Source organism: Homalodisca vitripennis, chromosome 1 (assembly GCF_021130785.1).
Source record: "Homalodisca vitripennis isolate AUS2020 chromosome 1, UT_GWSS_2.1, whole genome shotgun sequence".
Lineage (NCBI taxonomy): Eukaryota > Metazoa > Arthropoda > Insecta > Hemiptera > Cicadellidae > Homalodisca > Homalodisca vitripennis.
This window is the reverse complement of record NC_060207.1, coordinates 68111268-68183356: the sequence shown is the minus strand read 5'-3', so window position 1 is coordinate 68183356 and position 72089 is coordinate 68111268.

The window sequence follows — 72089 nt, the reverse complement described above, 5'->3', positions numbered from 1 at the left end:
CGCTTCAATTATGTTGAATAGATTTCTGTAAATAGATTCACAAACTAATTCTCTTATACTTCCGTTTATCTCATAAATATTGGAATCAATTGTTCGGATCACAGATTGATTGAATAAAGTACAGACTTCTTCCAATTCAAATTAAAATTCTGGCTTTTTTAAACATTTTAGAAAGTTGAAAATTATTTCTGTAAACACTAGTCAAGCTCTTTAAGATCAATTGAGTAGCAATGAAAGGAGGTGACGACTTAGCTGGGTGGCAAAAATGTACACATTGGCCTATATTGTTAAACTAGAAGAATGAAAATTCTACCCCTTTCAGTAACGTCTCATTCATATTTTGGAGAGAATAAGCAATGTAGTTAATTTACTGTAATAGATTTTTCTTTACTACATGTTGTTTAATTGACATGATATATAAATTAAAACAATTTGTGACAGGAACGCCTAATATTTTGCAATATGAATTAGTGTTTGACAACATTTAATGCTATTATATTGAATACAGTTTTGGAAGTTACTTAGAATGGTAATGACCTGCCACGTTGTCAGTCTATTTTTAATATTGTAATGGGATACCAGTATTTTTTATCTCTCCCTATCAAAGTATGTAACATCCTTCAACTATAAACATTAGATTACTGAAATAATTTACAAATGACGGACATCATTGCAATAATCCAGCTATTGTGTTTTTATTTATTCCCAAACATTTTATGTGCAAAAATATTTATTTGTAAAAAAGAAATTTCAAAACATAGTTGTTGTATGTTGCTGCAATAATACCGTAGTTTATAGTAATCTTTATATTTACATACAATTACAAAAGTACTGCCTATAAAGGAAACCATGCCATAAATTGAAAAAATCCATTTAAAATACGCAACAAAAGTTACTCTGAGCTCTAAATAAACAGTAATCCCCGAACGTATCGAATCCATTCACACGAAGCACTGTCAATATATTTTCCAAACGCGTCGCCTTTATCGACTGCGTCGATACTGCGTCGATGACACCTGTGCACATACATGGAATATACATTCACATTCAACGCTTTCAACATACCCTGCAAATGTTGATCTTAAATTCATCGTCAATTATATAAATCTATTTACTTAAATGTAAATATCCATACCAATTTAATCCCCAAACCCGTTTATAAATGTCATTAGTTCAGGTGCCAAGAGACCATACAATAAAGTACAGACTTCTTCCAATTCAAATTAAAATTCTGGTTTTTTTTAAATTTTAGAACGTTGAAAATTAATAAGCTCTGTAAACACTAGTCAAGCTCTTTTATATTTTACTTGTAAACCACTTATGTCAATAGCATTCTTCTAATACTTCTAAATATGTAACGAATAGTGTTTTCCAACAGTCAAGATTGATCTATCAGTAATTTATAATTATTTCGATGATATTGAGTTGCCAACAGTTCTAAAACTGTATTTATATAAAAATTAATTTATATTACTGTTATACATATATCATATGCGATTTTAAATGCTTGTTTACGTAATGAATATTTAAAAAGCAATTTACGTGTATATTTGAAATTCACCAGTATTTCGTCAATCATTAGAGAAAATAATAAAGTTATACCCATAAGCAAATCCATGATATTTCAAGAAAATATTGTGTCTCGTTCATTATTTTATCTAGAGTATATTTAAACAATTACTTAGAAACTTGCATGCCTCTATGGGTTTTTATGGGTGAACGTGTGTCTTTGTAAATCTTTGAAAAGAAATAAATATGGGAGCTATAATAATCATTATAAAATATATCCCTTTTCTCAAGGTTCTAATAACATTTGAAATGAAAAAGCATATGCTTTGTTTTATAAATACGTATGTGCTTTTGTCACTATCAGTTGGTTATGGCACATGATTTGAAAACGAAATAATAACAGTTATATTATTATTTGAATCAGCTGGTTTACATAGCGTATCTGGAAAATTTTCAATTCCACCAACGGAACCTTTTTAACACTATTAGATGAAACCACATCTCAATCGAAATTTTTTTGAGATCTCGTAAATTAAATTCCTGATTCCAAATTCATTATGACCAACAAATTGATCATAATAAAGATAGTCTTAATTTTGAATCTACAGTCAAGAATCAAGGTAAAGTGCAACAAATTGGTTCATTGTTTCAAATGCCTGACACCGATCCAAATTTCTTACAAATTTACTTTAACGGCGATGAGCAGCAACAAACTCTTTCATAAACGCTGCGTGTACAACCATATAGAGCAGAAGAGGAACCAAAAGTGGTGATATCGTGTAAACTACGTCATTGACATTGCAGCAGACTAAATACCCTATGGCACGCAGGCACGTACAATATTCAAACTACCAATGAAGTTGCAGTTGTTACGGCTGGTGGGTGACCCATATGAACGTAGATATATTCACATACAACGCAAAGATAATGCGATGCAAATAATTCAAGAAAAAATTATAGTTCTTACGAGAAACTACATATCCGTTGGTATTTTGAGAAGGAGAAGATGGATATCACTTATAAATATTAAATACAGGAATCCAACAACAGGTACAGCGTATGGATTATTTTACATTTCTCTTTTTTAACCAATAACTTCTGTTTATCTTATAAATATTTGTATATGCTGGTGAAGAAGGTTAATGCGATGATCTTCTACCTATTCTAGGTTGTGATTTGTGGAAGTTAAGATGCATTCTCTGAGGCAGACAGCTATTTCTTCATTACTATGTAGATATATCTATGAAAAGTGACAGATTCAGAATGTATAAGTGACACATTCCACATCACACTGATAATTGAGCGTTCGATCACAAAATCATGTTGCATTATCAATTTCTTCAGCAGGCATTGCAGCAAGCTTACTTGATGGTGCGCGGACTGTACACTCAGCACTTAAATTAACATTGAATATTCATACAAATTCCAAAGCAATGTCCAATGTAAAGAAGCATTCAAACATGGCTAAAGTTTAAAAAAATGCATAGTTATTATCTGGGATGAATGTACAATGGCCCACAAGCATTACCTTGAAGATCTTGACAGGTTCCTGAAAGCCATAACAAATAATACTAGGCTTTTTGGCAGTGCTCTACTGCTGGTGTAATGTGATTACAAACACGTTAGCCGTTGTTCCATGTGTGACATATGCGGACAAAATAATGCATGTTTAAATAATCTTATCTGTAGCGGATTGTCTTTATATTATGCCTTACTCTTAATATGCGTCAGGATTCTCTGAACGATTTTTAGAGATTGGGAGTAGTCTCATATCATTGTATTAAGATAAACAATATATTCGACTAACAGAGAATGTTTGTAACATGGTGGCTACCAAAGATGAGTTAATATAAAGTATATTTCCGGATTTGCAATATAAGTATAACAAGCATGCATGGCTACGTGAGCGAGTTATTTTAGCCGTAAACAGTTAGATGTTGACGCAATCAATTTTAAAATACATCTATCATTATCTGGTAATGAAATTACATTCAAATCGATCGACGCCGATGTTGATCGTGATGAAGCTATAAATTATCCTGCAGAGCTTAAAATTCACTGAATTTACATGGAATGCTATCACATAATTTGCGATTGGAGATTTGTTCACCTATTATTTTGCCCCGAAATAGTGGGAAGGGTTGGTTTAGCATGAATTTTGAGTTTATCTCTATATCACCTTCCTCTTAATGCAGCTTTTAGAATCTGGTGCTGTTATAAACCTACTGTTATAACAGATGCCGAAAAATCGTAGTGCACTCGATAGACAGTGAGAGGGTTTAAGCAATAACAGTAAGATTAGTTAGTCCCCAAAAATACTCTGGGATTTGGCTAATCATTAGCGAATGTTTTTACTCTGGTGTAATGGCAACGAGAAAGCACGAGAAAAAATAAACTTAAAACCACTCTTACACTCAAATTCATTCCTAGTATACAGAATATATATATATATTATATATACACTCATAAGAGAACCAAACATGTGACGTGTTAAAACACGTAGCCTAGCTGGCCTAAATTTAAACATTATCCATCGCCTTAAAACCATGAAACTTTTATTTTACATGATGTGCAGACTTTTTGTATTTAAAAACTGATATGAAACACAGATTAATTAATAAAATCTGAATGTATCATGTGGAAATATGTGTTCTAAAGAAAATTTTTACAAGAATGAGTTATATAATGCGTCATTTTCGTATCAACTTCTTTTTTGTGTGAGTTATTTATGTCTATCTGTCCACGGGACATCTCTAAAATGAAATGAGCTACAAATTTGAAAGTATGCTATAGATATAAATATAAATTTAAAAGCTTTCTGAGATCAATCGTGTTTTTATAATGTCATAAATAAAAAAATTATGGTTGTCTGTAAAGTCGGTTTTACGGGCGAAGATTTTACGTGACAACGTCTTTTTCTCGGTAGAATATTTATTGATATGAATATTATTAAATTGCACAATAGGAACAAGGAATTGAATGAAAATAAGAATTGCACAAATTTTAACTATAGAAATATATTTTGTTTACTAAAACATTGTACATAATTTGAAATTAATTAAAATTTTTTATTGTAAATGGTAAAGTTGAATAAAACATTTACTAAAATTGGAATTTGAAATTCTTGCTAAACACAGTTAAATTCTAACTCCGCGTGTGGTGATTGGTCGGTTTAGTTCGTTTGTTTGGTCGCACTGTTATGACAGGTTAGAGGTTATAATTTGTTATTTTAAATGTTTGACTAGCAATACGCGCTGTTTCTTTTCAATCGACTGAATTACGATTGATTGCAGAGTGATTTAAACTAATAATTTACTTAACACTATCAACATTTGTCAATAGTATGACATAACCTATAAACTCAGTTTCTCAACTTTTGTGTCAATCTAACAATTAATCAATCAATCATAGTTTACGATAATGAAATATCAGTGTACAATTATTTACCTTTATTGTTGTAGTTGTTGTAAATGACGAATCTAAGCACTCCACATTTTCACGAATAAACATAGTTATCTGCTTTATCCCGTGCGGCGGACCCACAGTTATCTGCTTTATCCCGTGCGGATCCCGTGCGGCGGACCCACTGGACGGGCATCGTAACGTTACCGGGCGTTACACTTTTTCATGAGTGACTCCGAGCCGCAACCTAATTTAAGACGTTGTCACGTCAAAAACATTGTTGGCTACCAAAGATAATAAATTGTAAGGCTTACAGAGGTAGATAATGTAAATCTAATAGGGAACCATATTAATGAAATTTCCCGCCAATTTTTAAGACTTCAAAGTATTAGGATGTGATTTTAACGTGTTCGTAAATTATTTTAAATTGAACGAGATGTTTACAGAGTATAAAAAAACAGAGGGCTTAAGCAATAACAGTAAGGTGAGTTAAAGTCTACAAAAATCCTTTTTTAGATTTTACTAACTCAACGAGTTCACAGTAATTTAAAAGGGCATGTAGTTTAAATCACCAGTTATAAAGGATCAAATTGTTCGAGATACTCAATGTCATGAGCCCTTTACGGTAATATAGAATGAAGAGAATACAGTACCAATTCTCAAACATTCACTGAATTATCCTTAATTTATATAAGGTGGGATTATGCCACACCAAGTGTTGCGAGTCAGGCTTCGCTGAGGTTATTTGTAAAATTAAAAATTTATAGATCATTCACTCTCAAGATATCCTGAGGACGTACAAGGAATCATAGAGAAAAACAATTCAATTCTTACATCCCACGGGCAGACAAAACAGAAGTTGTATGAGCCTTGAGTGACGCGTAGTCAAATTTTATGGTCAGAAATTCACCTTCATAAATTAATTCTTCTTGCCTGAGCATGAACCTTCATTCACATACGAGGCACATTGAATTTTGATTATGGTGTATGTCACTCTATGGGGTTTGGTTAAGCGTTATTAGTGAATATGTTTACATTAGTCTTATGGGTAAACATGATGCAACTAGAAAACAGGAGGTAATGTGGAATGTAAACGAATAGCACTGGAGACAGAAGTTTGGAAAGAAATGTGTTTTACCAAAAATTACCAATTAACAAGAGCTTATAGAAATCATTTAAGAGATACATCATTTATCATTTATTGGAGCTTTTGTTTAATGTAAATTGTGTTTAAAAGTGTAAATGTTGTGTAAGACCAATTTACTTCTGCGGTAAAAACGCACTATCTATCTTATCTATTTTCCCAATTAGGAATTTCTATCTTCAGCAATCGAGTTTTGATTGGGAATAATGCATAAAACAGTTCTTATTCTGAAACACCAAGAGAAAGCCCGTTTGGTGAGCAAAGTTCAGTTATGGAGAGGGACCAGACTCCTCGAGGCTCTACTGTGTGTTACAGCGGATTACACGACTTCTCCGTCTTTTTACTTTTATCCAATTCATTTGTACAGCACTTCTGACTATTGGTACTTAAAGAATGTAATGTACTTCATCCATGTAATATAACATATAAGACTACACATTAAAGATAGAGACTTTTTCAATTAGTTATAAATTATGTATTTCATCTTTACGTGAAATACCATCTTCAGTCATACGAAATGATTAGCCTACTGATACCAAATCAAAAGGAAATGTATTATTACAAGTTCGTCAGTTATGTGTGATACGTTATAAACTATGTACTTATTTAAATTAACACATATATTGGTTTGGAGTATCCTTTACTGAAATTACTGGCGTAAATTAAGTTAAAAGCGAGTATAATGCGTTCTTCGTTGTTTATAATAGGAGGAAAAGCTATTTTCTAAAATAACTCAAAACCTATGAACGTTACAATCGTAAGACAAAACTTAAAATTTCTCAATTTCTGATCCGGAGAAATCAGGAAAAAATATCAGAAAATAACAAATACAAATTAACATCTTATACTTTTGAACGGTACAGTTCAATAAATGTGAATATTATGAAACATTGGAAATATAACGTAACCCATATCATAATCTAACCTACAAAGTTAAACATGATATTTGCTAAGCCTTCCCAAAAGAGTACGTCTGAAAATAACCCCTGTGACTTATAGATGTATAGATATTAATATACATGTATAGATATATGGCTTATATACTGGGTTATAAATTTGTATATTTAGAATGAACAATACCAGAACATTCAGCAATGTAGGCTATAGAAAAGAAAATTGACTCCCTAAAGAGAAGTAGCTAGCGGCTACTTTACTGCCACTTTTGTCTTTGTTATAGCTTTCCAATACCAAGCTCAGTTGTTACTGAATACTTGAATAGTCTGGAAGTGCGAGTGTACAAGTAGACTTTTTGAATGAATAGATTTATAGATTTTATATTCACATGTATATCGTTAAATTATCAACGTAAAAAGTTTGCATGCGCGTTAATCTCTGCACTTTGTATTTTGCTAATTTTGATATTTACTACTCCTAAAGGTTGGGACACACATAACCGCACCGCGCCCGACACGTCAGTCGGCCGTGTGTTGGCTGTCAGACGGTGAAAGAATTGCAGCGCAGTTTTCAACCTGCAAGTCCACACATGTCCGCACCGACAACAGACCGTCGTGGCCGCACCGTGCCCGCACCGTCACCGATATGTGGAGTTTGAATTTTGACGGGCACGGTGCGGTCTACGAGCGGCATCCTATGTTGTTTACTGTTGCGTTCTTCTTTTTAAAACTATTTAAGTAGTCTACACGTTCTATTTTATTGAATTATTTAGTATAGCCTACTAACTCTACATCCTGTGTTTCGCGTAAAAAAAATCATATTTATTGATAAAAATATTACATTTTCTTACCTTAGAGTAAACTAGTCATATTTTCTTATTGTGCATATTTTTTTTTATTACAACAAATTTGAAAACCATGTTGTACATTAAGTGATTTTAAACAACTAAATTCGAATTATGAAAAATCTATAAACATTTTTTCATTAATTAAAAAAATAACAAGCATGTAATTATTTGCGCAAACATCTATTTTTCTTTGATGTATTGAAGTTACTTGATAAATTTATTCTGGTATTTTGTAAGGGTCACATTTAGAATGTTTCTATGGCATTTTTTTATTTTTTTATTCTTTTCACTTCAATAAAGTAAAAATAAAAATATTTTATTTACAATAAGATTTACAAGCAAGAAAAACCCATGTTAAAAATACATAATAATAATAAATCATCTATTTCCCCATAATAAAAACTGAATATTACAAATAAATATTATTGCCAGTGCTTAATAATAAATAATACTATGACGTAACGTATTTACAATAGCAGTAAATAACAAATACAAAAAAAATGTGTTCTACTTATTTTATTTCTAATTTATGTACTTAGAGTAATAAAATATAAAAAAATAGGTTACATCCTTTTAGATTTTTTCTCTCTTTTTTTTAACTAATAATTAGGCCAATAGATTTACAAAATAAGAGAAAATTTAGGTACCCCATAAGAGGCTGTGCTTCTGTTGGGGATGCTATATACAAAAAGGGTAAAAATAAAAATAGCAGAATCGAGCAAGAACGAAATGATAAAAATGAGGTATTGTAGCTTATGTAGTAAATAATGTACTATTACGTTTCAAAGTTTAAATTTAGTATAACTAGTGTGCTGCATTAAACAAAAAGATGTATGCATGATTTACAATTCAAATATTAGGCTTTACACATGTAACATTAAATATTATACTATAAATAATTATTTTATAATGCTCTAACGTGTCTATTTAAATATTATTATAACTTACCAGACAAGACTAACCATACTCTAATTCTTTTAGAAAATATATTTATGTTTCTACTATTTTTGACTAATTCTGCCAATAAATTATATGTTCTCGGAGCTATAAAAGAAAAACATTTTGTAAAATCTGTTTTTTGTATGTTCTCCAGTATATAATTTACAAATTTACTATGTTTTACAAATTATTATCAACGGGTTTGCAACATGGCAAACTCTCTGGCATCACACTATAGCTCTTGGGTTTAATACAAAAAACACCAAATATACTGTTCATAGTGTATTTGGACCGAAATTCACTGCAATGAAACACAATGAACAAGAATTATACGGATCAAAATATAACCAAGATAATGATATTTACAAATTTTACATATAGCTGATTGTACAAAGCTTTACTGTAGCATTGCAATGTTTCATTCACCACAGCGATTAATAAAAATAACAAAAATGAAATTAACAATCTTCTCAAGCAATTCTTAATCTTTCGAATATTTTTTTTAAGTATCTGTCACTTCGAATTCAAAAATAAACATGATCTAGTACAAACGGTAATAAACATGATCTAGTACAAACGGTGAGATTGTTGTGCTCGGACTGCATACGGACATGTGTGGCCCTCACGGTAACCGAGCCGAGCCGCATCGAGAATCGGCCGACTCACGTGTCGGGCACGGTGCGGTTATGTGTGTCCCAACCTTAAATGAGTTAATAATATAAAGCTTTACAAGCCATTTTTATACAAACATGTTTATTGCTGTATGAGTATTATTGCTCTTATGAGTTTCAAAATTTTAACTTATTTATATCTTTACTGAAATTTGCTGTGAATTGGTGTATAATTTTGTTGTGTCGTACATATTAATTCTTAACAAAGACGTAATTTTATGATGTGTTCAAACTGATTAATTTAATTCTACCTGCTCATATATTATATCCTGGTGAATATCAGGAAAATAAAACCTTATGATCTAGTATATTTAAAAAAGTAAACATTTTGGTAAATAGAGATAAAGTTAAGTAATTTCTATATTTTCGCATTGTATTGAACCATATTCAACTTGTGAGAAATTAACATGTACATACGAGTATACATATACCACATTAATAAATATATATTATTAATGCATTGCAATTTGTTGAAAGCCTAAGGAAAAACTTTCCATTAATATCGTAAAATAAATGTACTGGTACTCAAAGGTACGGTTTGACCCATCAAAAAGACCTCCAACACATTTGCATACAAATTAAAGCGTTTAACTAAATTGGTTTCAGTAGAGTTTTACTTTGTGTTTATCTTAAAATTTTGGACATTCCACCAATATTTTATATCTTACCACACTCATAAAAATATACTATAAAATCCTTTTTATGGTTGTTATTGTAATTTCGTAATGATTACTTAAGCTTTATCACTGTGCTTAAAAAGATTAGAATTCAAATTTATTCTACACCTTCAACCCCTGAAACAATAACTATACAATTTTAAACTAATTGGTATCCTAATAACAAGAAAAAGTATACCAAATAACGTATAACACGTTGAAACGCTCCGCACTAGTGAGAGCGTGCGAGGCGACTAACTTGCTCTCCAACCGCAGTCCCTATTTGTTAATGCCACAATTTAGTATCTGGTAAAAGTAACAGCTAGTATTTTAATACTAGCGTTTGTAGTAATGTACCAAATAAATAATATTAGTAATGATAGCAATGCTTTCATTCCTAAGTAGACGTATTGGACCGGTGGTTGCTCAACCGTTTTAGTGCGGATATGTGGAGGTTAAAACTCCTCAATTCGAAAGAAATAGATGAACGCTCTCATTACGAATGGTTTTTGGTTATTGAATATACTTATTTTTTACCAATTTACGGAGTTTTGAAACTCAGGACAAAACAGGACAAAATACACTGCTCCACTGGATCCAGTTTTAAATTATAACTATATTACAAAGCACGAGTATTAAAAATAATCTACCAAGTATGAAAGTATTTACCAATGTGCTTAAGCATAAAAACAATGATTTATGGTTAAGCACTTTTCTGTGTTTGAAAGAAATGTTGTATGTAATATCAGTTTCGTGATTCTTATTGACACCGAGCGATAGTGTAAACACATTTTAAAGTAATTTTATGAGCATTAATAATATGTTATTCATATACAGTCTATTCATATAATAATTAAATTACTAAAACCATTGCTAGACGTATGTTTAGGAAGTAAGAATCAAAGACAATATTTTCAGAAGTAGGGTTGATCACGATATTAAAGGACCTCTAATATAAAAAGATAAAGGGTTTGTTTTCAGTGAATACCTAGCCTGATTTCTCTACTGAAATCTGACAAAGCTATAAATGTACACCTGACCAGAGCGACGGGTATACTAGGACAATCCGCCTATAAAAGTCAACATCTGAAGGGGACATAAACCTGTAACATGTAAGCTTACAAGAGACACGTTTACTCTCAACTCTGCTGATATATAACATCTGAATAAATGGTTTGGATGGGAATAAATCTGATAGAAAGTGCTACTACCTAATTTACAGTATTATTGAACATATCTAGACTATTATATTACATATGGTGAATAAAAATAAAATAATCTTACGATACTATTAATGACGTATTTTTAAATTTTTAATAATTGTATAAATTCTGTGGCTTATAGTTAAAATATGATTTAATATAATACCAGTAAATTTATATTATCAACGCTAAACACATAAAATAAGTATAATGCAACTTTTAGTAACACCGATAAAAATTTTGTAACAAAACTTTACGCACTTCGTTACACATTAACATATATTTTTGGCGTTGGAATAACTTTGATGGCAACGAAAAATATCAGAATAAATAAACGTTTACACAAGCTGAGTACAACCATATGTAATTGTATAGTGTGACGGCTCAAAACATGCATGCAGTGAAAAGAAAGTTAATGGAAAAAGTCTGGGACAATATTTGTTTTCAGCGCAGGCGCGTTGGCCATAGAACCATCTCTACACTACCGGTAGAGTACCGGTATTTATACACTGCTTCGTAACTTAAATCAATTAAGAAAAATGTGGATGTAACTTATAGCAAGCTATCTCGAGAAATAATTCATCTTAATAATTTGTTATGCATTATTTAAGGTTATTACTGAGTAGGCTGAACAATTTTCTCTTTTCTTTAAGTCGGGATGTAAAAATTTTCTTTACTGTCTGATGTTTGCTCGCGAAATTTTTAGGTAGTAAATTGATTTGTAAACTTGAAATTTTGCACCCAACCTCAGCGAATCTTGTTATGCGATAAGTGGTGTAGCGTACTCCTATCTTGCAAGAAACGGAATCACACGCACAGCTGTATGGTTACTATCTTCATCAAGTAATTATTTAATCTTCTTTTTCATGTCCTTAACTGTCTAATATTCTTTTGCAATTCATTACAGGTTTTGGACATGTTTTATATTTTACAAATATAAAAATAATAATGCACGAACTACAGTAAAAACACAATACATCAATTTGTGTCACAAGGCCCATTTTGATTTGGATCACATAGCTCTCAAACCAAGCAATTATTGATTTAATAGAATGTATGTATTAAGTTCTTAAAACACCACATTTTTTATTATTTTAGAATAGTGTGTTTCTGTTTATAAAATTTTCCCATAACTGGATTTTCAGCAGTATTAAAATATATGTGTGACTTTTGTCATGACCACCATTTCTTTCGAGTTTAAATGAATATGTAAACATAACAGTAAAAATTCATGTTAGATGACATTGTAGCTTAAATTTTCTAAAACCAAGAAAGCTATTTGTCATATTTTTTATTTCTATTGCGTAATGAAACTAGAATATAAAGTAATATACAATTTGATTGAGAAGATTAAAGTGCCTAATTATCTAGAATTCTGTTTTTAAAATATTCATTTATACTGCTAATATACAGTATATTACTAAATTAAGTGTGCAGAACAAAAGTTGTTTTAAATGTGTTGTGGGTTCATTAACAATAAGAAATAGTAAAATAGTACAGTCTATTTTGCAGAAAAACATAAATTGTTTTAACTGTTTTTTATATATATATATATATATATATATATATATATATATATATATATATATGTATAATAACTGATTACAATTATTATTTTTTAAAGTCTATATATATATATATATATATATATATATATATATATATATATACATATACATATAGTTAGTGCAAAATAACTTGCAATATCAGAACTTATTGTTATAATATGATAAACAGTATAAGATGCAACTTGCCTGCGTAGTTTAACCTAAGAAGAACAAGGCGTGATTGTATCTAAACCGTGCCAAGTCATTCAATGTGCATTTGAATATTTCCGTAAATATTAATGGTATGGAAAGACCGTTTAGTGTTTGAAGAGAACCCTGAGTACTGCAGGAGTTCAAGTTTTATACTTGATAGTTGTTCTTGAGGATATCTGCAGTACCTTGTTAGTAACTCATTAGCATAACACTCATATACTAGATATAATTTATTTTATTGGAAGTTACAATGAGAAACATCTGAATAACAGACTATAAAATATTCATGTATTAAGTTATATAGCACGTAGATATTATTTTCGTCCTCAACGATAAAAATCTGCCTTCGTGAGGTAAACACAATGGAAGAATCGTTATAGAATAGATTGAATAGAATTGATTTGAGCAGCTTAGATAGATGTTGAAATGCCCTGCCCTCTGAAAGGCAATGTCCATTGTTGTGGTGGATTGGAAACCAATGAGAGGTGATATTAAGGACCTCGAATCATCATATTAAGAATGCTGTGTTCCTATAGTAGCGTCGTCATTATAATTCCGTCAACTTGTTGAACCACTGAGATCACCTTAATTCAAGGTGAGTTAAGGTATGGTAATTCGACAGTTTAAATTTCTTGCTTTTCTGAAAACCTTTATATTAAAAAAACATTAAGTTCCCACATGAAATAGGCTATGTTCACAACAATTAGTTGAATATTTGATTGACGTTATTCCTAACATCACTGGATATAATTAACATGGTATTCATTTGGAATGGTATACATAGACAATGAAGATAGTGTAGAAAAGTTATTACTGACTAAACAACAAATAAAAAATTAAAATTTAACGCTAAATTGAAATTTTGTTATAGGTTTTATTCTATAATGAGGTAAGAGTTCTATGGCAAGGTAAGGATACGCTATACATCACATATGCTTTTCTGAGATTATATGGAAGATTTCAAGACAATTGCTCAGTTAATTTGGCTGTAAATCTTACTATATCCCATATTAAAGGTCATATAAGTTCAATACTCAGTTTGTTTACAAATTCATTTATTCAGTGATTTTCTCTTTGCATTTATGTTTAACCATAATACCACATGTAAAAAGTGTGCTAAGATGCATCATCGTCAAACTCAATGTTTTGCTTTTAGATTTAACGTAAAATTTCAAAACAATAGGTCAGTTCGTTCTCGGGATATTGTGTAGACAGACTGACAGACAGAAATAAATTTTCTGGATAGGCTTTGCGAATGCTCAACAAATTACTATGCATTGTTTTGAGGTCCACAGTAGGATCCTGACTGAGTCATACTTTACTTTACTGTATATTTCTATATTTATCATAATCGCGGTATGTAAGATAGTAAAATTCTAAGAAAGACAATAAATTACTTCGATGAATAAATTAAATTAAAAACAATTAACTTATTAAACTTATTTATTTCAGCGCAGTATAGCATTTTGTAAACAACTCAGTTCCACATAATGACGTCAGCAGTGCAACTTAAGGTCTCTGTAGTGGCGCCATCTGTATTCATGCCCGACCCTGCGGCTTGGCGTGCCGCCATGTTAACAGGGATCATTACCTCACAGATCATTGCAGTCTATTAATTCGTTCTACATACGACGCTGTTATGTTTGATTACATATTAACGTTTTTTGTCACTCATTATATTAAAGTAATAAATACCTTAGATATTTAATTTCACTACACATATTTCTTTACTAATGGGGATAATTCGTTTTTTTGAATTTAGTATAATGTAATCATTTATATAGTTGTGATGTACACAATGATGTGAATATTTTATTGAATTTAATAGTTCACTGACCAAAGCCACTATACGAGTAGTTTAATTTTTACTGTAATTGTTTGGAGGTCCAATGTAATTTCTCAGCGCGCATAATGGCTAGAAAATATTGCAAGAATACTAAACACGTAGGAGATTTGTAAGAATGTAATTTCATCTCTTTCTTTGAGGGAGTATAAAATGTAGAATGTTTATCTTGGCTACAGCGATTTTCGAAGCTCTCTTGATATCCTTAGGACTTGTTTATGTTTTTGACACGAACATATCACAATATATATATATATATATATATATATATATATATATATATTTATACCATACCACTATTATATATGAAGTATGTGTAAAGAGATTCGTGATAAATCGGTTCCTATAGGGAGACTAAATTGGTTTTAGTGTATAATTTAATGCAATGTTACCATTTAAAAATACAAATAGATTCAAGAAAGAAGAATGTATTGAACAAATTAACGCAAATAATATTCAAACTTATTTAGTTCATATCTATTTATTTGATATGATCAAACTTTTTAACATGTAATTGAATGTTTAGTTCTAAATATTATATGTTCTGAATATTATGTGGACGTAAATACCTTCTATGCAACTTTGCCGTGAATTTTTCGTACGTACACAATAGAACAATATATGAGTTCAAAATAATTAGTGTACCTGTAGCAAAGTCTAAATTACTGTATTTTCCCCACATCAGATATAAAAAACTGTCTAGCTATACAAAAATCTAGTATAGAAGAATTTGGATTTTCAATCCACTGTGTTGAACCTTTATTAAATAGAAAAATAATTACAAGGTTATAAGTGATTTCAAAAAATTTTATTTGATCAAAAATGGGCATATTATCACAATAAAACCTTTGAAAACAACGATAATAAGGTGCAAGTATAGTTTTAAAACATCATTACGATTATTGATGTTATTGAGTTTTAGATAGGCCGGGACTAGAAAAATGTCATTTCTTTCTTTCTGTCCACACGATGTATCAAGAATCAACTGAAAACTCTAAACGTTTCGGAACACCAATGTCAAATAAAATAGTGGGAACGAGAAAATCTTAGAATAATTAAATATGTAAACAAACTGGGTAAGATTATATGAGATCTTAACATGTAAAATGGTAGCAATGTAGCTAATGAAATGAGGTACATCACGGAATAAAGTTGTCACACGACACATAACATATGTAAATGTACTCCTAAGCAGATATTCAAACTAACCGTGCAATTCTTTTCTTTGATACCTGTACTGTGCAACATTAAACGGAATGTAAAGTCAACATATCTCGATACGTTGTCATTGACCATGATTAGTTATCATAAAATGCAATTCTATTCCATCCGGATGTGTGTGCTACAAAAACGTATGGTAGTAAACGTGTTTCTAATGTCGGCTTTATGGTTGCAATCGAATACACATAGTGTGTTTTTAGTTATATGTCATACAGTATGTTTTTTTACAGGTTTATAATGCCCGTTGATTTCAAGCATGCTCGGAAGGTAAAATAAATATACCAACTTCGTTAAAATATCAAGCACTGAAGTTGAATATTAGAAATATAATCATAAATATATGAATAGATAGTGGTGTTATTTTTTATTTTGACCAACAATACAAACATATCCTTTAAATTTATATACACACATGACATTTTTAATTGTTTCTAAATTAAAAAATAAAATAAGGTTGAGTTCATTTTTACTGGAAAAACTGTGTAAGATTACTAGATAAATAAAAAGTATAGAAAAATCCACAAAGAGCATTAAAACATACGTACTAGGAAGACTGATCCTTGTGTTTAAACACTCCACAATGTTAATTAGGTTACCCAGTGTATATGTTATGCGAATCGAATAAATTAAAGCTATACACTTGATTTAGTTGAGTAATTCAAACGAGTAATGTCAAATTAATTACCATTATCACGCACATTAATATATATACGACTGTAAGTCTAAAGTTGTGATATACATTCATTTCCAAACATTTATATTCATGGCCTAGCGTCGCATTCGGTTTAAATAGCTATTCCGTTCGGATCCGTAGCAATCTATAAATCACTGAAAGGAGATTTAGTACTAGGAAGGTAGCCATGTCCCCAAAACCACGTTAAGGACATTAATGGCAGAGTCTTTAGGAAATTCATTAGTTAGATAGTTTTATTTAGATTTAAACGGATGGTGCTTAGTTCAAAGAGCACAAAAAAATAAACTTATTTAATGAAAAATATGATTGTTAATATAGATAACTAATTCAACTGGTTTCCTTCATGTCAATGAATACCTATTAAGCTATCTGTCCCATTCTAAGAAATTTAGGCACATTCATACTAGATCTCATTTTACGTTTCCTACGACATTATTGATAATCCTACAGATTAAGTTTTAAAGCCCCGTTACTATTAACGAAATTTACTATCATGTGCATGATCTGTACGCAGCATTGAACACTTTTATGACGTCCTTATTTTCTCTAACGGTGGTCATATAACAATTTAGTTTCATTAAATTATTAACCAGTGCAAATAAATACATAGTGACGTCATATGGTTTCGTTCTTCTTTTTAAAAAGTGCTAAGCCTAGTTATTTTGCTGTAAGGAGTGGAATAATTTGTTCATAAATATATTTTAATTACATAAAACAATAATAGCACCCCAGATAGTGGAGAGAGGCTATACAAATCTCAATAATCTATTTTTTTCTATTTTAATTGCTGTATATATACATACAATAGTAGAGATATAAATAGTACAATTTTTATTACATGAACAGTTTGTTAAATTGTATAGAATTCGCTATATATACTATATAAATTTACCCTACATTGTTTTATCTAATCCATTTCCAAAATAACAATTCCACACTCCTTTATCTCAATAATTCGAATTCTTTCACTCTAGAACCCTTCATTCTTCCAATTCAATGGCCTCCCAATGGTATGCTATATACTCGTCAATTCTGTGAAATTCTTTCGTAATTAACGTTGTTTTCAGTTGAGTTTAAAACGCCTTGAGCATTGGGACACTTCAAATCGAATTTGGTGATTTGTTGACAAAATAAACTCCTTCCTGTCAACGCAAGCTTTACACATATCCACCGTGTTGTGTCTTTCAGTTGGGTAGCTCAACCTGCCTGAAGTTGGATAAGAGTGTAAGTCACTACCTCTTATGATATTGTATTGAAACTAGAAAAAATATATGTCTCTAAAATATACATGCAGATTAGTGTCAGCAATTTCAGATTTTAGAATACTGTTCTACATGACTCATACTACAACAGTTTTGTAATTTGAAATAATTTTTTAAGATTAAAAACAGTTCTTGTATCTTGTAATATTTGCATCTGAACAACCTTAAAAAAGTACTTCAAATAACAAAACTGTAGTAGTATGAGTCATGCAGAACAGTACTTTAAAATATTAAATTGCTGACACTAATCTGCATGGATATATATATATATATATATATATATATCCAAATATATATATATATATATATAGTTTCCTAAATTGCTCTTAAAATTGCTGTTTATTGTAGGAACGTTATTAATTGTAAAATTAGAATTAATAAATCTTTAATATTATTGATCCATGTGGTAGAAGAAGTATAAATCAATTCAAAAGTCAACATTTTGGCTTATTTAAGCCCAGAGTGGTATTAAAAAGGTATATTCGTTATTCAAGAATTTGCTCCTGATTTCAGGCTGATACCAAACTGGTTTTACACAAAACTTGAAAAATCTTAGATGATTTTGTTACTGTAAAATTTTTCTGTATCCACGTTATGGCCTATCGTAGATTTTAAATCAATATGTCAGAAAAGGTATAATAAGTAAAGCTTGTATTTGCCTTTCAAAATAAAACTAAGTTTTACACCTATAAAGATGTGTAATAAGTCTTGAAAATCAGTTAGAAACAAATATTTGTAATTCCTATAATATTACTTTAATAATTATTGCCATAGCAAATACTAACAAGTTTTATATGAAAAGTGCACATAATTCCATAATACTACAACACAAAGTTTGGATATAATTAGTTTAGTATGGATGAAATATTACAAACACATTAATTAAAAGGTAAGTGAAAATGTATTAAAGGTTCACTAGAGACAGGTATTTATGATCTGATATTTCACAAATACGTATAATGTCATTCTGCTATCAGATATTCTGTTCTGTTTTGCATTTGAAATGTCAACCGACGTGTATCTTAAAAAATATTTGATAACATTCGTATTTGCATGTTACTTCTATCATACTTCTATCTAAATGTAACAAGTTTTCTACACCATATTGTTCGAAGTTCGAAAAACTTTTAATGTAATTTAACTGTAAAAATCTTAACTGTAATGAAAATTTATTTCCCATTTTACTTTTCACAATATCTTATAACATGTATTTCTGAATATTTCAATTAATAATATATCTCTAAATATGAATAGTTTTAGAAAAGAAACAAAATGTTCATAGTTATAACCTTTATTTAAAATAAATATCCTGAGTTATACAGAGTGCTTGATAAAAGTGAACATGGTTTCTTTAATTAAAACGTTATAACTATACGAATCTGATTAGTTTACAACTGATGACAACGAGAAAATAAAAGAATAAGTAAATTTGGAGACAGACTGATTTGATTCACTGATTTGATTGAAACATTAATTTACAGTAAAGATTAAAATAATGGAATGAAAAATCAATGTTAAAAAGGTTATAGTATCCTTCCTTTCTCACTGGAACCTCTCTTATTATAACACTGCTATGAAACCTAACATATAACGATCAGTAATGTGAATGTATTATATGATAAGATATATCGAGAAAGATTGTTTACACTTTACATCTTGCATGACACTCTATTCCTATATAAGCTGTATGACGGTGTATGTCCTAACATTGAATTAGAGGTGTCATTGAAGCCTATCTCAAACTCTATAGGCTGACAACAATTACTATTTTTTCTGTCAGGGGAATAAGAACATTTATTTGCTGTATGAGTGTATTTCTGTCTCTCTTTTCCAAGGAGAGAACTAAATTTTAAATTTAGTCATGATTTTGAAATTCAGCAGTCTCTGCAAAGGTTCTTACGCGAATACCAGTGTATCGTCCGGTAAGTTAGATTTGTAAACATAAGTGTAAACTAATTAACTTTATTATATACCTCGTACTTTGCATTACTACAGGCTGATGGTTACTCAATGGGCTGAAAAATTTTAATTTCCGCCTGCCTGCCTCTCTGCACGTCTATCTGTTTGCGTATTATCTGAAGAACAAACTGACCTTTAAGACTTGGAATTTTTCATAAAGATTTATTTCTATCTAAGCAATATAAAACTCGTCGGTGGTTCATGCTCCTCTTTGGGATTAGGCACAGCGTTAGTAAACATTTTTACACTGGTTTTATGAGTGATAATGGCAAAAAATATAAAACTTGTTAATGTGTACGAATACTGAAGTCTAAATGTTATATTTTCCCATTTAATCTACAAAAAAAACTAATTTTTCTGAATGAAAACCACATGAATAGATTATTACGTATTAAAAGACAAATTATGTATGTTTGTTGTATCTGAATAAACTTCACACATATTTCTAATTAAAATGAAACTTTTAACTGTGCTGGAAAACATTTTACACTTTGTGTCAGAAAGTAAGTAAATGTGCTAGTACCAGGTATAGCATCAAAGTTTTGAAAAGTTTAAAGCACAATCTTTATTTTTAAAACCCTACACGCTACATACAAAAGACAACCACACAGTAAAATGACCTCAAAAAGCTTACAGTTTTAAATGTCAAATTTATGTCTCTGTTAAATAAATATACATAGATTACATTACTTATCTTAAGCTAAATTTATGCACATGTTCGATAATGAATCACTGAGTAACTTACATTGAGACAAATAATTAATTATCTTCATTTTCAATTTAATTTATAAAAAAAGATACACCTTATAAATAGTTTTTATCAATGTTATTAATAGTATTTATATATCCCTTAAGACTGTTTTTTAAAGAAAAACCTTAAAGATTAATTAGCCTTCACAAGATATCATTTACCTTAGGATATCTGAATAATTGAGGTTTTCCTAATTCGCCAGTAATGTAATCCCTTCATATTCATATGCTGACTGTGACTCAGTTAGAGACAAGCCTTACACAAGATACATTGTAGCTCGAACATAAAACGATGATCAACTAGAGGCTAGCTGAATACTGCCCCTATCTCTCTAATTGAGTGTTTCCTAAGACCTATTCGGACCAGTAATGTAATCCCTTCAATCAGCTGCTGACTGTGACCTCAAAACCCTCAGAGACAAGCCTTACACAAGATACATTGTAGCCTCACAAATGATCAACTAGAGGCTAGCTGATACCTTACTGCCCCTATCTCTCTAATTGAAGGTTTCCTAAGACCTATTCGGACCAGTAATGTAATCCCTTCAATCAGCTGCTGACTGTGACCTCAAAACCCTTAGAGACAAGCCTTACACAAGATACATTGTAGCCTCACAAATGATCAACTAGAGGCTAGCTGATACCTTACTGCCCCTATCTCTCTAATTGAGGTTTCCTAAGACCTATTCGGACCAGTAATGTAATCCCTTCAATCAGCTGCTGACTGTGACCTCAAAACCCTCAGAGACAAGCCTTACACAAGATACATTGTAGCCTCACAAATGATCAACTAGAGGCTAGCTGATACCTTACTGCCCCTATCTCTCTAATTGAGGTTTCCTAAGAACCTATTCGGACCAGTAATGTAATCCCTTCAATCAGCTGCTGACTGTGACCTCAAAACCCTCAGAGACAAGCCTTACACAAGATACATTGTAGCCTCACAAATGATCAACTAGAGGCTAGCTGATACCTTACTGCCCCTATCTCTCTAATTGAGGTTTCCTAAGACCTATTCGGACCAGTAATGTAATCCCTTCAATCACTGCTGACTGTGACCTCAAAACCCTCAGAGAGACAAGCCTTACACAAGATACATTGTAGCCTCACAAATGATCAGCTAGGCTAGCTGATAACCTATCTCTCTAATTGAGGTTTCCTAAGACCTATTCGGACCAGTAATGTAATCCTTCAATCAGCTGCTGACTGTGACCTTCAATACCCTTAGAGACAAGCCTTACACAAGATTTGATCAACTAGAGGCTAGCTGATACCTTACTGCCCCTATCTCTCTAATTGAGGTTTCCTAAGACTATTCGGACCAGTAAATGTAATCCCTTCAATCAGCTGACCAAAACCCTTAGAGACAAGCCTTACACAAGATACATTGTAGCCTCACAAATGATCAACTAGAGGCTAGCTGATACCTTACTATGCCCCTATCTCTCTAATTGAGGTTTCCTAAGACCTTCGGACAGTAATGTAATCCCTTCAATCAGCTGCTGACTGTGACCTCAAAACCCTCAGAGACAAGCCTTACACAAGATACATTGTAGCCTCACAAATGATCAACTAGAGGCTAGCTGATACCTTACTGCCCCTATCTCTCTAATTGAGGTTTCCTAAGACCTATTCGGACCAGTAATGTAATCCCTTCAATCAGCTGCTGACTGTGACCTCAAAACCCTTAGAGACAAGCCTTACACAAGATACATTGTAGCCTCACAAATGATCAACTAGAGGCTAGCTGATACCTTACTGCCCCTATCTCTCTAATTGAGGTTTCCTAAGACCCTATTCGGACCAGTAATGTAATCCCTTCAATCAGCTGCTGACTGTGACCTCAAAACCCTCAGAGACAAGCCTTACACAAGATACATTGTAGCCTCACAAATGACAAATGATCAGTAGCTGATACCTTACTTCCCCTATCTCTCTAATTGAGGTTTCCGGTAAAGACCTATTCGGACCAGTAATGGTAAATCCCTTCAATCAGCTGCTGACTGTGACCTCAAAACCCTCAGAGACAAGCCTTACACAAGATACATTGTAGCCTCACAAATGATCAACTAGAGGCTAGCTGATACCTTACTGCCCTATCTACTCTCTAATTGAGGTTACTCCTAGACCTATTATACCTTTATTAGGCTTCCAGTTCTGATTTCCTTACAGCTCTAATAAGCCAATGTAATATCCGAAAATTGGTGGATTGAAATTGGTGACTTACATAATAATTTATTAGTTATGGCACTAAAAGGGATTGTTGTAGCTGATGCGTTATATGATAATTTTTGCAAGATCTATGTTTAAACTATAACACTAGCTGGTGTCTATACTCTTCAGTTCTGCCTAGTGCTAGTTTCTCATTAATTGAAGTTAAGGTTTTTCTTTTTTTAAGATTAATTATTGAATAATCTTCTTTGGCTGTTTCTGTGGCTTAAGACCCTCATGTCAGCCATACCGACAAAAATTGTTTTTTATGCTTGTGTGACGGAAATATTGCTTCCGTGGAAGGACAATATCTTCTAAATTTTGTGCCAATAAACTCCAAAATATAGTCTTCCTATAGTATTCGGATTTATATAGTCTTCAATATTAGTCTTATATAGACTATATAGTTGTATAGTCTTTCTGTTAGTTATATCAATTGAAATAGTAGCTCTATTCACTGTTTACCTAATCTCCATTCTTGTTATTGTTACCTGATATTTCTATTGTTGTTAGTATATATAATTTATTTCTAAGATTATATAAAGACTGTATTAACTGACCAGTAATGTTATCCCTACTGTTATTATTCTTTACTGATGTTAGTCCTTTTTAATATAGTTTATTTTGTTTTTCTAGAGCTATTTATACCTTACTGTTATTTCTTATTGGCTCTATGTTCTATTCCTATTGCTATACAGACTAGCCTTGTTACATTGTATGCCTTGTTGTATGTTACTATTTACTCTCTGTCTTATTAGCTCCTAAACTTTAGTACAATCTTGTCCATAATTATTTTTGTTTTTGTTTTAAATTGGCAATTGCCTGTTGAAATAAATTAAAATATATTTGTTTCTGATGAAAAATTATTTGTATTTTTTTACTTAAAGAAAGTAAAATAAGGGCAAAATATCCCATGGAGAAAGGCTTATTGAATAAAAAGAAAGATGCAATCCAGCTTGAAGTTTGATTTGAAATAAGAAGGAGAGGAACAGGTGTCACTTTATAATTATGGGAGTAGTAAACTTCTAGCACGAATTAAAATAATATTTATTTCGGATCTAGGGTTAGTAGTGTTAGCTACATATTGTAAAATAAAATTACAGTGTATTTTACTTTCCGTAAACTTAATTTATTCATAGTTGAGAGATATTTAAAACCGGTTCAGTTCGACTGTTAACTCTTAGTAGGCCTTTTATAAGGAAAATTTAATGTAAAATTGTTAATTGTTTTATCAGGTCGGTATCGCTATCGCTATTTATCTCCATTTGTAACCAGAAATATTTTGAAGCGAGTGAATTTACACCAGCATTTACTTCGGTAACAACGACGTATTCGGTACAAATATTGTCTCATTTATAGGCGCTAATTTCAGAATTTCAGAATAACCTACATTCCCATTCTAAAGTTTTGGATAGAAGTTTCAAATGGAGTTATCAAGTTGGATTGAATTATAATGATCGAACCCTTGTAAGAGGAGTTTGATGGTGATTTAATTGTAGCTGATTTTGGAGCAGCTCTATAATTTTACCAATGTATAAAATCTTTGAACAAAATCGTCATGTCCATCCATGTTAAGGATGTTTGTGTTTGTGTCTCTATTTGGACAGCAGTTGATCTTTCTCTAAGATTATTAAACACTTTTGTTTCAATGACAGATATTTTTCACAACTGGAAAATGTGTAAATAGATAGTGAAATCAAACATGATTATGTAAAATTTTGTAAAAACATTCACAAGATTTTTCCTTTAAACGTGGTGTTTACTCAGCTTAAACTTAAAAGTTAAATTGGGATCTGACGGTTTAGAAATGGGCATTTGAGTGTTTTTATAGGATTCTATACTATACGCGCTTCTAAATCTCAATATCGCTTGGAAGTCTTAAACTTATTAATTATTCCTTTCTAAAAGTTTATTTTATGAGAGAAAGTTACGTAGAAACATTGAAGTTGCTGAATTGCATTGTTCTTGATTGACTTTGGCGATTGCTTTGATCTTTAGGGATCAAGCTTCAATACCTGATAGTGTGTAATGTGTTTTCGTTTTTCACTACCCCTAGTTTTATGCTTGGTAGAGATGGGTTATTATATATAATTTGAGCTACCCTAATTCTAATTGGTATATATAACTATTAATTCCAAAGTGGTATAGTTTAGTAATATGGTAATAATAATTTATAAATAGGGATGGCTGATAGGAAATTTAAAAAAAAAATATCTATAGATGATGAAATGTTTTTGAGATTGAGAATGTTACAGGTATGGGTCCTGTATGTAAAATGTAGAAATGCAACGGACCGCAACGACCAGTCTACTGAACTTGCAAGCATGAATAGTAGTCACGGGGCTGGAATGGTTTAACTATGACAGGATATTGGATTTTGTGCATGTCCAATCACACGAATACAAGGCTTTACACTTTACAATTATAATCGTCGCTGAACCTGTCTCAACTTTACTTATAAAGCAAATTAGTTTATTATTAAAATAATAGTTACATTCTTTTGCAGAAAAAACTAAGTTTAATGACATTGTTCCTTTCAATATTTTTGTAAACCAATGTAGCTGTGTCTTAAATAGTTTAGTATGTTTAGCCACATTCAGGATGACATACCACATATGATGGGCATTTTGTTATTTTGTATATCATTTGTATGATTATTTTGTATTACGAGGAAACGTAATACACTGAGGTGCAAAAAAAGTGGGACGCACTGTTTTTCTTAAATGCCTTTAGCTTAAATAAACTTGTTGGGCATGAATCGTGTTTAACGTAAAATACATATAGTGTATGAGGTCCAGTTCTAAGTGAAAACCGCTAATTGCCCTAAACAAATTTGACAAACTGTTCATTAGTCTCATTCTGCATGTCTGTTATTGTAATAATGTAATCTTGTCTATTCTTATCAAGCCAAATCTTGACCTTTGTACATCACTGTTGGCCACCAATATCGTTCCTGTTTCTGATTGTAACTTAATACAGATGTAGTTGTTAAGTTGCAGTTCATATTTTACTTTTAAAATGCCTCTTTCACCAGTGAATGCAGCTAGTGGTGGCATTAGTTGAAAATGGCAATAGGGTGCGTCAGGTGGCTGAGATAACAGGATTTTCACGTTCAAAGCATAAATAGAGCTGTTATTCGATTCAGGTTAACTGGTAGTTATGGTAGAAGGCCCGGATCTGCTCGTATCCGAGCAACTAGTGCTAGAGATGATCGGTTTATTGTTTTGTTTCATTGAGTCTACTAAATCGGTTTTTTCAACTTCTGTTGAACTGGCAAATGAACTTCGGAGGTTCGGGAAGTGAATATTAGCAGATGGACTGTAAGAAGAAGGTTGCAGAAAAGACAATTAAATGCTTGTCCCAAGACTAACCACTGGCTCGGCAAGCTCTTATTGCAAGAAAACCACTTAAACTGTACTATTGACCAGTGAGTCGAGTATTATTCTCTCGACGTCCAGATTCTCTCTCAGACTTATAAAGGGTGTGGAGAAGGAGGTGAGCGATATATGCGCAATGTAACATATCACTCAGGGACAGTTTCAATGGTGGCTCTATCATGGTGTGGGGCGGAATATCAATGGAAGCTCGAAACGGACTTAGCTGTTTTTGATAGAGGAACTTTAAATGGTCAGAGGTATGTCGAAGAGGTTCTAGCAGAACATGTTACAGTTAAGTCAAGATTTGTTGTGCCAGATTTTGTTTTCATGCATGACAATGCTGAGCCCATACCGCTAGAGTGGTGCAAGACTACCTTCAGGATGTGCAAATTAGTACATGTGAGTCGCCAGCACGTAGCCCAGATCTAAATCCAATAGAAAATATCTGGGACCAGATTGGGAGAGCAATTAGAGGTCAACGTGGCGAGCTGCTAACTTTGGATCAACTTCGACAGGCTGTACAGGCAGAATGGAACAATATTGGTCAACAGAACATACAGAACGTAATGACAGCATGCCCAGGCGGCTGGAAGCTGTCATCAGATCTCGGGAGGAAATACGATTTCTGAAATGGAACATGAACTTTCCATAAGTGTTTTAAAAGAACTCCTTGAAAAGAACCAAATTGTGTGGATTTTTGTTGGGTATGAAAACATTATTTTTCTTTTTTTTTATTGAAACATATTACATAAGTAACTGATTTGATTTTTTGTGTTTTAGGTTATTTCTTGAGAAAATAAAAAGATATTAAAAAAGAAAATACTGTCCCCCACTTTTTTGCACCTCAGTGTAGTTGTATAAATCTGTCCACTCTAAGTAAACATGACACGTATCTAGTAATTTTATGAGAGAATGACTTTGTTGTTACTACAGGAGGTATACACAATCAAACATCATAACTTCCCTTATCTTCTTTACCAATTAGCACGTTAGTTGTCTAACAACTTGTGGTGCCGCCGCGCCATGTTACTCATTAGCAACGCTATGTACTATTGACTTATACTCATTTTGTAGTCCTGTCATCAGTAAAGTTCAGACGGCAAATAAGAGAATCTAACACTAGCCTAAGGCGTGCTAGTCACCAACAACTGTCACTAATTAGTAATAAGACTAAAGTTTCTTGTACATTTTCTGCGATTTTTTAAGAAAACAAATAGATACTTAAAAAGAATACTTGTAAGGAAATAACATAACAAATCGGTTACTGTACGTGTATTTATTGTAAATATAATAAAAAATGTATATTTTAAGTTCCAATGATGAATGCATTCTTAATGTTGAATTTAGCTTCAGTTCTGCTTCCATTCGGTTGCAACGTCTGGTACCACACACTCGACTCTTGGAATCTGAAGACGTGAAGTATGTAATATGTAAAGGAAGTCGGGTGACGAAGATGCTCGAAACGAACCTTTACGTTTTTTCATCAGAAACATCTAGACTACAAGATACAATAATATAGTGAATACTTTAAGCTTGGTAAAGTGGCAGTCCTCATTGTATCATCAGGTGCACAATTAAGAGCAAAAATCTTTCTGACACGATCTCTAGCACGATGGAGAAACCGATTTTTCTACACATGACGTAGGTCTAACCTATAAATTAAAATTGTTGGCTTTGAACATGGCCATTATGGTTACAGGCTAAATCTGATGGTCGGATTATCTACACCTCAAGTGGATTTCCGGATTTCCTGTGTGTTTAGATTTTGTTTAGTAAAAAAAAAAAACTGAAGTGAATGGGGCTGATGGGTCTCTTATTAATACGTATTATATAGTAGCTTTTTCATTGCTTGGTATATAATTTGATTATAAATTATCCACAAGTATAAATCGAAAGTAACTTAATGACCTTTTCGTTGGCCTCATTATTTTGATCCATAACCACGCTCTCATGTATTATGAGCATTGGTATTATTATTATTAGTATATAGATTCCCAATCTCAGTTTTAAGGTTCCAGTGGCCTGTATTGTTGTTTTCATGTTTTTCTGTTAAAAACTTTTGGAAATATTTCGACATAGATTGAACCTTAAGTATGATTGTGAAATCAGCAGTTCCAGGACAACATTTTACATTAACAACTGATATAGATCAAGGGCATATGGGCCAGGTACAATACAAGGTCGACCCTACCTAAAAAGTTTTCAGTCATGTAATCATTTGCACTATCTGTAATGTCAGATCCAAAGTCCGACGTCATATGTCATGCCGCCATTGAACTCAATTTCCATAATTTTTAGGAATTTGCTCCAATCAAGTTAATGTATCTGATATTTTAAAATGTATTGATTCATTGTTTATTTTGTCAATTCAAAGAAAATTACTTACTGTTGTGATAGTGATTTTTATTTTAAAATATTTGAACTAAAATGTTAGTAAATACTTGATATTATTAGAATGTCCTGAACGTGCTTCATGAACCGGATTGAGCAAATAATTCTCTAACACTAGATTGTATTCACTCTCGTGTTGCGTTATGCTGTATTGTACTATCTTTAAAACAAACACAAAAACGTAATAAAACTCAAGATTCTTAATTCTTATTTTCTGTCTCAAAGTGCAAATAGTAAACAAGAACTGTTACTGAAAAATGGTTTATTTTCAAATTCTAGTATGATACAGTGTATTAATATAACGTCGAAATTATTAAGTTTATTAAATTATTAAATTAATAAGGCGGAAAGTATTAAAGTTAGTAATGAGTTATAAAGTTATTAGTATACTAGTATTTATCCGCGATTTTACTTGCTGAATAGTAGAAACCTCATACTGATATTCTTTTTATGGAATATAATTTTATATTTAAGACGAAAGATGAAATGTCGTTCGCAGACATATTAATAGTTAATCGTAGTCAATAAATAGTGGGAAGAATTAAATATGTTCCAATGTACTAGTCATAGGAATACCCTTGATGATGTAATCAAATGCTAAAACCATATTGTAAAAAACAAAGTTTAATGTCACCTGGAGGCTTAAATCATGAAGTATGTCACACTTAACTTGAATCAGAGTGTTTGATTTTGCTTATATCTCCAGCACATATCCAATATGGTTATTGATTTTTGTTTAAATCACAAACATTTTACTTCTATTTCACCTTCTCATAATTTTATCACTTAAAGAGTGAATACTTCAACCGAGTAAATGTTTTGTCACGCAGGATATTAAGCTGAGGAATCCTTATTGCAAAATAGTTGCTAGAAATTATGCGCTTGCTTCATACATGATACCTTTGGAGACAGCGAATAAGGTTGTAGGGAAATACAGCCATCATGCCTTTACAAGAAAGTAGGTATTATCTAGTTCTGTAAATTCATTACCTTTGGAAAATTATGCTTATAATGGCAAGAAAATATATCTACCAAACATCTTAAACAGTGATGTATCTCTCCTCCCACTTAATTACTCAATCCCGCAGTAAAAACAGGACTTATGATGTGGCTAAACTGGACATCCATAGGATTTCCGGATGTACTTGACACATCGGCTTTAGCTGTTTCCAGTGTAGGTTCAACTGGAAAATTATAAACAGCCAGTTTCTTGTAGGAGAGTCTTATCTGGATTAACTTTGTGCTAGATAGTGCTTGTATTTTTTACATTTGACCTGAAGGAGTAATAAATGAGTTTATCTGACAAAAATAAATAAAATACCAATAGCAATAGCTCTACCTTCAATATATACTGTAGCATAACTACGACCTTTTCGTCCGCTCCAATGTTTTCAAAAGCTATAGTGAAGATGAAACACAATTCCGCAATAAGTTGCCTTAATAAAACAGTTTTAGAGATTTTATTTTGGAAAATTTTACTTATTATAAAAAATTTATATATATAATATATGTTTTTTAATTATTGTTTTTGTATTTTATATGTCTGTTTAAAACAGGTTGATCCAAAAAGGTATATTTTACACGTTGAACATGACACTAAGTATTTTAACCTGAATATGAAAATATATAATTAGGTAGGCTACTAATTTTGATAAAAATTTGTAACTGTTAAACGAAGAAAATTAGGTCTAACTTACTGGATTTTCCATCTCAGGTATTAATTAATCTACAGGTTTCATTCTAAAATATTTTAATTACAAATTGTTAAACAATATTTCTAAGGTAATAAAAAAAATTGTTATATTTTAAAATATTTATCATATTTTAACCATTTTTAAAATGTATTTTAATTACAATTTAAAATGTAACAAAATTACATTTAAAAAAAAATATAACAAGTGAAAATTTTAAAATAAGAAATTTCACAATGTCTCAGTTATGCTACAGTGATATTGAAGTAGAGATATTGGTAGTTTTTTAACTTAATTAATTATTTGGACAGGTGGACAGTGTAAGAAAGCTTTTCTAGCTCTAAGTTGCTTAGAAAAATTTGCTTCAATAATTTGTACTAGGTAAATTTTTCTCGTTAATAATAAACAAAAATCTAACGAAAAAAAAAGCAAAAATAAACTATAGTTTGAAGGAATAATTATGTTCCAATGTACTGATACATAAGAAATTCATTTCTATAGTAAGTTGCATTTTATTATTAAAATTGTGAAACACTTAATTTTAATTTCATTCAATTAGAAAAATTTTATTGGAAATATAATTTCCATAGTTGTAAAAGTTATTGGCTCAGCAACATTGAACTGCTAGATTACAGTGATAACAATGCATATATTGAACGCTTGTATGTTCACGTTTCATTAGCCAGCCACTAAACTGGTGAACCCGTCAACAAACAGACGCGTGGATTTATTGAGACCCTCTCACATCCTCCAGCTGTGTTGGATGACAAGCCTATTGACAGTCCTGGCTGCCATTACCTTAGAACGATGTACTGATAATTATAGCTACTATTAGTCATTGAAGGATAAAAGATGGAAAAGCCTTGACAATACATCGTTTTGTGTGTAATTATTTCAAGACATAATTAATGATGTATTACGGAAGTGGTGGAACTACTTAACAGATCGTGTAAGCCTAGTGTAACCTGGAACAATAATTGGCCATCAATACAACGGTTAGACTACCATTTTTTTAATTATTAAACAAACATAACCTAAATAGTTATAATGCTGCAAACATAACGTGTTATCTAGTATATGTCTTCAGAAAATTATTATTCAAATACACTATTTTTAACACGACTCATCTAAATGTTCTATATGCACTCTTAGGGAGCACCATTAACTGGTTCTTGAGTCATTACTAAAGACACATGAACTTAATTTTCATTTTAATCTCAATTTTGTAATATATAAAAACACACTCCATACTCAGAAGTCGCATATCAATAGTTATTCTACATAAGTACATAATAATCACTCGTGACAAAAGTTATTGATTTTTCATGAGATGGATTACTGTGGGAACTGTGAGTAGAACATATTTAAAACTAGCATTTATGCTTCCATTGTAACAGAAAGCGAGTACACAATTTGTATTGTTGTCATGAGAATACGAGTGTCAATCAATCTACTAGATATAACGTTTTAGGACTATGGACTAAAAGTTTTTGTTGAAACATTTTTGCAGAAGTTTCATATTTTACCATAATAATATTGATTTTTTTTAGTTCTTTACAGAGAAAACATAATTCTATTTAGTGAAGAACACTTTGTCGTTTTTCGAGTGCTTGTTGTCGTATATAGACTGCAAAGACTTATACGATTGAAAAGTGAAATTACTGAGGTAGCATTCTAAAATAAATGGTTATTATAAATGGATTAGAACTATAGTAATGTGCTTGCAAAAAATACAGTAAGAATTGTCACCTTCATATGAGATTAAAAGATTAACGACAGAAATTTTAAACTGATGAACGTAGTACTGCCTCTGTATATTGTAGCAATAATAAGCAGAACATTTTTCAGTACTTTATGGGATTCTAATGGTTGTATTAATTATCGCACAACTGTTCTGAAGATAGCGCATAACAACAGTCACTTTAATAAGACTACTTCAAATAATGAATCAAATATGGGACAAATTCCTCGAATACACGTATTAGAAGTAATGATACCAGCTTAGCTAAACGAAGTTACAATATGTTATACAATGTCTTCTTTGCACTTAAAAGTGCGTAAGATAAGGACATTGCAATATATAAATAAATATTGTTTAATTACTCAAATATTGCACTTATATTCTTACTGATATGTATTATATTACACATTTTATGATGTCATTGCAGGCTATACTTCCGAGGTGTAAGTTATATGGTTGACAGTATTATCTTTAATGGTGTAAGTGAGTCATTACAGCTCAATACAGAATAAATCAAAGGAAAACATCTGGGGGCTTGATATGATGAGACATTTCCATATGATATACATACACACATTTTAAATTAAACGTTTTAAACTTTACCACCAAGACCAACTATACGCCAAATATGTTTTTATATATTGTATGCTATGTAGAAGCTAAAGCATTTTAATAATACTTTAAAGCATTTTTAGATAACATAGAGCTTAGTCACAATACATCTTTGAGCAGTAACCTCTAAACTGATAGTGGAAATAATAATTCTTCAACCTCGATAACAAATTCTGGCAAGACCTTACGATATTTGGGGGTGTTTAATATTCGATAACCAAGGTCTAATATTATGTTGGGTATCAATTGGGTTTGATCGTCGTTTATACACTAATTTTCTTTAATCATGCTCTAAATTAGAGATGTACCAATAGAACGGTAAACAGTGCCATATGTACATTCAGAAACTGGATCATTCCCGGACCGGTTCTTTATAAGAACCCTCGGTTTCTTTTGCAACCGCTTGTTAGCTAAAAAACATGCCAAAAGTTCCGTGTGCTCCGGCAATTTTTTATCCCGGGAGTGTCGCGCCTATGTCGCACCTGGATCGGGTTTTGCAAATTAAAACCATATCTGAAAGCTCTATTTACTTATTTAATTAATATTACATATATGTAATTTTGGAGCTAGGTAATAGAATTTAAACATGTTCGGAAACATTTTTTATTATTTACATGTTGTTTTAAAATTATGAAATGTATGTCACAAATCTTAGCAGTTTGTGTTGGCTAATTTTCTAACGTCTGTATAAAAATCTAGTTACAAAATATTTAAATTTTAATGATTGTATTATTGGTTTAAGATACAAAGTAACCTAAATAAAATTTAAAACACATGACAGTAACGAATTGTCACTCCTTCATATGAGATTAAAAGATTAACCGACAGAAATTTTAAACTGATGAACGTAGTTGCCTTGTATTGTAGCAATAATAAGCGAACATTTTTCAGTACAGCTGCAGTTATGGGATTCTAATGGTTTATTAATTATCGCACACTGTCTGAAGATAGCGCATAAACAACAGTCACTTTAATAGTACTACTTCAAATAATGATCAAATATGGGACAAATTCCCTCGAATACACGTAGAGAAGTAATGATACCAGCTTAGCTAACGAAGTTACAATATGTTACAATGTCTTCTTTGCACTTGAAAGAGATAAGACATTGCAATATATAAATATTGTTAATGACTAATATTATATTCTTACTGATATGTATTATATTACACATTTTATGATGTCATTGCAGGCTATACTTCCGAGGTGTAAGTTAATATGGTTGACATTATTTCTTTTATGGGTAAGTGAGTCATTACAGCTCAATACAGAATAAATCAAGAAAACATCTGGGGGCTTGATATGATGAGACATTTCCATATGATATACATACACACATTTTAATTTAAACGTTTAACTTTACCACCAAGACCAACTATACGCCAAATATGTTTTATATATTGTATGCTATGTAGTATGCTAAAGCATTTTAATAATACTTTAAACATTTTAGATAACATAGAGCTTAGTCACAATACATCTTTGAGCAGTAACCTCTAAGCTGATAGTGGAGATAATAAATTCTTCAACCTCGATAACAAATCTGGCAAGATCTTAAAGATATTTGGTGTGTATTTACATAATCTAAAACCAAGGTCTAATATTATGTTGGGTATCATTTGGGTTTGATCGTCGTTATACACTAAGTTCTTTATCATGCTCTAAATTAGAGATGTACCTATAGAACGTAAACAGTGCCATCTGTACATTCAGAAACTGAATCATTCCCGGACCGGTTTTCTTTATAAGAACCCCCGGTTCTTTTGCAACCGCTTGCTAAACATGCCAAAAGTTCCGTGTGCTCCGGCAATGTTATAATCGATATGACTAGGCTGGTAAGTATTCCCGTTCCGAACTTGTTTAAAGGTACGGTAATGGCAACATTTGAAATTGCAACCTGTCCTTTACTGAACTATTTAGAGGAATTGTTAATTTGGGATTGACAGTAGTTATTAGTCATTAAACTTGTTTATAGGGTTTCCAGTACTACACCTTAAAACACCTTCTCAATACATATTTATGTATTAGTTTGTAATGTAGTAAATAATTTTTTAGTATAATTATTTAGTTTAATTTGTTTATAAAAACTCTAAGTTACTTTATGAGTGTATTTAAATTAAAATTGTTTTTATGGTACTGCATACAAAGACAAAATATTTGTTATTGCCGAAAACCAGTTGAGCAGAAATGTGAGAAAACTTAATTCGCAAATATAATTATAATTTATTGAAGTAGAATATCTTCAGTCTCAAATATAATACCAATGCTTTCCATAAATTCCAACTTAGTACGAACTATACCGTTCCGGAACAAAATCAGCCGATAAACGTATCGTGTACTCCAAAAAGAATCTGTTGGAACTGTACGGAATGCCTGGAACTGGAATTATCTTGTGGCACTAGTTCCAAGCCTGGAACGTTCCAGTAGGCCCTAGTAAACATATACTCTAAATAACAACATTGAAAAAGAGAAGTCTCGATTTTTCTAGTACGATGGACACTTTGGTTAGACTTACTAAGCTATAACGGTTTATGTAACTGTAAAATAACTTAACTCGCTATTTAACGAGTTCAAGATCCGTATTATTACTTTACTTGGTTTACATCGATTGATTATACTGTATATTTATATATTCAAATATAGATTTTCGTTTACATACGTATATACATGTATATTTTTATTTTTATTTTTACCAAGGAATAGCATAAGCAAGAACAAGAAGAATAAGAACACTAATTTATTATAGTAATCAATATTAGTAATACGATGCTTTAAAGAAATAATATATTGAATAACAGTAAGTAGAATAATGTATGAAACTTGGAACATTAGCAGATAAAAAAATGATACCAAGTTTAATATAAAATATTTGGTTCACATTTGGTTGATGAGGCAATACATTGCCACAGGAAAGTACACATGACATGTACAGTATTCAAATGAAAGTGAACCGAAATTTTATAATATAAACATAAAATTAATTGTAAGTATATAATATACTAACGATGAAAACTCATTTTAAAGACAGGTGTACGTTTTTTATGTTGAGTGCTTTATAATGATTTTTATGTTTTATGTTTCAATTATGCCTTTTATGAATTTCTACAATATTTAAAATCAAATAACCTGTTTAAAAAAAATTGTGTTTCTTATATATGAATGAAGCAATTTACACCTATGCTCTAAGAAAAAAAGTAATACACTGAGGTGGTGATAACACCACAGGTCTACCTTCAGACAATGTTGTAATCTACTCTGTATTCAAGAGCTGCTTTAAAACAAGTCCCTCGATACTTAACTTGCTTCCTTACGTGTTCGTGTATCAGGTGGAAACAGTATACCAACAGTTTTCCCTTGTTCACATATACATGAAAAATCGGATAAGTAGCCTACATAAGTTAATCTCTTAGGTAGCCTTTTAAATAAGAATTATTCGCTAAATGTGATGTTAAACACTAATTTGAGGTAGAAGTGGAACACTTCTCCAAATTCTTTTTTTTATTATTCGTTGAAATTCGTTAGAAAGTTCGGAAGGAGAAAAAATTTTGAAAAGATTCCAAAAATATTTAGAACTCAGAAAAAATTTATAACAATTTACACATTTAAATTTAATTGACAGGAAACAAATGTTTCCAATTTCACCTGAACTTCTCTAAAGAATAAGAAACATTTGTTTATATATACATTTTGTAAAGTATTTAATACTAGCTGTTACTCGCGCTTTGCACGCAATTTCGAATATTTTGAACCTGCGTGAGCACTTTTGGTTTTAAATTAATTATTCCGATGCTAATTTTGAACTGGAATTCTTGAACGATCAAGAACATTTGTTAAAAACTGTATAAAGTCATTTTAACTTACTCCGGTCTTGTATTTTATTTCCAAAGCTGGTTTTGCCTCTCTTCCGATAAAGAGTATATACTCGTATATATATATATATATATATATATATATATATATATATATATATATATATCTGAGAAGCGTAGTTTTGTCAAAAGAAAATTTATGTGCGTTTCATAACAGTCTTCAAATTAGTTCCACTGCTTTGCATGCAATTTAGTGTGCGTTTATGGCGACGGCTGATTCGAGTGAATTATATTCTGAAGCGAATGTTGAGTTTGTCTTGTTGCCACGATCAAGAAAGTCATGTCAAAAAGTTTATAATTATGGCCATTACAATTGGTTTCGTTCTTAGAATATTTTGTTCCATAGTTGATGTTTAGTTTCGCGATCAAGAAAATATATATCACAAATCAGAGAAGCCTACTTCTGTCAAAAGATAAGTAAGGGCTTATATTCCTACCAGGGACTATAAAAAATGTACGTATACAAATTTATGTACTGTCAGTTGAGTAGTTTACGCATGAAAGAAAAACGAACAAACAAAGGCACTTTAGCATATATTACTAGGATTCAGTACTTCATGCGGATTTTTAAGTCGAAGTTACTACACAATTAGGCCTACTACAGATTGTATCAGTGACGAAGTTAAGTAATCTAATGCATAAGAATATTAGAAGTACTATTTAAACTCTGTTATAAACCTCACCTCATTAACACAGCTTTGAATGCACATCAGGTACTCTCAGTTAGTGTGTCTGACATTTTACTGAGAATGAAGGGAAAACAAGGGGAATGGACATAAATATGCCTCATCGAGCTATTTTTTCCCACACTATAATCCAAAATGCATCAAAACTAATATATCATTTAATGTTTACTGTAAGGATTTATTTGGAAATGTTGAACTTAAATCCAAGGAAGTTATCCTTCTTCCCCTTTTACCAGAAGCTGAACACAAGTAACCAAAGAATGTGCTTTTTGATCGAAGTGGTTAATTTTAAGCAAACTCCATTGGAACCGTAAACAATATAGAGAGGGAGTTAATCAGCCGTAATAAGGGCTTTATAACCGCGGTGAATGTTTAGTCAGATTTAAGTTTATATTTTATCCATCGTTATAAAAGGGCATTTTCTGTTATGGCACTCGAAATATCTTGGACAGAATGTTAACGTTGGGAGTAGATACTTTTAGACATTCTATGGATAAAAATGTCATAGGCGTATGGCTTCTCAGTGTTATGTGGGTATTTATATTTCCTGTTTCACAAAAAGGTCACTTATGACACTGCAGATATCTTAGACCGTAAGTAGATTACAAAGGCCGTAAGAAGACGTTTTTTGACTGATTTAGGTTTTACAAACTTCATACAAACATTGTATGTATTTTCTATATCAAGGTAATGAAGCAAATTCAACCGTGGTAACGAAAATCCGTATATTAGACCAGAATTTTATTCATATTAAGATATATGTGACGTACAATAGGAATAATTGTCAAGTTTTTATCAATGGCTTTCATTTTTAAAATGTATGAATCAAGCTGGACTTCACGAAATGAATGAGAACTTGGTGAGTTATGTTGCTGTTCCTACACCGACCGGGTGTTCTTGACATCTGTGAGTATATTGAGCGGAACTGGGCAATGCTCCATGATATTGTGTTTCTTCAACACTTTTATCTTACATTTGATACTTTCTTCTATAGTATTTGAAGCGGAAGTACATATCTTACTGACTTAAACAGCGCTTACAGGTATCCATACACGCAGGCTATATTTAATTATTAACTCGTTTGGCTGAAGAACACGGAATTTACAAATTAGCAATTCATAACCAGACTTATACAATTCATACATTATTATTTTTTTCGAAAATATTTGGGTTTTTTATCATAAATATGAAGACAAAACTAGCTAGTCATAGTCTTTTTAATATTCTCAGTTATATTTTTTATTGATAATAATTCAACATTTTAAAATTTAATGACTATTATAAATATACATTCATGTACTAGCTACACAGCCATTAGCATCTTGTATCAAAGGTTTTAATACCTTCATTACGTAAATTGGTAATGAACAATTTTTGACTAAAATGAAATACGAATAAAAAGGATTGAGCAATACACAAAGAAACGTGTCTTGTAAATAAAGCTTTTCTCAATTTAATAAAAACCCGCTTGATCCAAGTATTCATTAAATGCTAGAATAGACTCAAGTTTTGATAAAGATGCCACATGTAGACTAATAACAAAACAGTCCAACAACAACAGTAACAACAGTAATTTTGTTGGATTATTTGGTATTAAGTACCCATTATTTGGTATTAAGTAGAGATGAAGCTTCATATGAAGTATAGTATTATTAAGCATGAAATATGTAGTGAAAGTCTACGTGATATTTGAGAGTGAACCAGCCTACAATAGACGTAAAGCAGAAGAGATCGGCTCCTTCAATACATCGCATTATTGATCGAAATGAAATATAAAATGAAAGAGAAAACAGATATTGGTATGCACGGACTCCATTGCAGTGTATACTGTATAACATCAGCAGTTATAAGTGGCATCGAACGTAGATTAGTAGACTTCACACCAGTATGAGCACTAATGGTTCGAGTGAATTATAATTATAATACCAATGTTGAGTTTGCCTTGTTCCCACGATCAAAAAAATCTGTGAAAAAGTTTATATGTAAATTTATGGTCTTTGTATTCCCGATCAATGCTATTTATCAGAAAAATACAAAGAAACCCATGAGCACTGAGGCAGATTGTATTACTAAGAACATAAAAACACACACAGATCTGAGAAGCCTAATTCTGTCAAAAGACAAACTAGATGGATTTCAAAAAAGTTTTTTTTAATTATATGCTAAAGTTAGACATGATCTTTGTCTGTTATATCTAAAACTTAATTTCTGTAAAGACCTACAGTTAAAAGTATGTTTTTAACTCAACTTTTAATTTTCTTATCTGAATACTTTTTCACTTTTTCAATCTTTGCTCGCCAGCGGATACAGAAAAGTTTGGAATGCACTATTTGTTGTTAACAAATAAAAAATATTGGTTAAACTAATTAAACATATGATTGTGCTGTCATAAACTTTAGTGACCACTGAAGTGTAGCCCGAAAAGTTATTCGAAAAATAACAAGGCTCTTATTCATACTATAACATAAGAATGTCAATGTAACATTTCATTACAATTAGTTGAATAGTTTAAGCGTGAATGCCAAACAAACAAACAGTCACATTCGTATACATAATATTATTAGAAGTATACATATGAGTGCATAACTTCATATACATAAACACCTTTCATGTTGGTTTATGAAATTTTGCAAATGCAATAATAAATCGACGTTTAATACATTAAGCATTCCTCCAAAATGTATAAGTTGAGTAATTATGTATTGTAAAATATTAATTTTACAAATTTACAAAACTCGTGACTGTATTAAAAGATTACACTTTGAGAAATATGCAATATGAAGCGTCCAACGATTATGAACCACCCAGGGCGACGACAGAGGTTCCGAGCAGCGAGCGACAACTTGTCTCGGCTCGTTAGCTTCATCCCTTTATTTATCTTTTATCTCAACGGAGTCATTTTTCCGTTTTTATACTACAACAGCAAAAACAACACTGAAAAATAACCGAATAAGTGTAATAATTTGTATTTATATTTAAATTCACGATAGAGAAGAGTATTTAAAAAACGTTACTTTAACTATCCGCCTTAAATTTATATGGACAACAATAATGTATTTTTTCCATACAACTTCAAATAGGAATTGTAAATACAGAATTATTCTCGTACAGATAATTAGTAAGTAAATTAAATAATTGAAGACTCTTGGAGCAATTTAAACATGAGTGTGTTTTATAATGAAACAAACATACATAAGGCACATATAAAAAATATATACTTTTTTAATTATGTGGTATTGTCGTGTGTTTTACAATTTATTAAAATCCCCTCAATAGTCAGATTTTTCCACGTTTCTTTTAGTTTCTTCAATGATAAAAAAATATTAATAATCTCCCAATAATTGCTCTCAAGCAATATTCAATAAACCATAGAAGAGAATCAGTAGTTATTTTATAAGTTATTCTTGTAAAATTTCTTGAATTATTTCGGATTTTTCAGAATAGAACCGATACCAGGTAGGGTAAAATAAGAACAAATTTCATCGTGTAAAATAGCAAATTTATATTGAAACCCGTTCTCATTATTTGCACATTGTCAACCAATTCGAAACATTACTTCTTATCTGTTTATGATGAATTTGACAATTTGCTAAATTTAATATAAAACTATGAATTATAGTATTTAAATAAAGTTGTAATTGCATTTGGATTTGTTCATTCAAAACTCGTTGAATTTAAACGAGATTGAAAATGATTTCTGCCTTAATACTAATAATGAACTTATATGTATTTATTTATGAAGAAGTACTAATTAAGTCTAAATAACTATTTTTACTATTTTACTCAATTTTGTCATGATTTTATGAATTAAAATTAAAGAAAAACAATAAATATATTTCCCGAAAAGCGTTAGTAAAATCATGAGTGAGAATTACATAAAAACCATGATAAAGGCTCGGCCATTTGGCGGTAAGCTACATTTATGTTTTATTGAGGAGGATCCACTTCTTATACCAGCCAGTAGAATAGGAGAGGAATAAGTGAAAATGACAATTTAAACTTTCCCTCTTTAACTGACAAAGCCTGACATCGCTCAACACAGGATCTGGACAGCATGCGGTCACTGCAACCTGTCACACCACAAGTAGCGCAAACACCAAGAGCAATAGGAGGTTTCATTCTTTTTCCGTCCTAAGAGAAAACTAATATTAAATGTATAAAACCTTTTGTGTAACATGTTTACGTGACAAAACTACATAACTAAAAGTCATTCCACGGTTAAAAATATGTTTTTCTTCATATTATATAAATGTACAAATTTATAAAATTTTATTTAACTACTTTGTTAACGCAATTGCCTATAACAGTTAAAATTAGTAATTTGGGCTTAATTTGAGTAAACATGTTCAAATAAAAAGAAAAACTAATTAGCTAGAAGGAATCAGCTCTTGCGAGTTGAACCAGATCGAGTTACAGTCTAAACTAAAAGGTGAAAAGTAAAATGATTCCATCTTGTACGTTATATCATGGTTGGGGAGGAAGGTTAAAGTGCTTTGTTCCTTCTTCATATTTAAGGTATTAAAACACGTCAGACCTAAAAAGTCCTGTCTGATTATTAACAGAAACCAGCGAGGTGATTCATAAACACCCAAAATATTCTCTTGTTTCCTTAAGAATTTTCTCCTATTGTTGTTGAGTATGGATTTCAAATGTTATATTATCAATTAAAGTAAGTGTCAAGGGACTTTACCTTAATTCCGTCACATTCACTATTTAGTATTTTATGATGGTTGGTAACACGAAGAACAGTAACTTTACATCATTCATGTTTACCTTAGGTAATTAAGCCTTGCTATCCAGTTCAACAACTCCCCTTTTGGTGACTTACGTTACCACGGCATGGAACCGAACGTTGGGGTTCGTAAAAAAATAGGGTAGCGGCTGAGAACACCCCTTGGACCATGACCGTACAATGAAATGCCTTTGAAAGTCAAATAGTGCTATAACTGTTTCAATCAATTATATTTTCCTATGTTAACATCCTTATGGTTTAGTAAAATATTAAACTGCATGAAAAGCTGATTTATTAACATATAGTTCACAGATGAGGAAGGCAAGATCTTCTTACGAGTCGTCTCTACAGTAACGTTGAAGATTATAACGAAGTACGAGTCTTTACTTTGGTTTTCATCTTTCTTTGGTTAGAGTAATGGTAGATTTAAAAGCATTTATAAGTGATTTAATACATTATGAATGTAAATAAAATATAACTAGTCCTGATTAAAGGAAATATTTAAAATTGTACATTGTATTCTTCTACTAAATGGTATGTTAATGTTGTCTACGTAATTATTATTAATAAATAGCATAGTAATTTAATACGATAATAATAATTATTTTTCATAAGGGAATTTCTAAATAAGGAAAATTGCTTATTTCATTGCAATGTGTGTTAAATCTATAATTTATTCTTATTTATTTTTATTATGTTTTTTTAAGTTAAACAAAAATATGTTTTAATCTGTCTTAAATATTATATTGTTTACTATATGATTAGTGTCACAAGATTATCCTTTCTTCTAAAATACGAAATTAGTGGCCCAACATGAAATATGTAAACTAAAACCCCCCTAAAATTTCAGAAGTTAGGGCTAAGGTTCTAATTTTATTAGTTACTACTAATCTATTTTAAACAAATTTTAAATGAGCCAACAAAATCTATTCCAACTTTTCGTAAAACCAATTCAATAATTTTATTTAAAATTCAGACCACGCTCAGCGAACTTTTTCACTCTGCATGTCGTGAGGCAAATTACTTTCAACGTATTAGAATAGGTTAGAATTCAGTTTTATATTTTTATTTGTTTGTCATTTTTATCCAAATGATTGCATAAAATATGTATATACATTGATTTTAAAGTTGTATGCTATACGACGTTTATTTATTTTATTAATTTATTAATTGCACACCTAGGACTTGAAAAATATAAATATGTTTATTGTGCAATCACTACAATTCTGCTCCTATGGGATTATATTTTTACATAACAGAAATTTTATATGGCTTGGAAATCCCTTAGGAACAATAGTTTTAATATTTTATCTGTTCTAACAATAGCATACATATAGCATACGTTTATTTTTCAATATTTTAGTCATGTTGGGCACAATAGATTCCTATAAAACAATGTACAACAGCGAATCATGGATAAAATGCCAAGCTAACCCAGCTTAACGTGGCTTATTACTTAGATTGTTTCAGCAAAGTTCTTTTTATTTGTATTATATTTACAAGATTCGTTACATGTTATATTTCTGATACAAATTTTCCAAATATTATAGGTAATCATTACCTACATTACAACCAGCAAGGCTTCCTTGTTCATAGTCTCATAAATAAACTTTTGTAAGGAAATGCAACACTATTTTATCATTTATTTGGTCGTTAAAATAAACTGTTTGAACATAGGAATGTCACAACAAATAACAAAATTATACTCATATTTCAATATAGGAAAAAGATATATTTACGTAAGAAAGACTTTTTTCATAGGGAAAGTAATGTTTTAGAGAAGGAAAATCAGCAAACAGCTACAAGGAAAACGACGACTTCTGCAGATATCAGCTGTATTGGAAAGCAGCCCGTTAGCATACAGAATGTTGCTATTAAAGAAATAAGCTGTTCATTGTTTTAACCATTTATATTTCTCTTACTATTATAATTTAAATGTTTTGTATGTATATTTTACGTGAAACTTAATAAATTTGTCAATTATTTTGAAGGAATCCAATAACAATTTCAATATTTCAATATTTTTCCTGTTCTAGTGAAATATTCCCTTATTCTTGCAATATTATATATATATTGCAAGAAAAAAAAACAAACTTGCTCAATTTTAAGTTTTATGTTTGTTGTTTTTTAGATTCTACTCTACAAAAAGATTTTAAAGTTGGCCTTTATGTTGTTTTTAGATTCTACTCTACAAAATAAGACATTTTTGCTTTTGAAAGTTTTTCTATATCTCTAATGGTTCAGGAGCTACGTGGACTGAAAGTTTTCACCATCAGTCCGAAAAAAATCCGAAGTGTTCCATAAAAGATTTTAAAGTTGGCCACCATATTGGAAAATGGCGGCCATCTTCAAAAAATTTGAAAGTGTATTCCTGAGTAAAACTTAAAATTGAGCAAGTTCCAAATTTAAATTGTGGTGCTAAGTCATGTAATTAAAAAGTTAGCTATTGGATCACTTTAAAAAACTCACCCAGTATATATATATATATATATATATATATATATATATATATATATATAAAATTTCAATAAACATTGATTCACAAAAAGTACTTGCTCCGCTGGGACTCGAACCCGGATCTCTCACTTGCCGGGTGAATGTGCTACCATTACACCAAAACTTTTACTGTAGTCATATCTAATATTTTATATTGGCTGAAATATGTCCAAATTTTTGGATTTGCATAGTTAGACCTATGGTATTTTAACATTAATTGTAACAAAAATTATGTAAATACTTATTTGTAGAGTTGCCTGACGATAACTTTGGTTTCAAATGGTGAAACATAAATTATACTGAAAAAGGGTGGTTTCAATAACATTTAATACTGTTCAAAATGTTTTTTAACTATTCTAACAGTCTTTAATCAATTGGACAGTCTATTTATCTATTTATACTTACAAAAATCCGACCTGTGTAAGAGAATTAAAACAAAACCAATTTACACTTTTTATTTCCGTTAGATTAGAGGAAATTAGTGTAGCTATCCATATTAAAATTCGACCTGTGTAAGCGAATGAAAACAAAATCACTTATAATTTGTTACTGCTATTAGATCACAGGAAAACAGATCTGCCAATCCTTAATTTAGATCTGAATAGTCTAAGCAGATTCAAACAAAGTTGTTAGGAGCGAGTACTTATTTAACTTACACACTTGCAAACTGTATCAAATGGTTTCAAATTTTAGTTTAAAATTTAAAACATTTTAGTAAATTATAATAATACATTTTGTTAAATTATAAAATTTTCTTATTTCTTAATAGAAAACAATTTAATCCTTACTTAATTATAAGGACAATAGCAAAATATTAATGTTATAATATCGTACATAACTGTATTTACAACATAAGTATTAGGTTTTTTTATCTCGTATTAATGTAGTGATAGTTGTTTACCCGAATTTATTGCAGTTTTTTAAAGTAGCTCTTTTATAAATTATGGTTACTCTAAACGATATTACTCATAAAAACCTCTTCCTGACAGTTGTTTTTCAGGCTAGTAACGTAGAAAAAATTATGTTAATGTTATGGAAGATTTACTTCTGTGTGTTTGTTTTTACATGTACTTTTTAGAAGTTACATTTTAATATGTATAGAAGATACTATAAAATAAATTTTAGTTAATGTTGTTCGACTTTTAATTGTTGGTCTAATATTCAGTACACTTTCCACGTAGCTGTAATGATAATGTAGTTCTAAAATGGCATTAAGTACTCCCATTGAAGAGCTAACTTTTATATTAACTCATGTTGTTAATAGTAATTATTTATAAGTAGCAGTGATAATATTTAGATTATTAGATCTATCTAAAATTACAACAATCGCTTAAAGTTAAATCCAATATATTTATCGTCAGTAATGATAAGGTAAATATCTTTCTATCCGTTAAAAATATTTCTTTTATTTCATTTGCTCTTATATATGTATGCAATATTGCTGATATTAATACTTAGAACGACAAACTTTTTAATAGAACATATGAGTATCAACAATCTCGAATCACGTATGTTATCACGTATTCTCTCAGACAGACACTGACACATCACATATCGGAAGCACAAACAGATGCACAGGTTGCATCTGACAGCAGAATCATATTTGTCGCATCATTGATTGATCAGATTATGCAAAGCTAATCTCTTGTTTCTACCTTTAATGAGTTTTTATATATCTGTCACAGTAATTGTTTATAGTAAAGTTATCCATATCTTCTAATAACATGGAACAGAATAAACCATTCCATATCGTATTGTTGAAATATATCGCATTTTTTCGATGCTCATAAAATATAAATACTACTATAACTGCAGCTTTCTAAAGAAATTAATATCCTTTGCCTAGTAGTAATGTATCCCTATTAACTGTAGTTTTTAATACACATAGAAAGTTTTTTAGTGAAGGTATCCTCTATGTACCTATTCTTACCTATTTATCTTAAAAATATTTTATTAAATATTGAGGCACAGGTGTACAGATACCCCTTTGTGTTTACTACAGAATAGACGTTGTCAAAACATCTTAAACAAAGTTGGAATTTGTCGATTTAATAAATGCCACAGGATATTATGTTTGCATCTTTCGTTGAGCCAATATGGAAGGCTCCTGGGTTAACAACATGTCTATATTGCATAGCTTATGAAAGCATTAATTTTCTTTATGTAGTTTATGCACTCTATATAATAAAAATTAGTAATATGTTTTAATGATGATGACCTGTAGGGTCAGACGAGTTTTTTGTATGAATAGGTATTTGTTCAGCTTTATTAGTATAGTACAGTTTTCATAAATATTCCATTAATGTTACGAAATCTCTATGTAATTCATTAAATACTATAAGTTTGTATGAGTAATAAAATTTCAAAAATAAAAAATACGTTTAAATTGATTAATATTATACTCATGTTTTATAAATACTTCAAATTACCATGGGAAGTTGAAAAATGTTAACTAACTTATCTTAATTTTCGAAATATTCGTGAGAAATGTGAAATAGTTTTCTACATCACTGATTTATTACATGCAAATAATATTTGTATATCATATTATTAATATTATTTCTAAGGTGCGTTAAACATAGATTTACTACTATCCTATTAGTAATATTAGTAGTGACTTTTAATTAGTGTAACATATCAAGTATTATAAGATTTCAATGTGAAAAGTTTAGGATTCACATATATTACCAAGTGTCAAACTGTTAAAAACAATGATTGTTAAAACTGTAGATCAAAACTCCCAAAGAATTGTAGTTTTTATGAAGTAGTAATACTGCGTACCTTATAACGGTCTTTTATTAATGTAGTTGTACTGTGTTGGTTTTTAATAATATACATTTACAAACTCAAAATTGATTTTCGTCAATAAAACCCATGTTTCATTAACCATTATTATTATAAAAGGCTTAGTCACTTATTACCACAAGCCAAAAGCAGCGTCCATGTAAAGGATGCTTACAGACCAAGTGCGGACGACGAACTATTTAAGAGGCATAATCTGTAGCGTTACTCGATGCAAATCTACATTTTATATGTCATAAGTATTTATTCTTTAGCTGAAAGTAAGGAGAAACTTATAATATCAAAAATATCAAATTTTTTATTTAGTATTGCTATTAATTAATACTTAAATAAAAATAAGTTATGATACAATTGTTGTGCTTTATTGCCACCTATAAATTCTAATCACTGCCACAGTTAGATTAGAAATCTACCTCATAAAACCACCGACACTTCAGAAGGGCGCACATGGTTGGTAGGGCACTTTTTAATCACTAATGCCCTAAACTATGGTATGTCGATATCGTGACAATCAGTTTCATTGTAATTACTTATAATACTTTAAAAATAGTGTTGTTTTTCGTAATCCGTTGCAATATTTATTTTGTCATTACGGTATTTTATAATGTTTCCAACATGTCAAGAACCTAGCCAATAGGTCAATTTTAAAACTACAGTCTTTTATTACACAGTACTCTAGTGTTAGCTTAAAAGTTACATAACCATCTCCAAATATAACTCGGAATATAGCGCTTTTTGTGTATTTTAAAAGTAAATATATAACACAATCAAAAATGTATTTTGTAGGTTGAAAGTAATAACATTTAAATTTAGGTTTTTAAAGACAAAATCATACATGTAAGTTAAAAACATCCCATTGACTTTAAATGTAAACAACTAACCTAACACATAAGTACAATCTACATTAAAAAATATAGAAAACAGTTCATAGATTATAAGTGAGATATCGATTACAGAAAAAAGTTTTCTGTCAACTCCAGACACACTGTCTAAGACATGTGCATTACTAAGGTAACACCAGATATTATAAGTAAAATAAGGAACACATGTTACAATAGTTCTGTGTTCAATAATCCACCACTAATAACTTAGCGGCCAATAGTAAGTTCAAAATTTTTAATAGTAAATTCTATATAATAATTTTTAAACTCAGGTATAGAAAAATGTGTGTAACAATATTATCCAAAAATTTACGTAACCTAAATAAGTAGATCGTCTCAAATAAGCATGCTCAGCAAGAATCCAATATTCATAACTAACGTATGTAAACAGATAATATATGTTTGTCTTAGTGACAATTTGTACTCACCGATAGGATATTTATTATTACCAATATGGTACTTTTTTATATTATAGTTGACGATTATGAATTCAGTTATTATTATGTGGTGTGTGGCAATATTTCATTTGCACTCAAAACCACAGAACACATTACTGGACGATTACTTAAATAACAGAAGAAAGCAAACATGATAATGAAAACATGTCAGATAACGTACCATGCAAGTAAGATTTAAGTAGTACAACACAAAGCAAAAATACTTGAGTGCTGAGATGCTGATAAATTTAAACAGATGAACCATCTCCCAAGATATTCCTGCGTCGATGTTCTCTTTATCGAGAAAGGCCGATGGCCTCATTCTTTGTTCCCCCGACAATGTTGTCAACATCTCCGCCTTTCTTCTTCCTATCTGCATCTCGAGGATTAAAAAACGATTACGCACACTTCGTTCTTTTGTTACCGAAACTTTGTACTTACACGATTTTAACACTGTAAAAGAACCATCTATTGAAATAGAATATTTTTTATATTGTAAATTTACCTAGATGTATGAGGAAGATACGTTATTTGTTTTTACCATTAAGTTATGACGTTCTTACAGTTTTATACCTTTGAATATAGATAAAAACACAAATAAAATCTTTTACTTCAAAAGAATTTTCATTATTAAATATAAGAATAATTGTACCACATAATCTAATTAAAAATACAAACTGTGAAAATATAAATAAAACTAGTGTTAGTGATAGTGAATACCATAAGAAGAGTGGGATACTGAAATTGTCCTTATGGTAAGTAATAATACTGTCAGAAAGAAAAGTGTAATGACATACAATATAACACATCGTAAAAACAACTAAAATTCAACTATCCATTATTTATATGTGGTGTTATAAAAATTATTGTTATTATAAAACGAAAAAACATACGGTTACAGTCCGTTTATTGTACACAATATAAAATGCAATATATTTGTAGACAATACGATTAAAACACATAAAGCAGTTTACTATGGTTGGTTTGGGGCCAAATTTTATATAAATATAGGGTTTCATCAAGCCCAACAATGGTTTCAGCATTGAATTGTTTCATAAGTGCGATCGCAGGTTCGCTGCTCTTGAATACTAGTTTAACAGGCCGTGGAGCATTGGTTTTAGGCTTATCCGATCTGTAGAAGGTACGAACAAGATCTTGATTCAGGCCTGTAACAAAAAGAATATTGCGTGTAGTTCAGATTCATCATGTTTCTTCTTAATAGCATTGTTCTAGCTTGAGGGCTCAGGAGTTTTGAAAATAATAGTATTACAAAGTCTGCGTTTCCTATCATTAAGCCCGATAGTATTTCTTCCAAATTGCTATTAGACCCAGCATTCCCAAGCATTACATGAGCTACGGCATTTTCAAGCTGTTGTACCTTGGCTTCAGCAACACAGAGCCTAAGCTCTACATCTGAATGTTATCTCATGTTATCGATATGGTCCTTGACTCCTTCAACCACAGATTTCAGTGTATCTTATAATATATTAGCTAGAAATTTAGCAATTTTATCATTGATCAATTTTATGCAATCAGAATGAAACGAACGTGTGTACGCACCATCGCACTGAATACCTCTGTCCTCATCAATCCTCATGCAGCAGGGACAAGTCCGTCACCAATTTCTGTAGCCATGACCAACAATTGATATGACATATCTACATCAATATTATCAATAATATAAGAATTTTTTTTGACAAAGCTACTCGATCCACATCCAGTTAAAACAAAACCAAACCGCAGTATTTTTCAAATTATTACTTTATAAATTATTATGGTCAGTCAAATTACACTGTAGGTGCAATAATAAGGGCTGTGATCGAATAAAAAATCGTTAACCGTAGGTTAGTGTCGCAGCTGTATGGAAGGGTTAAAATTAATCCAAACTGTGAGAATTAACTAAATTGTTCACTGCAAGTATTACCAATTATAGAGTACTCACATACCAAGTTCGGGCCCAGAATGCTTAAAATATGATTACACTGCTTACACCCTATAGTTTAAAATTATACAACAAACAGAGATGGTTAACTAAACACCAGACTTATTCTTTTTCGTTGTTCACAATAGAAAACGTGGTTAGGTATTTTGTGAGGTTTGGATAGAACATAAAACTCTGTACTGTTATAAACCAATCCTGTTGAATTGAACCAAAATGAATATTGTTTTACATTTAAAGCTTAATGTAAGATATCTTATTTTACGAGATGAAGGTGGGCTCAGAAGCATTCTCTAACACCTGGGGACCATAGCCTTAGAGGTGACTAAACCAATTAATAAAATTATAGTGATTCGGCTAGTAATGGGCCAAATGTATTTTAATGAGAGCTAATTTAACTCTAGCACTAATTACAACAATCATATCATGTGGAACAAATTTATCATGTAGATGATATAACTAAATGAGCTAGAGGCTTAATCTATTAAATGTAAGAAATTAAGTCAGAATGAAATCAAATTAAATTCTTGTCTATAATGTGAAAAATTGACAGACTGGAGTACACGATACCCTGGACAAACACTTTATTGAGACAGTGGTAAGGTTGGTAAGGTTACTTATACGTTACAAAGATTTGTAAGGTATAAGTAAAGCCAACTCAGTGAACTTGTTTCCAGCTCACGCAGTATGGGACCAGGTAAAAATGTTCCTACTCACGAACGGAATCTCACAATATCTACAAACTGTCTGAACACTGGACAGTGATACAGTACACAAAATCTACAAAACTGTGTTGCTTGTCAATGTAGAGAATGAGCTAGGGTGCAACGGAATTTTCCACAAACGACTACACTTAATGACGAGAATATACACCAAGATGTGTTTGTGTGTTTGAAAGCCTAGATAGCAAACACATTTATACATAGCAACAGCCAAAAAACTAGCCAAAAAATCAACAATATATACAGGGTGTCCAAAAAGTCCCGGGTCGGTTAAATATTTTTCAAATGTACTCTACTAATAAATACCTTTTATTTGATATGCATATCAACCTATGCTTACATTTAAGATTTTTCTTCTGACTCCTAGCGGGCCGCCCCCCTGAGGTAGTAGCGGATCACTGAATATGTGATAAAATAGATTTTTATGTCCAGTAACTTTGTGTAAGGTTTTGTAGCTCTATTTTAAATATTTTGAAAAATATTTAACCGACCCGGGACTTTTAGGACACCCTGTATATATATTTAATATAACAATAACTATGCCAATTTCATGTCTAGCTGAATCCGGATTGTATTTTGTTCTCTATCTGATACTTGATAAGGTGGGCTGAATTTCTTAAAAAAAATAAACGTATTATGAACACTATTTAATGTATTTAAAAACTCTAAATTTCATAGCATTATTACTAATATATGGTCTAGAATAAACAAGTATTAGACATTTGTAAGGGGGCTATTACACCATTTAACGGCTAAGACGTAACAGATACAACAGTAAAGTAAAAGTACTATACGACGTACTACACTAAAATACAAATATAATTTATGTTTCACCTTCCGTTTAAAATTATTAAATAAAACACAAAATGTCCAAAATTTAGAGAAAACTAAGTAAGTATAGAGTAGCTTCTAAAAGTTCAAGGGATTTCCCACCAGAAACTTCATCTTTACCTATGTCAGGCTTATCAATTTTTCACTTCTTTCACAGCTTTCATCGTAGGTTATCACCCCCTTCGTACATACTTGATATATCGGACCTTGAATTTGGGACAACTAAGACAACCAATATGTCAAGTTTCGTTACGGAATCTTCATAAACAAAGCACCCAAAAAAGTGTTCGTAATTGCTGTCACAACGGGACTGTGCCAACTTGGCTCCAATATGTTTTAATAACAATCCTGTTATCACAAAGGACGAGAATTTGATCAAGTGTCTGATATAAATGTTTGATTAGTCTTAGAGATTAAATACTTTAAACTAATTAACAAAGTATTAAAAAGGTTTTTGTTTTGTTTTTGCAATTTAATATCTTTATGCATAAATGTTTGATTTGCTGGATAGTGTCCAGGACACTAATATTATTGTATGAGGCCTACCATTAGGTACTTGAAGATAAATGCATTTAGTATTGTTGTCCATTAACTTTTCAAGCAAGATTTTACTAGTGCGAATGATCAGAAAGTCTGAAAAATTAATAAGTGAGGAGAATATAGAATGCATATTCATATTCAGATAAATGTTACGCCTATGCGAGTTATGCTCACTAAACCAATAATAACAAAGGAATAACATATTATTTTATTATAAGCTACTGAAGATACATTTAACACGAATTTCCACGATTAGTTCAAGCGTATTCAATAAAAGTAAATTCCCGAAACTGTAGTTTTCTTGTTTTATACACAAAGAAAGAGCAACTCAGGATATTAAAGAGTTACATTTAATTAAGCCACATTGAAACTTATTAATTTTATTCCAACTTTTAGAGGATATTGTTTTACTAGAGATTTACTTCATCTTCAATTAACGTATTTAATAAAAATAACAGTACAGCGGGTTATGTATTAAATTGTTTTGTTAGTAAACATTTTTTGCTCTATTGTCAATTAATACCATATCGCGTTTCTACCAAAGACATCAAAGTTGATGCATTTCGTGGAACACGATGCAAAACATTACTTGATTGTTAATTGTTTGAAATTCTTATTGATTTATGTTACAAATATCATCAGATTGAAATATCATCCAGACAATGAAAAAGCTTAATAAGGAAAATCTACAATGCTGGAACTACGTAAAGCTACATCAGCGAGAGGCTTGGCAGGGAGTGGACGCCTGAATATAAATTTCAAAAGTTGAAAGTATATTAATAGTTATCCAGCTACCACACAGCAGCATCACTTTTATTGCGAAGTGCAGGCTCCACAAAGTTGAACTTGTCTGTTTGGCTTGATCAATAGCGAGTTCACAAATTAGTTGAGGACGGAGCTGTAAACTCAGCAGTTCCACAACTTCAGGAACACCGATTTTCCACTAATCACCAGCAAACTGCGATTAAGTTTTATTGGATATCTCAAATTGATTCTTGATTTATAATGTTGGATTTTTCTACATAGAGAGATATAACTTTTCATTACAGAGTTTTTTGTTGTTTTACCTAATTTAAACATTTTTTTAAAGGTAGAAAAAAGACATAATGCTTTACGTTATATTTAAATATGCAACACAGTTTTTCATAAATCTAATTTTTTTAATAGTTCGTATCATTTTTTATGAAATATTATACGTTATTATTATTTTATCGCTTACTACCCCCACTGTTGAATATAAATTGGTAAATTTATACGAATGTAACATGTTATTTTGTTACTGGGCTTTTTATAACGCACAGGCATGTGTTTTATTTCTATTCGTGTTTATGGTCTCCATATAAAAGTATATAATAAATCAGTGCACCGTTTAGGAAATTGAACATAACAACAAAACTTTACACGTGCGCTGGGTTTTATCCTCGTTGACAAAATACTCTCAACTAGGGAATTCCGAGCAAGCTCATTAATAATCACAAAACGCTTATTGTGCTCAGTTCAGTGAAACTGGTGAGCGTAAAAATGCTTTATGTCAGCGCCAGCTATTTACGCTGTTTTAACAATTATTGTGCTTATAACAGCAGTGCCAATGTAAGCCGTATACGTGCTTTAATTTTAATACCCATTACACACTCTTTAAAATCCAGTAATTTACATGGTATTGCTAACAAAATCTCCCTGTTCTGTAAAAAATTTATGTATATAAAATATATTTAAATTAGTCACCATAGTTAAAACATTTCCAAGATATTTATGACGTAATGATGATCTGAGTGCTATCGACATAATCATACTCTGTAGCGGACTCTCTCTATTATATTAGTGTGTAGTATATTATATGTAAAACGCCAAACAGCTATATTACAACATTATAAAAATTATTAATTGAGCAGAACAATTTATTAGGTGTTTTAACTTTGAAACATTCAATTAGTTAAACTTAATAAGTTAAATTATTTCTTATTTGATCCAGTATCGGACTTAAATTCTTCTAACAAGACCGTAGGACCACGAGATACAAATTTCTTCTACGAGGTCAGATCGTTAAAATGATCGTGTACTTCGCGGTCATCACTCCATTCATCGTGTTTTTAGAGACTATCTATGAAATATCAGGACATGCTTAACAACGCTATGTCTCAGAAGATGTGTTTAGGTTTCTACTGTCAACGACATATTGGCTCAAGTTTGTCTTAGACTAATAAAAGTAGTATCGCAGAATAGTTGACATAGTCATCACTCCATAGTTTTTCAGTAAGCAAACCTGTTCGGCTTTGTCTTAAAAAAATATTATATATAACGTAAAAAATCAGGAAAACTCCAATAATAAGTTATTGTTGTGAACTATACTCATGTTTATAAAAAATCCCTATAATTATGGTTTAATGTAATTGAAAGATAGTAGTGCGACGTTTTTTCTGTTATTTTAAAATACTAATTGATCATTAAAATATCAAACTCATTTCTATTAATAAAATATAAATCTCGGATTTATACATTGAAATGGTAGCACCCACGATATTTCTTTCCAATATGATTGAAGGAATAGGTTTTATTATTTAATTTTATCACATTATTCACTCCGCTTTTCTGTTTAGGTTGATCAATCATGTAAGACCTTGGGTTTTGTATTTTGTCTAAGATAAACTATTTCTTTACATACATAAAATAATATGTCAAAATGGGATATATATAAAAACTATTTCTTTACATACATAAAAATAATATGTCAAATAAAAATGGATATATAAATATATATATGATATATATAGTGCTTTTTTATATGCATTGGAACCTAGCCATATAGGTTAAAGAGTGTGTAAAATCATAAATACCATTAGCAGAGGAAAACAGAACATCGGTTTACGAAGGTATCGCAAATTGGAACCTAAACATTCATTGCACGTTTGCCCCTGGTGCTCCCCTAGTAACGTCTAGCTGTAGCCACAGTTATGACAATGAAGAAGGCATACATTTCCAGGTACAAAAACATTTACTTGTGTCTTGATTAGGCCAACTTCCAAAACTGAAACATAATTAGTCACACCCACACTTTGTAGAGGATATAATTAATGTTAAGAGCAAGCTACTCTATCCTTCAAGCTCCTCAAATCCAAAGTATCAATTGTAGGGAAATGACATTGGGCTTAAAAAAGGAAGCTGCAAGAAGGATTGCACCTGTAAACCTAACACAAACAGTTGGCATTCTTTTCTTATTAATGGTGATAAGTACCAACATTTCAATGGATTTTAGGGATGTCGATAATTAGCGTTTTAACTAGATCGGTGGTCTACTTTACCTGTAGGATAATACCGGTTGAAGTAAATAGGGAGTCCACATGGTTTAAGAATTGATCAATCATAAACTGGAGGAACAGCAATTTTTTGGCACTTTTCATTTTTCGTCTGATAAATGTCGGGAGGGAAATTTATCTTTCAATAACAGAATGATCTTAGGTGATGTAAGGGAGAATGTACGCCCATAAGCCCGTAATGTTAAAACATAGCTTATATATTAAAACGCCATTAATCGTCAGAAAGTATCAGAGTTATAAAGTTGAAATTTTTAGCCTTAATAAACATAGTATTCTATAGACACCCTACTAATTTCATTGAATTCCATTAATTTTTTGGCATTAATTTTATTTTTTAAATATTTGTAAATTTTTTTGCTTATAATTTTGGATTAATCTATTTTAAAATAATTTTTTATTGTTGAGCCTAGAAGTCTAAATCTAGTAGGGGTTGTGTAAACAGACATTCTTAATAACCTGTAAAAATTTAAATGAATTGGCCTTCTACTTTCTGAGATAATGGGACTTTTTTTCTGTAGAAAAAAATAGATTTTCGGAAATCGCGGGAAAACGTGATAAACATATATTTACTTTCATTTCAAAACTTTCCCAGCTTCGTAATTATCTGAATATTTTCCTTCTCGGCATCGAGCAGTTTCTTACCTGATTATCCTGGTCCTTTTTCCTGCTAGCTTATGTCTTCTCTTCACATGCTATATCTGATTTTATCATTCCGATATCTCGATCAATTTTCACTAATGCACTTGTGCACAATTTTTTGCCAACTTTGACCCCAAGCCCTTTTAAGACTGCTGATCTCTGCTAAAAAATTACTGTCTGTTTTATGTGAGAGTCCAAAAAGGGTATGAGTTCAAACAATTACTACATTTTTCCCCAAAAAAAAATTATTAATTTACAAAGCTAGCCCTTGTCTCGATCATCGTCTTCCTGTCAATCCTTAGGAGTTTTCAGATTTACATTGCTTATAAACAGTGGCACATAACAATGCTTGGAACAGAATATCAATATTTATTATTACATTATTGTAACCTGAAATAAAAACTATCATAATGTATTAGGAGGAGAGCTCTGTACCAATCTTTCTTGATGAGCCGATTTAGGAGTAGGCTTACTTTCATCAAACTTTGTTCAGAAGGGTTTTTTGGTTATTTAAAAAGGCACAATACAATACAAAATTTATACAATCACAACAATACAAGCTTTCAGGAAAGGCCCACCGCTTTAGACATGTATAAATATTTACAATCATACGCCACTTTCAATAAGGAAATAATAACCGCTTCCAAAGATTCAAAATACTTACTTTTTGAAAATTCATTTGCTACAAAACTATTTTTTCTTAAATATTTGTTTCCTCGAAAGTTTCTTTTCTTCCACAATTTCTTGTATTTTGTCATGTTTCACTGAAGTAACAAAAACTCACACTCACAAAACACATACACAAACGAAACTAAACTTTTAGAATTTTGCAAAATAAATCTTTCCTACACACCCTTACAAATATAAACAATGAATAGAATTCAGTAACTTAGCAATCAAAATAATAATCAACTGACAATCACATAAGTAAATAGACAGCCTAGTTAGCCAACATTTGTAACACAAAATCAACAATGGTTTGGTAATAAATGTAGCACTATATGAAAGAACTAGTGTTTAGTTCGTCTGGCAATAGGGATGTGAACATGTTTGTAAAATATTATTTTAATAATATTTCGGATCCGTATATGCATGTATTATAACATACAGGTGAATCGGTTAGTGTTACCGGCACTTTATCTGAGCTGATTGTAACTATAAATAAAAAAATAAAAAAAAAGTTCATATAACATGGGTCCGGAATGCTTCCTTTAACTGGGTTATGGTCCAATTGAAGATTTCACCAAAAATTGTGTGCAGGAGGTCAAATGATGATTTGCCCGGCGTGTGTTATGAAGATGATTTATAGGCGAATGCAACTTTTTCTAACGGATTTTTTAGATGAGAAATTGAATAAAGTTCATCTCATAGCTGTATCTCATTTAGTTTTTTTGTTTTCTAACATTACAAAAAACAGAAATAAAATAATTTTGAAAACAACTTTTTTAAGGTTTTTAACGGACCATTATTTTGTGTGTAAATAGGCATTGAAGACCCACATTTTTACAACAAAGAAACTTGCAGAAAATTTCATTTACTGAATAAAACTATGTGCCACATACACGGCTATTAACAGCGAAGTAATAGTTTTCTGGAATTTATTTTTACAACAAACATTCTAACGAAGCAAGAAATACGTATTTAGTAAATAAACACCGAATGTAAATGATATAAGGTACACAAATAATTGATTAGCAATACAATTGTAACATACGATTTTAATAGATTAATGCTTCAACTAAAAAAACAATAATACTATTACTTTTTAGGACTATCCAAATGGTTACATCATGTACCTACATATCTTTTGTCACGTTTAGCTTTACAGAAGGTAAGTTATGTTTTTTTTATAAGTTGGGTATCACAAATCAGTCTGTTTCAACAAATACACTGCAATTTATGAGGATATTCCAAATTATTTGTTTACCAAATTCTGTACGAGTTTAAATGAGGTGCAATTTTAATACAATTAATTTACTACTCGTTTGTTAGTGAAGTGTATTTTAAAGTAACTTACTATCACAATTGCAATGCCTTTGTTATTTACAACGGGAAGAATATGCCGACATGGTATTTTGTCTTATGGCGTTTGTGACGGAAAAAATGCAACCGCTGCTACTGCAGAATACCGAAGACGATTCCTAATCGCAGAGGTTCCAAACCCAAAAAACGATCAGTGGATATCATTTCGTATACCTAAGAGTAACAGGTAAACTTCCTAGTATTAATAAATTTATCGGGATCGCCCCCTTGGTGGGCACCAGAATAATGTATATTAGATATGGATGAGGCTATAATCATTGGCTACTGAACGCAGTCCTGGTGTCAGTACATCAACGGCCGTCTTTCTAGGCGATTCGCAGTGTCTCAGTCTGAAGTATGGAGAACTTTGCGCAAAAATAGCATGTTCCCTTACCATAAACAACAAGTTCAAAGTATTCAACCAACAGATCCTCCTCTTCGATTGGAATTTTGCAACTGGTTAATTAGAAACCGTCAACATCATAGAACCAATTTTATTCTACTGATGAAGCTCATATTTACCCGATAAAGGGGTCGTCAACAACCATTCACAATGAACACACTTGGGCAGAGGAAATCCACATAGTACAATCGTGCGCGCAACTTTTCAAACACAGATTTATGTAAATGTTATGGTGTGGACTCATTCATGATCGACGTAATAGGGGGGGACCATTCATTCTCCGAGGACATCTAAATTCCCGTATGAAACCTAGAATTCCATACAGAACAACTACCACTAATATTTTAGAAGATGTTCCATTAGCAGCAAGGTGCAATATTATTTTATCAACATGATGGTGCCCCCTGCCCACTTTTCCCATAATGTAACAATGCACTTAAACGAGCAGTTTGCCCGGCGATGATCGATGATTGGTCGCGGTGGACCACACACATTGGCCAGCCCCCCCTCCGGTTGGGGGGGGGGGCCCCAAGATCCACCAGATCTAACTCCATTAAGATTTCTGTATATTGGGGTTGGATGAAGAACCATTGGTGTTACCAGGAAAAAGTAAAATACACGTGAAGAGTGAATAAATCGAATTGAAGATGCCGCCGCACAAATCAAAAACAATCGTGCAGCGTTGCGAGAGGATAACTCGAGATCAATCAGAAAGCGAGCTGCTAAGTGTATTGAAGTACAAGGAGACTGATTTTTGAACACCTGTTATGAAAGTGGTACGTAGTATAATAAGAACTTTAGATTGAAAAACCAATAATTTATTTAAAACTTAATTTAAATTGCATCCTAAATAAATCTTATGTGTAGGCTACTCTATGTCATTAAAGATGCGGTTTTCTTTGCATTGGAATTTCTTGCTTTGTAAAATGACGCGGTGTGTATAACAGGAGACGTGAATGTCCGTCCCCATGTTGTCGACACACACGGTCACCTCGGAGTAGTGTTACCCCCCCACAGGGTCAGGGAGATGTAATATCATTTTAATCAGAACAAAACTAAACAATCCAATCCAAAAAAAATAAATAAAAAAATTTTAATTTTCGGGCATACATCTCCCCACCTGTATAACCTAACACAAACAGTGGCAATCTTTTCTTATTAATGGGATAGTACACCACATTCAATGGATTTTTAGATGTCGATAATTAGCGTTAACTTGATCGGTGGTCTACTTTACCAGTCGGAGAATACCGGTTGAAGTAAATGGGGCTTCCATATGGTTTAATAATTCATCAAACATAAACTGGAGGAACGCAATTTTTTGGCACTTTTAGGCTGATAAATGTCGGGAGAAATTTATCTTCAATAATAGAATGATCTTAGGTGATTTAAATAATTTTGTAGCAGGTGCTGAAATAGCTCCCGCTGTCCTCCATCATGGTTGCCATACCATCGGCTTTTAGATGGAGACGGACCCGTCGGCAATATTTTGTCTTCCAGAGCCTCTTCTAAGTTTAAATGTAGTAAAAATTTAATTTATTACAGAAAAAAGGAATGTGCTCTCTTTTCATTCTTCAGAGTCTTCTTTTACGTCGAAGCGAATCAAGACATGTTTTTAAATACAATCACTACCACTTTCATTTCACAAGAAACCCTCTATTGCTCCAGTATCCTATTCACAATACAAGCTTTCTGGAAAGGCCACCGCTTTAGACATGTATAAAAATTTACAATCATACGCCACTTTCAATAAAGAAATAATAACCGCTTCCAATATTCAAAATACTTTTGAAAGACTATCTACTTTCTCACTGTTTCTACAGTGTAACTGAATACTTGTCTTCTCAGCCAGGACTTTGAGGCATCCAACTTGCTATAAGAAAAAAAACAATTGTACAGTTTTTTGCGTATTGTTGTATTAGAAATTTAGTTTTAATTAGTTTAGTATACAATTTGTAAGAATTGACAAGTCTTTGCCAAAACATTGTGCTTGTAAGGCGTCTGTGACAATTATGTGAATAAATAAATAAAGATATATACAAAGATGTTGATATTTATCACTATCACTCACAACTACAGTTCTTTATCTGCATATGATTTCTTGTTCTTAAAATATTAAGTAGTGCATACATCTTATATCTTTGTAGGCTGCAGGCAATTGGATGAAACCCATGGTCATGTCTTATATTGCAGGGTTTTAGCGTTTACGGATACATGACTTATTGTCTTAAAATATGAATTCAAATTACATTTATTTTTCAAAAGTACGTTTTGAATTATTAAATCAAAGTATCAATGACGCTCGAAAGAATCCGTTAAAATTTTTACTATTTTTATGTGGTAATAACGAAGGAATATTTCGTTTTAAGGTATATTATTAAAACTTTGATAATAGTGTTTCATTATCCAAAAAATATACAAAATACAAATACTTCTCATGTTACATTTGCGTTTGCTTATATTATTGTTAAATATCTGATTTTTTTAATGTTCTTAATTGGGAAAATTACCCGAAAATTGCACTTAATTTTAAATTCCAATAATTTTAAAGCTGTCTAACATCCATAATTTGTATTCACGTAATCATATTCTTATTATAATACATCATTTTTGCAGCAATTGCTACGAAGGAAAATAGAAATCTAATTGATAAATAATTATAGAAGAAAATAAATGGGAACAACTTTAGATTATAAGTAGATTTCTCAAAACATAAGTAAAATTACAAATTAAACTGTTGAAGTTAGGGTCCACGAAACTAGAAATAGTACAGACAACTACTAACTATCTGGAAGTCGACTATGAAAACAGTTAACAATAGGGGTAGAACAGGTGAAAATTAATTTCTTCAGCCTTTTAATTAAAGGCCAGTCATGGGGGGTCGGTGACGAGATAGTTTTGTTTAGGGAAGGGGTCGTCATATACACTGACTCGTGAATCTCGTCGTAATTTAGTGGTAAACCCAATCTGTCGTTTTTCCTAAACCTATTCTGCAAGGAGTGTTGCGTAAGTAGAAATTGTATATTAAAATAAAGATTTTTCGTATAGAAAAATATTTTTTGTCAACTAATGTTAGTTCTATTTTACAATTTTAATATTTTATTGTATTACATTGATAGAACGGAATTAAGAAGGAATCGGAGGGTACTAAAATATTAACGCAGCAATGCAAGATAGTACAGATTACAGCAAACTTTTTTCAAGTACAATTTGCAACTTAACATTTTATTAAGGTTCTTTGTAATAAACATTTAATATTCAAAGGTCAGAAACAACTCTTCAAGTCATAACGATTTCAAGTTTTTAGTAAATAAGTTTGAAGGAATAGTTTATTTAAAGTTTTCACTGTCAATTTGTGCAAACAGTAACAGGAATTTACACACGATGTACGATGAATATTTAGGCAAGACTAAATTCAATTTTATATAGCTCCGATTATTGCAAAGAAGCTTTGCAATACATTTACTTTTGAATTAAAATTTTAAAAAATTAAATTTTTTAATGTTATAAGAATGTGAGATTCTTAGTTTTATTTTATTTTTTGGTCTTGTAAGCAGTTAGAAATTTAATCGAACTCTTTACAATTATATAATAATTATTTTATTAAATGCCAATTGTAAATTTGAAGTTTTCATGAACTGATGTTGTTTAATAGACAATTTTTCAAAGGTAATTCGTCAAAGTATTTTTCTGATTATATAAATCAATAAGAATTTTTAGAATTTTATAGAATTTTAAAACTGAAAACATTATTGCAGATATAATTAGATTTAGAGGATTTTGTATTCCTACAGTATTTTTTTTAACTTGTTCGTCGTATATCTCTAGACCACACGTCAAATGCCTTTACATTAAATTAGGATGTATTAAATAAAACACCTTCATTTGAGTGTTTTACTGATGACGTCTAAATAATACAAAGTAAAAATCCACATAGAATCTTACAAAAAACGGCATGGTGGAATTCGGTCCAAGCCAAATAATATAGCGTGGCTTTCATAGTTTATAGTTTAGAAATATGAAACTCGTATTATAACGGAAATATGTAGCCTATAGGTTATATCAAGTCAATGTAAATCTTAACTTCTAAAAATGTATGTAATTGTAAAAAGAAATACATGTTACTGCAAGATACTTCACCTAAATCAGATAAATACAAAATGGTGACATAAAATGCTGCGCTACATTATGGGTGTTAATGAGACTTTGGATGTGCGTGTTTTGCACATTTTGAGAATTATCAAGTGTTTTTTGCATTAAGGTTGCTTAGTTATAGCTGTAAATCTCTTAGTAAAGCTTACACATAAATATTAATACCTAATTCTACATGGTAATAGAGTAAAGATATGTACAGAGTATTATTAGGTGAGTGATACCGAATCTAAACACTTGAGAGGTAAAAACGTTATTTTATCTGTTTTTCCCGTACGATATTTAGAAAACGAACTGACGAACTTGAAATTTTCATGAAGAGTTATTTATATATAGGCATTACTGAGTTTTATAATGGTTCATATCAATCAATGAGATTTGGCTGAGCGTCAGCGAATTTGTTTACTTTAGTCTTTTGGTATTTTTACATGAAGACAAACAGGTAATAGCAGAATAATAAATTATGAAGAAAAGCCAAGTACAGTTCTATAACATTTTATAATATACAATTTGTATTCATTGAGTAAAAAGAAAAATGTTGCCATTGTGTGGAGAGTCAATAGTATAAGTTGGTGACAATATTTGATTTCAGCGCATTGTTACCCTACCTACCTCACCGGAACTTTTATTACTTGAATACCGTTGTGAATGTTAACATAAAAAATCATTTATAGCATTTGTGCGTCAGTATATATATGAAAAATCGTAGTTCTTTAATCTCACAGTAAAAATTTATAAAATATTTTTCCACATAACACAGTTCAGAGATTTAATTTATTGTTCCCTAGTTTATTTTTATAATATCGACATTATGAAAAGTATTTGCACTTTATAAAGACAAGACTGCGCAATACGCACTAGTTTTTCAATACAAAAGGCATAACTGATACAAATACGCAATCACATTATATATATATATATATATATATATATATATATATATATATATATATATATGCACTGATTTTATTTTTGAATTCCGTTTAGTTTTTAAACACTGTGTTTAACTATCCATAATAAGGCAGGGTGATGAAAAACATAAATTAACTAAAATGCCTGAAATCATATTGTAGTTGCTCTTATTTTTAATGTAGATTATTCTTTTCACAATTCACGGGTGTACTTTTTAGATTCTATTTTATCTATTTCGCTTTAAATCTTCTATCACTAATTTTCCTTCATCAACTTTCCAATATCACAATATATGGTTTGTGTATTTTAGTTGGTCTACACAAGGTTTTTGATCTATTAAGGAAAAGTATCTACCATTAAGGTTATAAAGTTACAACCACGCTCATTAATCATAGTGTTGTCCTTTAAGAGCAACTGTAGACACAGAGACCGCTAATTACGTAACATAACTGTAGAGTGTATAAGCAGGGTTAACCACATCGTATTGCAAAGTTGCACATCACGTCTTGTGCTCTATGATAGGAATTACACCAATTCCATTCCATTGAATGTTTAACCTTATTTTTCTAACTTTATTATCATCCGACTGATATCAAATGGTAGTTCATGATATACAAAGTAGACGTACGCCACAGCAAGTCCTGCAGACAGACAAATGTACAGCCCAAATCTTACACTTAAGCGTGCAAGAATGTTTTACATCCCTCAGGCAGTTGAAAGAGAAATATTGTTCTTTCCTACTGAGTGATAGGCATTATTAATGTTTAGTAAATTACATGGATGGACGCGCATCTATAAATTAAGATTTGTGAAAGATTTAAAGTTCACAGATGAAAACTTTATTGAGAACATAAGCGCACAATAACACTTAAGATATTGAGGCTAGTTAGGCTACGTGTATTTTTATACACAATGTTAAAATTATATGTGAATATTTTTCATTACCTTAGATGTACCCGAAGATTATCGTAAAACTTTTAGATAACCATCAAGCAGACTGATATACTCCATCATTGAATTCAATGTTGCTTATAAATTAAGCTTCATGAAACATTTCAAGTCCGTTATTCTCGCAATATTGTAGGGAAAAACAAGACATATGGACAGACATACAGAAATAGAATTTTTCCAACTCATCGAATAAGTATAATACACTATGTGACATCGCTAACATATAGCCAATCATAGATAAAGATATATGCACCAGTAATGATCAATGTGCACAATATTAAGTTTAATTTAACGCTAACTAACAGTGAGTATTGTAATATTTAAGTGGAGTGTCCTCTTAAGTTAATATTAGCATTAAGAAAAATCTGAGGACTAGCTTTACCAATTAAGAGAGGACTAAAAGCCTGTGTAATACATAGCGCAGCTTCTCTCTTTTATCTGCTTTTATTAATTAGTAGCGTTAGAGACCTTCTGTTCCCTTTAAACCTATTTATCCTTCACCCATTGTCTCTGTGATATTATAATACATTTTGAAAATCCAAGATTGTTTTATAAGAAACCTATTTATACCTAACGAGGTGTAATATAAAGGAAGGCTCAGTTTAACTATGCACTGACGGTTTTTATATTTTGTTCAGTTTGAGCTGAGGGACTTTTGCAACAATACCACGATGAAAAAGTAATAGCACCTACGAACACAGTACTTTAAAAAGTTGAATTTACAAAATCGTTGCAAGATGCCATGGCTTCCAAAAACTACGTGAGTTTAAAATAACATACTAAAACTGGTTAGACTATTGCACCAGCTTAGTTCAAATAGTTTTTTCCTTACTGTCTATTAACTTCTCAAAGATACATTAAAATGTCTCGATAATCAAGCCGATAATTCATACAGCCAAGTTTAGCACCACAATACATGGAGAAACGTTACATATCAAAATATTGAACCAAATACAGACCTCAATTAGTAAAAATAAAGATATACATTTTTTACTAGATTATTTCTTATAAACATCAAAGGAAATATTTGAAACGAATTACTATAATTTGCAATGATTTTTATAACTTGGAGAAATCTCTATATACTACATTTGTAATCAATCTTAAAAAATTACTTTATACATATTTAAATGCTTTCTACAATATACCAATGGGCATATTTAATATCAGAATACGTTTGAACACCGTGATAACTGTAATCTACATGTAAACCAAGAGTATATTATTATGAAGGTAGAAGCTATACATAATAAGAGTTAAAAGGTGTATGAGCAGTATGCATAAATCTGCGTAACGTATAAAACCATGTAAAAGTATGCATAACACCGCTATATAGCCTCGTTCATTTCAATGCATTTCTAAGTTTTGAACGTGTTCTTGGAATACCAACAATATTAAAATAGATTACCTAACAAATAAGCCGAAATTGGCTACTCTGTGTTTCATTTGCTATAAGCACTAATAGTATAAAAAAATATGCAAAATAAAATATGGCATAACAATACTAGGACCTAAGTAAAACACAACGGTCATACATATTAACATTTTGAGATATTTTGTTAATGGTGGTTACAAAGCAAACTCAATTAGCGTCGGAAATAGAATGCACCCTAACGAGAAGTTATCATACCCGTGCAAAGCCTACGAAAATACGTGCGAAGCTACGAGTAATTATTAAATCATTGATGATATTGTTATTATTAAATATACCAATTAATTATTCATATGCATACACTTCATGTACGTTTTCTATTTACAATCATCACTTTGTAAAATTTGTATTTTGACTTGAGATTCACGATTCGATAATGTTTGCAAGAATAATAATGAATCCTGCTTAAGAGTCCATCATTGATATATATATATATATATATATATATATATATATATATATAAATGATATAATTATTTATTATTATATATAACCGGTATCAGGAGGCTGAAAATTGTAGAAAAAGTGTATTCTTAATGTTTATAAATATTATAAATAAATATAACTATCATGCACTATATTAAGAGTATTTTGTGGTCTTTGTAGGACAGGTTTAGAATTTAACATGTGTATGTCAAAGCTAATTTTAACATTAGCTCATCAATACAGTACAAGCCTGTGTACGGAATAATTCAATTTGTATTTATTATTATATAGGGGACTAGCAGTTACGCGCGGTCTAGCCCACAATTTCATAGTTTTGCACGTATATAAGAACTTCTGGTTCAATTTAATTATATTCCTGACGTCAATGGTGAGTTGCCAAGATCAAAAAAATATCCGAAAAGTATGCAAATATAGTCATGTTAATTTATTCTGGCATTTTTGTCCATAGTTGATTTTGCCTTGTTTCCTGAAAAAGAAAATATTTATATTCACATGACAAGGAATACTAATACTGTCAAAAGACAACTAAAGTGTGTTCTAAAACAAACTGTAAGCTAATAGTAAAAAATTTATTGGAGGTTTTTCCATTATATCTGCATTACAGTACTGACCAAGTACTACTTACTTAACAATTACTAAAACGTGCAATTAAAATGTATTTGAATTAAAAATTCTATTTTACTATCTGGATTGCAGACAAGGTTTATATAAGAAGTAATGTTTTATCAAGCTCACTCTATGCTTTAGAAACTATAAATGTAAACGAATTGTAAATATTGGTTAAATTCATTAAACATATATTTGCACTGTCATAAAACTATATGACAGAGTACTTTATCAACAGGCTCTTTCAATTAATATTTGTTTGCTGTAATGGGCCTTTAGAGTCCAAGATGGAATTGTTCATAACTTTAGAGACCAGTGGGGCGTAACTCGAATGGATTTAAAAAAAATAAGAATTTGCCTTTAGGTTAACCATGGATCAAAAGAATGGCCACGTAAAATTTCAATTACGATCGGTTGCATAGCGTTACAAACAAACTCAGTAGTGCATTTATAAAAGTATTAGTTAGGATTTAGGTTTCATAAACTTACTCTGGTAAAAATGGGTCATCTTCCGGCTTTAGCAATCTTCTTTTAGTCTAAAATATTTCCAGTGCCTTAGTATAGTTAACATAGTGTGTAGATAAATAAAATATATGTAAAAAGTAAAGGTTGCGAAGCCTACTTCGCTCATAAATCGTTTATTTCAGGCTGTTTTTAAATTCACTACCAGCCTAATGTATTTGAGTCTCAAATTTTAGTTTGTCTTATTGTCCTGATGAAGACAATATTATATAGCATGTATATGTAGCTCTCAGAAAACCTACTTCTGACAAAAAGGGTCTACTTCTGGCTGTTAGAATATTATTTCAGTCTTAGATATTTCCAGTGGTATAGTGTGTAGTTTGCCTTAGTGTCTCGATTTATAAAAAATATATATAAACATACTTAGGTCTCAGAAGCTTATTATGGAAATAAAACTACAAGCGATATTAAATGGAAATCATTGGTTTACGCAATATTTCAATATAATCAAATATAATAGGTGTTGCGTTATAAAAGAATGACATGACTCGTTGAGGCATGTTAGTGGTCAATCTGTTGTTTTCCTTTAAGCCACTGTAAAGTACCATGTCATAATGTCAAAGAAACCAAACAGTTTTGCTTACCTTATTTGGAAAGATTCACAGCTTTGTTCATTAAGATTAACTTTGGATTAAGTGTTATAAGTATTTTATTTTAAAATCTTTTTCCGAATTCCTTATTATTCTTGAAAACTTTTGAAACTTTTTCCATCTTATAAACTTTACTCTGAATTCAAAGAGTAATTTAAAAAAGAGTATATTCAAAGAATCAGCCGAATTGGTCCATCCGTTTCCGATATTAGCGTTTAGCAACACATTTAGTGATTAATTTCTATATAGTAAATAAGAAGTAATTGTATCACCATATTGATCTTTATCTTCAAGTGAAATATTACACCGTTAACCAATATTATGAATTTCTAACCGTTTATTATGATTGTACAAATCATGTAATTAATTATATAAAATTACCGTTTTAATTACAGGTCACGCCAGTTAGCAATACAAAGTCGGATACAATTCACTGACAGCAACAGCACAGCGTTTCGCGTGGACTGCACCAACTGCATTCGTGTTTACTGGAGATGGAGGGGTGGCTTGTTTTGCTCTAAAAAATTAATTGTAGTCTGCACACTCCTTCAGTATTCATTTTCGGTTAACTCACACAAAAGAGTTAATGATATTTAAATTTAATGCTTCAGAAAGTACTCCGTATATTGTTCACAAATTGTCACAAAATTAAAATCATAATACACAGTTGCAGTGTTTTCTGGTATAATATGAACATGAATGGAGCATGAATATGAATATGACAATATGTGACATGAATATGACACAATCAAAATCATTACTTTGTCATTCCATATGAATTTTCTATTTCCAATGGTTAACTGAACAAGAATCGTGTAAACGTTTGCTCAACTGTTCTACAATTTAACTTACATGACTTGCATTGTTCCACTGTAACTATTGTGGAGACGGAATGTAATTTCAATCCAAGTAAACAATGTTTGTTGTGTCTGTTTGAAAATGTGCAGACAAATGGACTTTAAACACAAATTTATTACTTACAATGTTTACTCTATTTACTTTATAAAGGCAATCAGACTTTCCTATTTTATTATTTAGTGTGTAGTCCAATATTAGTACTCGGAGCAAAACAAGATCATTTAATTCCCGAGTAAAAGCATAAAAAGGCAGGAGTACTGAATCCTGGTTGCTGAATTATTTACGTTATTATACAAATATCTAAGTATAACTAAATCTTATGAGTCCTCAAATTGGGTTTTAAATGATATTTTCAATTCAAAATTTATAATTTAAATAAAATAATAATTTTTTATTTTGAATATTTAATATAATACCTTTTTCGACTCTCTTATCATTTAAAACCGAATAATGCTTTTACATCGGATATTTAAATAGGTGCCGCCTTTTAATTATGTGAGCACTGTTTTGACACGTTATGAACTGATAACCTTAATTCATTGTCAATAGACTTATTAGTCAACTTAAAATTTGTTTTATAACTGTAAATATTATATTTTTTAAACAAAATTTATTAGGAAGATGTATAATTATATATAGATATAATTTACAATAGTTGGTCGACAAACACACACATCCATATTATTATATAAATACTAATATCATTATCATATTAGATTTTCCTTTATTTTTAACGCGCAAATCCAAGAAAAGCTTTTCATCACAACTTTGTAAGATAATTAAGTTATTTACAAACAACCAAGGAAGTCGAATGTAAAAGTAAATTTCTCAGTACTCAAGGGAATATAACGCTTAGAAGCGGATGGTTTTCTCGTCCGAAATACTTGCTGCCTTTTAATTTCGATGCTTCACCAACCCCGAGAACAGTTTTCTTCTACCAGTAAAGTAGCTAATGTCTTTTTTCTACCCAATAGGTCTACTTGTTGACACAAACCTATTATAGTTGTTTTTTCCGCAATCAGTTATGTTTTTAGGTTTCTCGTTTAAAATATTTACGATTATATATTGAGAGAAATTTACAATCAACATTACACAATTTTACACCTTTTACGAAATAAAAAATCTTTCGTTACTTAACGTGACAACAGGTAATGGTGAGTAGATACTCTAGAGATTAATTCTCATTCATTATTTATATTTTTGACATTATATTTAACATTAAAAGTTAAACTTATTAATTATTCATTTATATTTCAACAATAAAAGCTGAGTGATGCATTTGGTCTTGGAATATGGTATTTTGTACTTAGTTCGTCCATGAATTTTTTATTATAGTTATTTTTAAGTGGTACTTGATTTAATTTTTAACGTCAAAATTCTAACGATTCTAAACTCATATTTAATGTCTCAGGCTAAATATAAGAAAGAACAATATAAACCTAACTTCTAGTAGTATAACCAACCTTTCATGCATACGTTATCCTACACACATGTATTTTGTGTAGTAGTTGACATTTAAATGACTACCATGTAAGTAACTACATTTATACAATTTTTTACGCGCAATAGATAAGTTCATTCGTCCTTTTTATAGGATAATGGTAATGGGACCAAGAGAATACGTTACGTTAACTTATACGTTTTTTGAATAGTTAAAGCAGAAAACCTTTACGTTGCCTTCTTGAGTTGTAGCAACCGAGTTTGTACAGAGAAAATCTGTTAAAAGATAGCCAGTAAATGTCCTGGAGCAGGTAGATTTTATGTAGAGTAAAATTTTAGCTTTGTAATATTTAACCACAGCTTACTATTTACCAGAGGTTGCACTTGTGTACACCAAGTAGACTTGTTTTCCGTATAGATATCCGCTTAGCTATGACATACCAGTTAAATTTACATGTTAAAATGTTTGGGGTACTTATTATAAATATTCACGTATTAGTCAATAATGTCCATGAGCCACATAGAGGAGTTTGACAAAGTACAAACTCGCTTTGTGAGGATGATTTGAGTTTGTCTGGGTTTCACTTACATGGAAACACCGATATCACAACTGGAAGGGTTTTTTTCTCTACAATAATTCCGTCTGGCTCTTGAGATGCAACCATATTTGAACGTTCATTTATTTTCAAAATTAACTTATATATTAATAATGAACATTTTGAATAAAATCTCATTGAACATTGCAACCTAATACAATGCAACAGATTTTGGTATTGAATGATATTTTTTCCTCTCTATAGATATGATTGGTGAGGCAATTTATTGTATATATATATTTTTTTTTCTCTTACAACTATTTAAAATTATATATAAATAAATTAAAAATCAACATAATATTTTTACTGTACCTTTCACGAATTCAAAAATCTTACTTTATGAAATGTGTATGTGTTATATATTACAGTTTTGAAAGTAGATTTTTACAGATATAATATTTTATATATATATATATATATATATATATATATATATATATATATATATATATATATATATATATATATATATATTTATTTATATCTTTAGACAA